Here is a 72,089-nt window from a genome sequence, read left to right on the forward strand (position 1 = left end):
CAGAGATTAAATGATGGGGGGTTTATCAGGCACACTTCCTTTATTAGGAGCCATGATTACATTGTTCTCGATTAATATGAACAGACTGAGGGGGATGTGGGGGTAGAAGAAATTGCAGCAGTTGTTGCAGTTTTTTAAAGGCACGGACCTGTTGTGCCTGCAAGAAACTTTTTGGGCTGAGGATATCCTAGACAGAGTTCGGAAGGTTTGGTTATGATCAATAAGTACAGTTGATTAATATATGTTACGGGAGACAAATTAATCATCAGGTTTTGATGTTAATATGTGTTGGAGGAATGGCTGTGCAATTGGTGGAAAGGATTTGTATGATACAATAGAATGATCTCGATGTTGTAACTGTTTTTAATGGTGAATAAATAATTATTTAAAAAGTGGGTAGAACACTTGCTTCTGAGTCAGAAGGTTGTGGGTTCAAGTCCCACTCCAGGGACTTCAGGGACTTTAGCACATCAATGTAGGCTGACACTCCAATGCAGTACTGAAGGAGCACTGCACTGTCAGAGGAGCCGTCTTTTGGATGAGGGTTTCCCCGTTCTTGGCCATCAGTGGGGTGGGACCTTGTGTGTTTGGACTGTAGGTGGACTTGACTGCGATGAAGAATCCTCGCACATCGTGGCTGTTGGCCAGCTATTGTATCTCTTATGCTTTCTCCATCCACCACCTGTGCTTTAGGTCCTGGATTTTTTGTTGGACCTCAGCCTTGAGCCATCTGTAATGCTGTTTTGCTGCTCCAGAATTGGGTTGTTGTTTAAGGCTCAGAAATGCCCTGCCTGCGCTTACGATCTATTAGCTCTTGAATCTCCTGGTCATTCTCATCAAACCAGTACTGGTGTTTCCTGGTTGAATGACCGAGAGTCTCTTTGCAGGCACTGGTTGTGGAGGCCTGGAGGGAAGACCAAGCGCTGTGGTCTGGGGGTCATCAAGACACGCCAGGTTAGCTGTGAGGCGCTGACAGTATAGGGCTTTCTTAGCTGGATCCTTAAGTGCTCCGGCATTGACTTTTTTGCGGCACTGCTTCTGCTGCCCCCTCCGCTTTTGGGTTATGTTGATGTCAATGATGGTTTGGATTAGGCGGTGGTCCATCCAACAGTCGTCAGCTCCTGTCATGGCGCGAGTGATGCACACATCCTTGCGATCCCTGGCTCAGATGATGACATAGTCTAGCAGGTGCCAGTGTTTGGAGCGAGGGTGTTGCCACGATGCCTTGCATTTGTCCCTCAGGTGAAACAAGGTGTTGATTTTTGCAGCGTGACAGCTGGAGGAAAAATGCAGGGAACAGTGCCAGCTCTTATACACGGCCTTCTTTGACCTTACAAAGGCCTTTGATACTGTCAACCGCGATGGTCTATGGAGCATCCTCCTCCATTTCAGATGCCCCCAAAAGTACGTCACCATCCTCCGACTGCTCCACAACAACATGCAAGCCGTGATCCTTAACAACGGATCCATCACAGTCCCAATCCATGTCCGGACCGGGGTCAAGCAGGGCTGTGTCATCACCCCATCCCTCTTCTCAATCTTCCTCGCTGCCATGCTCCATCTCATGGAGTGGAACTAAACGACCGAATCAGTGGGAACCTGTTCAACCTTCGGCATCTCCAGGCCAGGTCCAAGACCACCCCAACCTCTGTCGTCGAGCTACAGTATGCGGACGATGCCTGCGTCTGCGCACATACAGAGACAGAATTCCATGACATAGTCGACATATTTACTGAGGCGTACGAAAGCATGGGCCTTATGTTAAACATCCGTAAGACAAAGGTCCTCCATCAGCCTCTCCTCATCGCACAGCACTGCCCCCCATTCATCAAGATCCACAGCGCGGCCCTGAACAATGTGGACCACTTCCCTTATCTCAGGAGCCTCCTATCAACAAGAGCAGCCACTGACGACGAGATCCAACACCACCTCCAATGCACCAGTGCAGCCTTTGGCCGCCTGAGGAAAAGAGTGTTTGAAGACCAGGCCCTTAAAACTGCCACCAAGCTCATGGTCTACAGGGCTGTAGTGATACCCGCCTTCCTGTATGGCTCAGAAACATGGACCATGTACAGTAGACACCTCAAGTCACTGCAGAAATACCACCAACGATGTCTCCGCAAGATCCAATAAAACCCCTGGGAGGACAGATGCACCAACATTAGTGTCCTCGACCAGGCCAACATCCCCAGCATTGAAGCACTGACCACACTTGATCAGCTCCGCTGGGCAGGCCACATAGTTCGCATGCCAGATACAAGACTCCCAAAGCAAGCACTCTACTCAGAACTCCTTCACGGCAACCGAGCCAAAGGTAGGTAGCAGAAACATTACAAGGACACCCTCAAAGCCTCTCTGATAAAGTGCAACATCCCCACTGACACCTGGGAGTCCCTGGCCAAAGACCGCCCTAAGCGGAGGAATTGTATCCGGGAGGGTGCTGAGCACTTCGAGTCTCGTCGTTGAGAGCATGCAGAAATCAAGCACAGGCAGCAGAAACAGCGTGCGGCAAACCAGTCCCAACCACCCCTCCCCTCAACGATTATCTGTCCACCTGTGATAGAGTCTGTGGTTCTCATATTGGACTATTCAGCCACCTAAGAACTCATGTAAAGAGTGGAAGCAAGTCTTCCTCGATTCTGAGGGTCTGCCTATGATGATGACTTTTGGATGAGACGTTAAACTGAGGCCCTGCCTGCTCTCTCAGGTGAGCATAAAAGATCCCTTGGCATTATTTTGAAGAAGAGCAGGGGAGTTATCCCTGATGTCCTGGCCAATATTTATCCCTCAATCAACATAAGAAAAACAGATTATCTGGTCATTATGGTGTTGCTGTTTGTGGGAGCTTGCTGTGTGCAAATTGGTTGCCGCATTTCCTACATTATGACAGTGAATACACTTCAACAAGTACTTAATTGGCTGTAAAACGCTTTGAGATATCCGATGGTCATAAAAGATGCTATATAAATGCAAGTCTTTTTTTCTTTTTTCTTTCACTAAAGGCAAACAAAAATCAGACAGAATCCTGCTCTTGACCCCGATTGGAAAGTGGAGACAGAAGTGGGCTTGGTTGCAATGTAGTTTCGTCCTCCTCCGCTGATCAAATAGCCTGTTGAGGCTCAGTATCTCGGTTCACACATGAAGAACGACCAGTTGAATGAGGTACAGGATGGTACCTAACACCCATGGAACTGCTTCCCAGTATGAATTGGAACCTTCAGGAGAGGAAGGATGAGAATTAGAGAGGGCAAAAGAACCGAGAAAAGATCATTTGTAAAATCTGTTTTCTTTGATATAACATCCCAACATCAGCACACTCAATCCACCTTTAACTAATGCGGCACATTGCTGAAAAGATCAATGGAACGGGACAGCCTATTATAAAATCTCCTTGCCAAAGTGATGCTTGTTATTAATCACAAAAGGCGAGCACAGAAAAAAAAAGTTACAAATTAACAATATAATGTAGCTGTTAATAATAATAATACATTTGCTTTCAAGTAGAATTTCTTTGGATGGTTCCATTAATAGTTTATTTTCTAGGCTGATGCACTATTGATCTCTCTATACATGAGCTCTTCCTGCCCATTAGGTCTCTAAATGTTCCCCTCATCCATCTACAGCAGATACTAAATCTGCAGTAGATCATGCAGGACCAGTTGCCAGGCGACAGGCTAATAACAATAACAGCTCAGCACTGTATGGCGTCTTCCTTCGGGGAGGTCAGAATTTTTAATACAACATTCAACCAAAGTGAAAATGTGTTCGTGACTAGGCTTTCTATTGATTCTTGGGAGTATTAATGGTCCTAAATCTTTTTTTTCTCTCTGTCTTTGCTGTCATGCAATATTTGCCCTAAAATGACTCCAGCCATTTAAAAAAGTATTGTTATTTTATACCACTGGCGAGTATCACATTACAATTATATAAAGGGCAATTGTTTGCACTTCCGATATAGTTGAGTCTGTCTGCTGTGTTCACATGATGGGTGGCGTCAGTCACATTGAAATCTATTATTCCCACACAATGGAAAGATAAATCGTACAGAACTTTGATACAACTGGTTACGAACACCGAACTGACTCTTTTTCCATAATCTACAAAACTTGGGGTGATATAATGATGTAACCAGACTAAATGCCAAGATATGGCAAGAGCTGGAAAGAAAGACTTGCAATTATATAGTGCCTTTCATGACCACCGGACGTCTAAAAGCTCTTTGCAGCCAATGGAGTACTTTTGGGTGTAGTCACTGTTGTAATGTAGGAAACAGAATCGGCTTGAGGGGATGAATGGCCTATTCCTCTTCCTATGTTACTTTGTACTTACTCTATGAAAACACTGGATGATTTGGACAGCCTGGAATGCAATATTCAATATTCAGTACACATGGTATTGGCCCTTGATGTCATTTGAATTAGGCTGGTGAACGATGCCGCCTGCTGTGCATCCCCAGGCAGCTTTCAGGCAAAGCGAATGTACATTTTGGGCCACTGTGTCACTGGCAGCTAGCCTGAGGTCAGTCCTGGGAGGGGAGGAGATAATTGAGAGAGAGGGAGACAATGCAGAGGGGGTGGGCTATCAGGAGGGGAGGGGTGCAATCGGCGGGTGCGATTGGGAGGGGATGGATGTTTCAGAGGTAGGGGAGGGTGTGATTGGGACGGGAAGAGGCAAACTGGAGGGAAGGGGGATGATTGGACTGGGCTGATCGATCGCAGGGGAGAAAGATTGAAAAAAAAACAATGACAGCAGTGGCCATCTCACCTTTAAGCATCGCCCCCGAAGCGCCCGGCCTCCCGATGAATGTCTGCTGCAGTGTTTTCGCCTGGCGATGCTGCAGGGGGCGGAACCAAGGTTCGGGGCTGGGTGCTACTGGTGCGATGTACACGGCGATGGCGTCACGATCTCCAGGCGAAAGAGATCAGGGTACAACCTCTTATCCCCATCGGAAACCTCCCGCCGAATATGATTGTTAAACCTTTGCTAATAAACCAACTGGTTCTTAATAGCAATGTGTTGCTATGAATTCTTAAACAAATAAACAATGAAGCAAATATATGACAGAGGGGGTAAGTGAATGGGAGGGGGCAAACATCGGGAAGGGGTGAGTGATCGGCAGAGGAGCTGTTATCGGGAGGGGTAAGTGATCAGGGTGTCTAAGTGATTGGAAGGGGTTGAGCTGGTGTTTGTACAAGTTAACTTGTTGGGCCAGGGGGAGGGGGGGAAGCACAACTGCTCCTCCTGGCCCACAAGCAATGCTTATGAACAGTTCCCTGTTCCATCCGGCCCTCCACACCTCCCTTCAGCTGCCGGCCTTCCTGGAGCCTGGCAAGCCGGGTCTAAATGCACTAAAACTAATAAGTTAAAATGGAGGCACACAGCCTCCTTAAAAGATTTTAATGACCGACCCATCTCCTGAGAGCGGATTGGTCGCCCATCTCCCGACCCGCCTCTGTTAAAAGTGGCCGGGTTGAGGTCAGGTTACCTATTATTTTATTTTTAACCTCCTACCTGCCTCTTCACCACCTGTCCCGGGGGATTAAAATGACCCATTATATAACTCTGTGGGAGCCTATTTGACCTGGATTGCAAAATGGCTCTTTTACTCTGGCTGTTGCATGCACTTGGACTTAGTTACAATGTAGCCCATTCTTATTGTATGCCACTGTAATGTATGTATGCCTGGGTTTACCTGCCACCAAGGGGAGCGACTGTCGGAGGTCTTTGGGTCACAGATCCACACGTGCAGACCTTGTATATAAAGAAAGCCTCAATGTTTAATCCTCACTTTGAGAGCTAATAAAGTAGAGTCAGGTCGCACCTGATTGAGTTCACGGTACTAAGCCTACTGAGTTATTGCATATAAAACATTTGGCGACGAGGCGCAATACGAACTTTCACGCACAAAAAGAAATGAGCACGGTTGGAATCCTGGAGTGATTCCTGGAGAAGACTGGGAGGATTTTACAGATCGCCTCGACCAGTATTTCGTGGCCAACAAAATGGATGAAGACGCTGACGCAGTTAGGCGCAGAGCGGTTTTCCTCACAGTTTGTGGTCCAAAAATCTATGGCCTCATAAAGAATCTGCTCTCACCTGCACGTCCAATGAGGAATTGTGTGCTCTGATTCGGGACCATCTCAAACCCAAAGAAGGCATGATTATCTCGAGATATCGCTTTTACAAGCATGTTCGTTCTGAGGGCCAGGACGTGATGGAATTTGTTACCGACCTGAGACGTCTTGCTGGGCCGGGAAATTTGGAACCACATTGGAAGACATGCTGAGCGACATCTTTGTAATAGGTATAAACCACGAGGTGATCCTACGGAAGCTGCTGGCTGCGGAGACGCTGGATCTGAGCAGGGCCGTCACGATCGTCCAGGCTTGCCTGTCCACGGTCGATAGTACAAAGCAGATATCCTCGCAGAGTCGGAACTCCACGACAAGTACTATTCACCAGATTGTGTCATCAGTTGACAGAGCTGCACCTGGCAGGGCCTACCCGACTGGATTTGCGAAACCTGCAACTGCTCGAAGTCCGCCATTGGACACGAATCCGATTTCACCCTGTTGGCGTTATGGGGACAATCATCGGCCTCATCAGTGCAGTTTCAGACAGTATATTTGTAAAGGCTGTGAGAAAATGGGGCACCTTCAGCAAATGTGTCCGCAGTTCAGCAAGCGTGCTGCGACACACCATGTGCATGATGATGACCGATCCAGAGCAGATCCGGCAATGCAACCAAAGATATCCGAGGAGGAAGTGTATAGTATACATTCGTTCCTGACAAAGAGCCAACCGATAATGATTGAAGTAAAATTGAACGTGTATCTATGGAATTAGACACAGGTGTGAGTCAGTCAATTATGACCCAGAGGAGTTTCAAAAAGCTGTGGGACATCAAGGCCGTGAAGCCCAAGCTGAGTCCAGTAAATGCAAAATTGCTTACCGACACCAAAGAGCTCATACCAGTGATTGGTAGTGCAGCAGTCAAGGTGTCGTACAATAGGACGGTTCATAATCTATTGCTGTGGATCATTCCAGGCAATGATCCAACGCTATTCAGCAGGAGTTGGCTTGAAAAAATAAAGTGGAACTGGAATGATATTAAAGCTTTGTCATTGGTGGATGAAGCTTCATGTGCTCAAGTGCTGAGCAAGTTTCCCTCGCTGTTTGAACCGGGCATCGGCAACTTCACGGGATGCAAGGTGCAGATCCACCTGGACTCAGATGCAAGACCCATCCATCACAAAGCCCGGGTGGTCCCGTACATGATGAGGGAGAAGGTCGAAATCGAACTGGACAGACTCCAACATGAAGGGGTCATTTCACCGGTCGAATTTAACGAATGGGCTAGTCCCAGTGTTCCTGTGCTGAAGAGTGATGGCACTGTCAGGATTTGTGGAGACTACAAGGTTACGATCAACTGAGTTTCGAAACGGGATCAGTACCAGTTACCAAAGGCTGAAGACCTGTTTGCAAAGCTAGCCAGGGGAAAGTCATTCACCAAATTGGATCTGACTTTGGCCTATATGGCACAGGAGCTTGTCGAATCATCAAAGAAACTTATGTGCATCAATACGCATAAAGGGCTGTTGATTTACAACAGCTGTCCTTTCGGAATTTGCTTGGCTTCAGCCATATTTCAGAAAAACATGTAGACTTTACTGAAGTCCGTCCCTAGAACCAAGTAGACATTCTGGTCACAACCTGGAAGAGGTTCTACGTCGTCTGGACAAAGTGGGGTCAAGCTGAAACTGGAAGTCGAATTCCTGGGAAGGAAGATTGCTGCAGATGGCATCAGGCCTACAGACTCGAAAACAGAGGCCATCAAAAATGCACCCAAACCCCAGAATGTGACAGAGTTGCGTTCGTTCCTTGGTCTTCTCAACTACTTCGGTAATTTCTTATCTAAATTGAGCACATTATTAGAGCCACTGCACATGCTGCTCAGAAAAGGCAACAACTGGGGTTGGGGTGTATCTCAAGACAGAGCCTTCGAGATGGCTAGAAATCTGCTTTGTTCCAACAAATTGCTGGTACATTATGACCCATGCAAATGTTTAGTATTGGCCTGTGTTGCTTCATCTCATGAGGTTAGTTGCGTGCTCCAACAATCCAATGAGTCGGGCAAACTACAACTCATTGCGTACGCGTTGAGAAGCACGACTATAGCACAAAGAGCCTACGGCATGGTAGAGAAAGAAGGTTTAACCTGCGTATATCAGGTTAAAAAGATGCACCAGTATCTGTTTGGGCTTCATTTCGAGCTTGAAACCGATCACAAGCTGCTCATATTTTTGTTTTCAGAGCATAGAGGTATCAATACCAACGCATCGTCCCACATCCAGAGGTGGGCGCTGACATTATCTGCCTATGATTGTCATTCGTCATAGACCAGGCACCGAGAATTGTGCCAATGTATTGAGCCATTTACCATTGCCCACGCCGGAGGTGGAAACGACACAGCCCACAGACCTACTGTTGGTCATGGATGCCTTTGAGAGTGAAAGTTGCCTGTCACTGCTCAACAAGTTAGGACCTGGACCAGCCATCTGATCTTATCAGTTGTAAAACGTTGTGTCCTTAGTGGTGATTGGTCGGCCATTCCCAGGGAAGTGTGTGAAGAGACCAAACCTTAGAACCGTCGCAAAGACGAACTATCCATTCAATTTGATTGTTTGTTATGGGGTAATCGTATTGTTATGCCCAAGAAAGGCAGGGAGAGATTTGTATGGTATTTATACAGTACCCATCGCGGTATTGTGATGATGAAAGCCATTGTCAGGTCTCACGTTTGATGGCCTGGCATTGACTCTAATTTGGAGTCATGTGTGCATCAGTGCAACACTTGCATGCAGTTAAGCAATGCACTCTCCACTATGTTTGTGGTCGTGGCCATCCAAACCATGGTCGAGGATCCAAATCAACTATCGGGGTCCTTTCCTGGGCAAAAGTTTTTGGTGGTGTTGGATGCGTATTCCAAATGCATAGAATGTGTAATCATGCCATCCAGCACATCCACAGCCACCATTGAGAGCCTTCGTGCCATGTTCGCCACTCATGGTCTGCCCGACATCGTTGTGAGCGACAACGGATCGTGCTTCACGAGTTTGGAGTTTCAAGAGTTTATCAGACTCAATAGTATCAAACATGTAAGGTCAGCACTGTTTATGGAGAAAGAGTCAGACTGAACACTGTGAGCTCAAAGTAAAGTGTGACCTTTGTCTTTTATTGCAGGTCTCCAGCATGCCTCTCCAACCTGTGAAGCCTCCTTAAATACCTGTGCTCCCAAGGGATTATGGGATCCCTTGGGATTCCAGGGGATGGGCCCTCTGGTGGCTGTACAGAGTAAATACAAGTATACACATATAACAACACTCCCCCCAAAGTCAATAGTGTAACAATTTACAATGTGAGTCGATCTGGGGCCCTTCTTGCCCTGGTTGATCATCTTGATGTGAAAGCTGGTGTTGTTGAATCATTTGTTGGGCCCTCGCTGGGCTGCTGTACAGCTGGCCTTGCTGGGCTGCCTGGTGTGTTGGGCCCTGCTGGTCTGCTGTGGATGATGGATTCTGCTTCGTGGTCAACCGTGGTGCCGGTTGCCACTGGTGTGTATGCTGGGGGATTAAAAAAGGTAGGGTCCAAGGTGGGTTGCTCAGGGTAATCCATGAATCTGAGTTTGATTTGGTCCAAGTGTTTCCGGTGAATGAGTCCATTTGAAAGTTTGACCCGAAACACCCTGCTCCCCTGTTTGGCCACGGCAGTGCCGGGAAGCCACTTGAGATCTTGACCATAATTTAATACAAATACAGGATCATTGACTTCAATCTCGTGTGACACATTTGCGCTATCATGGGATGCACTTTGTTGAAGCTGCCTGCTCTCTGCCTGTTCATGTAGATCAGGGTGAACTAACGAGAGCCTTGTCTTTCGTCCTCTTTTCATCAGCAGTTCAGCAGGTGAGATCCCAGTGAGTGAGTGGGGTCTCGTGCGGTAGCTAAGCAGGACTCAGGATAGGCGAGTCTGCAGTGAGCCTTCAGTTACCCTCGTCAAGCCTTGCTTGATGGTTTGCACTGCTCTCTCTGCCTGACCATTGGACGCTGATTTAAACGGGGCAGATGTGACATGTTTGATCCCGTTACGGGTCATGAATTCTTTGAACTCAGCACTGGTAAAACATGGCCCGTTGTCGCTTACCAGGACATCGGGTAGGCCGTGTGTGGCAAACAAGGCCCGCAGGCTTTCAGTAGTGGCAGCGGACGTGTTAGCCGACATTATCTCACATTCAATCCACTTGGAGTACATATCTACAACCACAAGGAACATTTTACCCAAGAACAGGCCTGCAGTGTCGACCTGTACCCTAGACCACGGTTTGGAGGGCCAAGACCATAACCTTAGCCGGGCCTCCCTGGGTATATTGCTTAACTGTGAACATGTATTACATCTGTGACCGCAGGACTCTAAGTCCGCATCGATACCAGGCCGCCACACGTGAGATCTGGCTATCACTTTCATCATTACGATGCCTGGGTGGGTACTGTGGAGGTCATTGATGAAGGTGTCTCTGCCCTTCTTCGGGACCACTATTGGCCCACAGAAGGCAGACTGCCTGTTTAGACATTTCATCTTTGCGCCGCTGAAACGACTTTATCTCTTCCTGCATTTCCTCTGGGACACTGGACTAGCTCCCATGAAGCACACAGCTTTTGACTAGAGATAATAAATGGTCCTGGCTTGTCCAGGTTTTGATCTACCGGGCAGTGATGGATGATTGCTCACTCTCAAATGCTTCCATAAACAAGGGTAGATCCGCGGGCTGCGCCATTTCCACCCCTGTGGTGGTCAATGGCAGCCTACTGAGAGTATCGCCGCAGTTTTCTGTGCCTGGCCTGTGGCGGATGGTGTAGTTGTATGTGAACAACATGAGCGCCCATCTCTGGATGCGGGCCGATGCGTCGGTATTTATCCCTTTACTCTCGGAGAACAGGGATTATAAGTTGCTTCTGGTCAGTTTCCAATTCGAATTTTAGCCCAAAAAGGTATTGATGCATTTTCTTTACCCTGTAGACATACGCTAACACTTCTTTTTCAATCATGCTGTAGACTTTCTGAGCCTTAGACAGACTCCTGGATGCATAAGCAACCGGTTGCAGTTTCCAGAAATCATTAGCTTGTTGCAATACACACCCGACGCCATATAACGACGCATTATATGCTAGTACCAAACGCTTACATGGATCATACAACACAAGCAATTTGTTTGAGCATAACAATTTTCTCGCTTTTACAAAGGCATTTTCTTGGCTTTTTCCCCAACCCATTCATCCCCTTTTCGTAGTAAGACATGCAGAGGTTCTAGTAGTGTGCTGAGACCCTGTAAGAAGTTACCAAAGTAGTTCAGGAGTCCCAGAAATGACCGCAGCTCCATCATGTTCTGTGGCCTCGGTGCATTCTCGATTGCCTCCGTCTTCGCGTTAGTGGGCCTGACGCCATCCGCCGCAATTCTCCTTCCCAGGAACTCCAGTTCAGGTGCCAGGAAGATGCACTTCGAGCGTGTTAACCTGAGCCCCATGCGGTTGAGTTCACTAAAAACCTCCTCCAGGTTCTGCAGATGCTCGACTGTGTTCCGACCTGTGACCAAGATGTCGTCCTGGAAGACCATGGTGTGTGGGACTGACTTCACTAAGCTTTCCATGTTTCTCTGGAATATCGCTGCCACCGATCGGATTCCAAACGGGCATCTGTTATAAACAAAAAGATCTTTGTGCGTGTTGATGCAGGTGAGGGCCTTCGATGATTCCTCCAGTTCCTGCGTCATGTAGGTTGAAGTCAGATCCAGCTTAGTGAACGTCTTTCCTCCTGCAAGTGTTGCAAAGAGGTCGTCGGCCTTTGGTAGTGGGTATTGGTCCTGCAAGGAGAAAGGATTGATAGTTACTTTGTAATCGCCACAGATTCTAACGGTGCCGTTTCCCTTGAGGACTGGGATGATAGGATTAGCCCACTCATTGAAATCGATGGGGGAAGTGATGCCCTGTCTTTGCAGCCGGTCTAGCTTGATCTCTGTCCTTTCTCTCATCATGCATAGTACTGACCTTACCTTGTGATGGATGGGTCGTGCCCCCAGAATTAGGTGGATCTGTACTTTTGCTCCTTGGAATTTCCCGATGCCTGGTTCGAACAGTGAAGAAAATTTGTTTAAGACCTGGGCACACGAAGTTTCATCAGCGGGCGATAGCACTCGGACATTGTCCCAGTTCTCCCGTATCTTTCCCAGCCAGCTCCTGCATCGAGCAGCGTGGGACCATTGCCTGGTACCACCCAGAGTGGTAGTTTGTACACCGCTCCATTGTAGGAGACCTTTATGGTAGCACTGCCAATTACAGGAATCAGTTCTTTCATGTAAGTTCTTAGTTTCATGCGAACTGGAGTTAAGACTGGCCTTGAGGCGTTGTAGCACCACAACCTTTCAAAAGCCTTTTACCCCATGATGGACTGGCTTGTGGGCGTGTCCAGCTCCATTGACACCGGGAGTCCATTTAGTTCAACATTCAGCATTATTGGGGGACAATTCATGGTGAATGTGTGCACCCCATGTACCTCTGCCTCCTCGATCTGAGGCTCTGGTTCATCGTGATCTTTTGTGGATCTGTCCTCCTCTGCAACATGGTGATTTGCAGGTTTAACAGGCTTTGCAGCTCGCCTGCACACTCGTTGGAGGTGTCCCATTCGACATCTGCGGACGTGTAGCTGCAGGTATGTGTGACCTGCCCTGTACGTTACAATTCGAAAACAACATCACTTTGTTCACAGTATTTGGCGCAGCACTTGTGTGCTGAGAGATTTGCTTCATATTGTCACTGGTGGCAATGAACGCCTGGGCTATCGCTATGGCCTTACTCAAGTTTGGGGTCTCTACAGTCAAAAGTTTGCGAAGTATGGTTTCGTGGCCAATGCCAAGTACGAAACAGTCTCTGAGCATGTGCTCCAAAGGTCCTTCAAATTTGCAATGTCCTGCAAGGCGTCTTAGCTTGGCGACATTACTAGCCACTTCTTGGCCTTCAGACCTTTTGTAGGTATAGAACTGGTACCTCGCCATCAGAACGCTTTACTGTGGGTTCAAATGCTCTCGGACCAGTGTGCACAAATCGTCGTATGATTTCTCCGTGGGTTTTGCTGGAGTGAGCAGATTCTTCATGAGGCCATACGTTGGGGCCCTACAGATGATGAGGAGGATCGCCCTTCATTTGGCAGCGCTCTCTTCCCCATTTAGCTCATTGGCCATGAAGTATTGGTTGAGTCGTGCTACAAAAGTTTCCCAATCATCTCCCTCCAAGAATTTCACCAGGATGCCCACTATTCTCTGCATCCTTGGGTTCGCTCGCTGTATCTCATCACCAGTTGTTGTATGTGGAGAAAGAGTCAGACTGAACACTGTGAGCTCAAAGTAAAGTGTGACCTTAGTCTTTTATTGCAGGTCTCCAGAGTGCCTCTCCAACCTGTGAAGCTTCCTTAAATACCTGTGCTCCCAAGGGATTATGGGATCCATTGGGATTCCAGGGGATGAGCCTTCTGGTGGCTGTACAGAGTAAATACAAGTATACATATATAACAAGCACCATTCAAACCTGCGTCCAATGGTCAAGCAGAGTGGGCCGTCCAAACCATCAAGCAGAGCCTGAAATGCGTAACTTACGGTTCTTTGCAGACTCGCTTGTCGCGCATAGTGCTTAGTTACAGGACGAGACCCCGCTTGCTTACCTGGGTCCTCCCAGCTGGACTGTTGATGAAGAGAGGTCTCAAGACCAGGCTCTCGCTTGTCCACCCTGATCTTAATGATCACGTCGAAAACAGACGTCAATATCAGTGGAGGTATCATGATCGCACTGCCGTGTCATGCGACATCTCTATTAATGATCCTGTGTATGTACTAAATTATGGTCAAGGCCCCAAGTGGGTCACTGGCACTGCTACGGCCAAGGAGGTTAACAGGATGCTTATTGTCAGGCTCACTAATGGGCAAACATGCAGGAGGCACATTGATCAGACAAAATTGCGGCACATAGACGAACCGGAACAGCTTGAAGAAGACAACATCAATGACCAACCGATTCATATTCAGCCATCAGAATCTGGACCTTCCATCCCTGACATGGACACTGCCACTCCCATTAGATCAGCTACCCAGCCTCAAGTCATGAATGACTCGGAGAGCTCACCCAGATCTGCAATTGAACTGAGACGATCAACTAAGGAGCGGAAAGCCACGGACCATCTCAATTTGTAAATAGGACCGATTCCAAGATCTTGGGGGGGGAATGAGGTAATGTATGTATGCCTGAGTTTACCTGCCAGCAGGGGAAGCATCTATCGGAGGTCATTTGGCCACAGACACAAACGTGCAACCCTTGTATGTAAAGAAAGCCTCCATGTTTAATCCTCACTTTGAGAGCTAATAAAGTAGAGTCAGGTCGCACCTGATTAAGTGTACGGTATTAAGCCTATTGAATTATTGCATACGCAACAGCCACAGCAACCTGGGACTGTTATCATAAGTGCTCATTTGTTTTTCGAGAGATAATGCAGAATCAGCTGCAGCTTTCACCAGGAGAGAGATGTACTTCACTTAAAGATGTTGCAATATTCCATTGGCAAATGATAGTTCATTCTCTGTTTACAACTAATTACATCTATCACAACAATAGCTTGGTTCCTTTCATACTGAGGTACTCCAGTCATTTTTAAATAATCAAGTCATAGTTAATTAGAGCAGTAATCCATTATCCATATTATGTTCAGGTAATAATGGCACTGCTTCGGCGATGGATGCATTGAAGTGTGTCAAGAATCACTCTGCAGTAAAAAGATATGACTGAGAGCATATACAACCAATTTTATGTGTAATTATTTGGAATAAAAGTAGTTGACTATTGTTTTGACTGAGATTATGTTTATGTACAGCTACCTGTTGAATATTGCTCAAAATAATAGAAAACAGTGGATGATTATGAAGACTTTGGGTTGGATTTTCGATTGCCTGACACCTCAGTTAGTAACCATAGGAGGGCAGTAATGGGAGGGTAAGAGGATACCGACCGGGAGCGCGGTGTTAGCGCCCCGACTGAAAATTCATTCGAGGCTCACCTGGGGCGCAAACCAGTAGTGCCTGGCTGCTGACAATCAGTACGATCCTGACGTATTCCTGGTGCAACGTCCGTGCTTGCGCCCCGGTCGATAAATTAGATGCGGCCGCCTCATTTAGCGGCTGCCAAGAACAACATGTGGAAAAACAGTTGGTACAGGCTTGCAGAGTCGTGAACTGGTGGCTACTTATAGGGATGAGGAAAAGCTTCCCTTGAAGGTCACAGTCAGTGTAACGTTTGCTCAGAGCACGGTGCGTGAGCCTCTGAGTTTGCAGCGGCAGACAGACATAACAGTACAGCTTTAAAACAAGTGATTTTGAAAACTTTAAAGGGTGCAGTACTTTGCTGCGCCTTTCAGACTCAGCTTTTCCCGGGATCTGATTCGGTGTTCCACGCATATGCAATTGGTCTGACCAAACTTTAGTTATCACCCCCACGGCCCCCGCCCCCCTGATGTGCAATGGCTGATTTAGCGCCCTTGTCAGCTCTTCGAACGATTCTGACAAATTTCTGAGCGGGAGGCGCAAACATTTTCAAGGCACTAAAAGTATCGCTCCGCCTGGATTAAAGCCGCAACAGAGGCGCGACCGAACTTCTCCCCCCTTTGGGGACTAGCCTATACTAATATTTAGCTTGCTGAATGTTTAAGTAGTACAAGTACTAAAGGACGAGAACAGCAGCAATTAGGGCCTTAATAGTTAAAGTGCTGATTACAGAAGGGTCAGAATGGAATCTTTTAGCAGATTTCTAAGTGCTTACCGTCACAACAAAGAGCTGTTCATCCGGTGACAATAACTCTGCTCATAATTCACACATGAGTATATTTTTTTTAACAACAAGCTTTGTTACAGTGACTAGATTTAACCTTCTGTTTATATTAAATGACACGCAAATAATACAACCTGTTTCCGAGGCTCGGACTATCTCTGAGAACGCTCTCTGATCTCAGAGAACAGCACAAGTTTTGGAGTGACCGTCTCTCGCCCTCCAGGCCCTCCGCATGGCTGCATTGCTCGTGACCCTCGAGAACAATCTGAAGTTAAAGGGGACCTGGTTCAATTCTCATACTATAATACAATCTCGGCCTGTGTTTGATCAACAGAACAAAAAACAGATTATCTGGTCATTGTGGGAGTTTGGCTGTGTGCAAATTGGTTGCCGTGTTTCCCACATAACAACAGAGACTGCACTCCAAAAGTACTTAATTGGCTGAAAATCACTTTGAGACGTCCCATGGTCAGGAAAGGCGCTATATAAATGCAAGTCTTTCTTACATAATATATCGATTGCAAGTTTAGCTGAGACCACAGCTTACAATTTTTTCAGCCTTTGCCTCTGTGCTACAAGCATTGTTTATAGTACAGTAAGTGTTTGGCCAAATGTTTACCCCATTCCCTAGACCTGCTGTTAATATATAGAGATAAGATTACGTTCCCTTTCTCTCACATTTGCTCGACCACTGAAAATGCTAAAAGAAAGGAATGCTCGGATAGATTGACTTTTTAAAAAATCATGTTAAAACATTCTAACATTCCCCTGTTTTGGCACAGAATTATCCAGAGACGTGAGTTCAAATCCCACCACGGCAGCTGGGGAACTTAAATTCACTTAATTAAATAAATCTGGAATTTTTTTTAAGGTGCTAGTATCAATAATGGTGACCATGAAACTACCGGATTGTCGGAAAAACCCAATTGGTTCACTAATATCCTTTAGAGAAGGAAATCTGTTGTCCATACCCTGTATGGTCTATATGTGACTCCTGACCCACAGCAATGTGGCTGACTCTTAACTGCCCTCTGAAATGGCACTCAGTTGTACACAAATGCTACAACAAAGTCAGCACTGTGGGAGTATCAAGAAATTAATTGACGTAAAAGATTCTCCAGCTCTCCCTTTACGCGTATCCATCTGGTGGATAATTCTTGCTAAATATTATTTCTCCCTAGCCCTTAATTGTACCAATCCAACTTCTATGTCCCTCTCCACTTCAACTTAAATTTTTTTCCCTCTGACTGGAGTAGTTGCGGCGAATAGCAAAGATGCATTTAAGGTGAAGCTCGATAAACACATGAGGAAGAAAGGAAAAGAAAGATATGCTGTTAGGGTTAGATGAAGAGGAATGGGAGGAAGCTCATGTGAACCATTCCAGCTTTGGGTACAGAGGAGAACAACAAAACACAATCAGCTCCATCATCAGCATCACTGGGCACACCAGCAGCACCAACATCCACACCAACCTTCTCCGCAGTCAACTGATGCTGCACTGGACACAGGGCATCATCACCCACGCACATTGCTGCCTGGGATGCCAGCAATGGCTGCAACATGTCCAGATTTGCTTCACTTAACACTCTATACCCTGGCTGCCACATGATGCGCCAGGTTGGCAGTACCCCACACCAACACCCTAAAGCATCCCAACAATGCCCAAGTCATTCCTTTCACACTCATCACCACTGGGATGAAGGGTTGGGCAGGAAGCTGTTATGTCTCACCATTCACTGGAACTCACTAAGACACCTTCAAAGGTGCACACAAATCTGTCCAAGAAGGCAAACTGGTGAAACTAAAGATTTCAATGCTTGACAACACATTACAGAAACTTTAAATGAATATTAGCTCAAAGACCCAAGTGTCTAGCCTTGTGTGTTGTTCATTCGAATGATTAAGCAAGGATGAGGGTGAGTGTGAGGGTTGGCTAGTGAGATAGTGATGTAATAATGTAGATAGAGACAGAGGGAGGAGTGGAGGTGCAAGGTAAGTTGGTGTGAGTAAGGATGTGCAGGAGTAGGATAGGGAAGGGTGAGCGAGGGGGTGTGATGAGTGGCACAGGAAGATGAAGTTGAGTGTGGCTTTGCAGTACTGTTTCATGATCTACTGTAGTCATTGAAAGGTTTGCGCCACCTCAGCCAAGTCCTCCTGACACCATCCCTGCTTGTGCCCTCCTGTGCAATGTGCAACCTGGCTGCATTGGTGTCCTGGGGCGGTCTCTTCCACCCATTGGAAGAGAAGGGAAGAGAACCTTCCTGTGTGCTGTGACTCCCTCCATAAGGGAGACATGGGAGAACCTGGGTGCAGTCGCGCACCTCTGTGCAGTGCTTGTTAATGTTTGCAGCAGCTCAATGCTATAGAACACTGACAGCACAACTGCCAAAATGTATATGGACATGATCCCTTAAAGGAAACCGGCTGATGATGGGTCATCAGATGACATCTTTGACTGGCTTCCATTTAATTGGCTGGAAACTCACAGGGCGGGTCAATCAAAGGAAGATTCTTCATACAGTGCAGGATGGAGCAAGGAGCAGCTTTGCCACCTGCCATGTACCCTGGCCGTCCCGGTCTCATCATGTGAATTTATAATGGGGAACAAAGAAATGGTGGACCAGTTAAACAAATACTTTGGTTCTGTCTTCACGAAGGAAGACACAAATAACCTTCCGGAAATACTAGGGAACTGAGGGTCTAGTGAGGAGGAACTGAAGGAAATCCTTATTAGGCGGGAAATTGTGTTAGGGAAATTGATGGGATTGAAGGCCGATAAATCCCCGGGGCCTGATAGTCTGCATCCCAGAGTATTAAGGAAGTGGCCCTAGAAATAGTGGATGCATTGGTGATCATTTTCCAACAGTCTATCGACTCTGGATCAGTTCCTATGGACTGGAGGGTAGCTAATGTAACACCATTTGTTAAGAAAGGAGGGAGAGAGAAAACAGTTAATTATAGACCTGTTAGCCTGACATCTGTAGTGGGGAAAATGTTGGAGTCAATTATTAAAGATAAACTAGCAGCGCATTTGGAAAGCAGTGACAGGATCGGTCCAAGTCAGCATGGATTTATGAAAGGGAAATCATGCTTGACAAATCTTCTAGAATTTTTTGAGGATGTAACTGGTAGAGTGGACAAGGGAGAACCAGTAGATGTGGTGTATTTGGACTTTCAAAAGGCTTTTGACAAGGTCCCACACAAGAGATTGGTGTGCAAATTTAAAGCACATGGTATTGGGGGTAATGTACTGATGTGGATAGAGAACTGGTTGGCAGACAGGAAGCAGAGAGTCGGGATAAATGGGTCCTTTTCAGAATGGCAGGCAGTGACTAGTGGGGTGCTGCAGGGCTCAGTGCTGGGACACTAGTTATTAACAATATAGATTAATGATTTAGATGAAGGAATTGAATGTAATATCTCCAAGTTTGCAGATGACACTAAGCTGGGTGGTGGTGTGAGCTGTGAGGAGGATGCTAAGAGGCTGCAGAGTGATTTGGGAAGGTTAGATGAGTGGACATATGCATTGCAGATGCTGTATAATGTGGATAAGTGTGAGGTTATCCACTTTTGTTGGCAAAAACACAAAGGCAGAATATTATCTGAATGGCGGCAGATTAGGAAAAGGGGAGGTGCAACGAGACCTGGGTGTCATGGTACATCAGTCATTGAAAGTTGGCATGTGGGTACAGCAGGCAGTGAAGAAGGCAAATGGTATGTTGGCCTTCCTAGCTAGGGGATTTGGGTATAGGAGCAGGGAGGTCTTACTGCAGTTGTACAGGGCCTTAGTGAGGCCTCACCTGGTTTATTATGTTTAGTTTTGGTCTCCTAATCTGAGGAAGGACGTTCTTGCTATTGAGCGAGTGCAGCAAAGGTTCACCAGACTGATTCCCGGGATGGCAGGACTAACATATGAGGAGAGACTGGATCGACTGGGCCTGTATTCACTGGAGCTTAGAAGGATGAGAGGGGATCTCATAGAAACATATAAAATTCTGACGGGACTGGACAGGTTAGATGCAGGAAGGATGTTCCCGATGTTGGGGAAGTCCAGAACCAGGGGACATAGTCTAAGGATAAGGGGTAAGCCATTTATGACTGAGATGAGGAGAAACTTCTTCATTCAAAGAGTTGTTAACCTGTGGAATTCCTTGCCGCAGAGAGTTGTTGATGCCAGTTCATTGGATATATTCAAGAGGGAGTTAGATATGGCCCTTACGGCTAAAGGGATCAAGGGGTCTGGAGATAAAGCAGGAAAAGGGTACTGAGGTGAATGATCAGCATGATCTTATTGAATGGTGGTGCAGGCTCGAAGGGCTGAATGGCCTACTCCTGCACCTATTTTCTATGTTTCTATGTTTCTATAACCTTGAAGACTTCTATAAGTCACCTGGCTACCTTCCCAGTTCCAATGAAAAAAGTCCTAGGGCTAAAAATTCATCACCCTTCCGCCCATTTACTGTCCATTTTACTGCCTATTTAATGCCGGAAAACCGTTTACCATTGAAATGACACATACACTCATAATTACCGCCCATTTACCGCCTAAATAGCGCAGGCGGTAACCAATATCGCCCGCTCCTTTTTTTAATGACGTCATTTTTTGTTCAATGCCCAAATACCGTCCAAAAATACCGCTGGTGGTAACTTCATCAAATCTCTCATTTTTACCTCCGGACTAAAATTCCGCCCAGAAAACCCGGCTCTTACCTGTTCCTAACACAGCGGTAGGGACGCTATTTTGAAAATCGGAGGATCTTGAGGAAAGGCTGTTTGAAGTTTTGTGAGAGCTTAAAAGTTATTTGTGAGTACATTTAAAGGTTGTTTGAACTTTTATGAGAGAATCTAAGCTCATTGTGGTTAATTTAAAGGACATTTATGGGTTTTTGAGGACATTTACGGATTCTTAAGGATATTTTACAACATTAAAAGGAATGGGGCCTGTTATTTCTCTGCCAATATTGCTGACTACTTATGTGATGTAGAATAGAGCTGGAAGAAGGTTTATTGAAGAGCATTATGAGCCCAATCAAAGAGATCACAGACTTATGAGGAGAAGGAGGCATTACCCCCAAAGAGTTTACAGGGAGAAGCGCTCATACCTGCACCTGATCGATACACAATACATTAGAAGGCTGCGCTTCTGAAAAGAGGTCATCAATGAGATATGCCAGCTCATAAAAGCAGGCCTGCAGCCTATAATCACGATCAGGACCGCACTGCTTGTCGAGGTGAAGGTGACTGCTGCACTTTCCTTCGATACATCTGGCTCCTTTCAGGAATCAGCTGGTGACATATACTGCATCTCTCAGCACGCCACACGTCGCTGCATTCGCCAGGTAACTGATGCGCTTTATGCACACAGGATGGACTTTATAAACTTTCCAATGACCAGGGAGCCGCAGAGTGAGAGAGTTTGGGGTTTTTCAAGAATTGCTAACTTCCCCAAGGTTCAGGGTGCCATTAACTGTAAGCACATTGCCCTGCGAGCACCTTAAGAGGAGCCAAACGTTTACCAAAACCGAAAGGGATTCCACTCCCTGAATGTGCAGCTCTTCGTCGACCACACGCAGCGCCTCATGGCAGTAAATGCAAAATTTCCAGGGAGCATCCATGATGAGTACATCTTGCATGAGAGCACTGTCTCTGACCTATTTCATACTTAGCCACAAGGTCACTGCTGGGGAGAAAGGATATCGCCTCACCACCTGGCTCATGACCCCCCTCCGGAAGCCTCAGACAGATGCCGAGCATTGTTACAATAACAGCCATATAGCCACACGCAATATCATCGTAAAGACAATTGGAGTGACTCCCGATTTCTGGACCACGCTGGAGGCAGCCTGCAATACCATCGTGAGCAGGTTGCAGATTTCATTATGGTGTGTTGCATGTTGCATAACTTAGCCATCATGAGGGGACAGGAATAGCCACAGGGAACTGCAGGACCACCTCAGGAGAGAGGGGAGGAGGAGGTTGAGGAGCCTGGTGATGAACCCATGCCACCACCCCCCGGCACCCCCCCAATACCACAGAGCTTTCGCAATTGCAAAACTGCTACGTCAGCAGCTCATAAATGAAGGCTTTGCTTGAACGGTGAGAGTTATGTTTCTCCTGTACCTGGCCATAGTTTGCAACCCTTATAATGATTGTTGGCCCTCATTTTCTAAAAGTGAGTGAGACACTGCACAAGAATGGTTAAGTTGAATAATATATTTTTATAAAATTTGAAATTTTGCATAACTTAAAATTAAATAATAAATCTTTTTAAATAAAATGTGTAAAATACATTTTTTCATAGAAATATAACAAAACAAAATAAACAGTAACAACAACTAAACCCAGCACCCCCCCCCCCATCCTGCAACAACTTTTGTTTGAAATAGACATATGAAATTACAAACAGTAAAAACAACACAGACTCACAACACCCCCCACCCGGCCCCAATTTTACCTGCGACCACCATTCCCATCGCCTTCCCCCACTCCACCTTACCCCAATTTCCTTCTTCCCATTACCCCTACCCCTGCTCTACCCATGTTGGGACCACGACATTGTGCAGCAGGGCACCTCAAGCATGCCGCTGTAGCGGGGCCGCCAACGGCAGCGCCATGTGCTGTCGGCCTGGGTGGTATGACACTGTGTGGTGCAGTGCCATATGCCGAGACCATCAAATGCTGCAGGGCATCGAAGGAATCGGCGGTTTGCCGCACCGCCACAATCAGCTCCTCCTTGTCCTCCAATTGACGTGCAGATTGTGCGGTGATGTTCCCGACTATACCACCAATGGCCTGGAGGAGTTCTCGACCTTTGTCGACACTCACCCTAGACAGTCTCACCATGTCGAGGTCGACATCTGCCTGTCGTGGAGCAGACCTGTCCTGACGGATCAACCTCCGTGGATTCAGCATATGGGCTGGCACACTCTGGGTGCGCTGCTGTACACCGCTTGGTCCTGCTACTTCCTCCGAAGGGAACCCAACAAAAAGTGATCCCGATGAGGACGAGGTGGCAGCAGGTAAAATAGACCCCTGACTAACCTCCTTTCCCTCCTTCATCCTCCACCACTTCCTGCACTTCTGCTACAACCTCCCCCCTCCACACCACAACAACTTGAGCAGGGTCATCCGGGCGAACCTCTTCATCCTCTGTCGACCCTTCCGATAACCATACATGACTAACGGAGGCGGAAGCGGAGACTCCCGTGGCCTGGACAGGATGCTGCTCTTGTGCAACTAGAAAACATAATATGAGTGGTTATCAGCAGGGGAGGGGTCAGGTTGACATGAGTATGCTCACGTTGCGCAGGCTTATCTAGAGGACCACCACAACTGCATGATATGTCACCGAGAGAAAATGCATGAAATTAACCTAAACTGAATGGACAGAAACTGCAAGACATTACATTTCATGGTTCCAGCATTATAATACACTATTTTGACAGTATATTGACATAACATTAAATTACATGACGGCAACACAGCCCAGGGATTTTGCAAGACTTACCCTCCGCTGTCACCTGCTCAGTACCACCACGGGTAGCCGTACAATTATGGGCTCTGACTCGGGCTGCAGCGCACTCCTCCGGGTCAGACAACTCAGTAAGGTTCGATGGGCCTCCACCCATGTGCCGCCGCTCAGTCCAATTACTGGATATTTTCTTCTGCAAAGATGACAATAGCAATATTGAACTTAATTGTCCAACTACTATTATGGAACACATAGATAGTCATCCACAATTAGCCACCCCAATCCTTTCTTCAATGTCCCATTAATGTATCATTAAAATGCACATGGTGCATGATGAACACATATAAGTACAAGATCTCAGAAAACCGTCGCGATGATATCGTTGATGGCAAATAACGCGTGACATTAAGCTTACCTACATTAACAGGTGTCAGATTTACACTTTAAGTAATGAGGGAGTGCACGATTAAAATGATTACTTACTCTCGCGGCCGAAACTATGTTGTTCCATCACTTACGGCACTGGTTTGCCTCCCGATGGACCTGTGCCGTCTCCAAAATTTCATGCCCGATACGTTGATATATTCCTGGGGCGGGTTTCCCACGCCCACCCGGGTCAATTGACTCCATCTAGCTTCCACTTCATGGACCAAAGCCTCTTGGGTGTTCAAAGGAAATCTCTTGGCCCTCCTCCTTCCTCCTACCTCTCTTTTCACCTCTCCCTCTCCTTGTCTCGGCATTATTTGTATAAAAATATTCAAAAATATTCAAAAATATTCAAAATATTCAAAATATTATTTAACAGCTTTATATTTCTATTTTTATCATTCTATAATTCAAGTTCTCTGTTCATTTCTGAAGCTCGATGACTTATTTTTTAATTCTCTCCTGTCTCTCTCTCTCCTGTCGCTCTCTCTCTCTCTCTCTCTCTCTCACTCAATGAGACAGACCTTCTGCGCATGCACAGGAAACGCCTGACCCCAAATCGCAGGTGTTAAGTATGGAAGAACTCCACAAGACTGAGTACTGTGAACTAAAACTGATGTGATCTTAGTCTCTTTAATACAACTCTAGAGTGCCTAAGCAGCATGGCAGACAAACTTTTATACTTCCTTGCACGAGATGTGCAGGTGACCCTTAGGCCTCCAGCAATTGCGCCCTCTGGTGGCAAGGCTTACACAGTTACAATGTTTACATACATAACATTATTCCCCACCAAAGTCTTTGATACAAATTATTTAAAAGTTGAGACAATGCGGGGCCCTACGCTCCCTGGTTGATCGTCTGAGTTCAAACTCTGGCATGGGTGAGTTGGTCGGACCATTGCTGCACTGCGGCGCGGCTGGTCTGACAGGACTGTTGGGAATGGTGGGTTCATCCTCTTGATTGACAGCGAGGTCAATTGCTGGTTGGGTGTGTGTTGGTGGATCGATGATGGTGATGTCCTCTTCAGGTTGTTCCTGGTTGTCGGTGGACTGCAGTTTGGGATGATCCAAATGCTTTCTGCACATTTGTCCATTCAATAGTTTGACTATAAATACTCTATTCCCCTCCTTGGTCAAGACAGTGCCAGCAACCCATTTAGGACCATGACCGTAATTCAGGGCAAACACAGGATCGTTAACATCAATGTTACGCGATACAGCTGCGCAATCGTGGTACATGTTTTGCCGGTGACGCCGGGTTTCCACATGATCATTTGGATCCAGGTGGATTAGGGAGAGCCTGGATTTGAGAGCTCTCTTCATTAACAATTCTGCAGGGGGAACCCCAGTGAGTGAGTGGGGTCGTGTCCGGTAGCTGAGCAGAACCCAGGATAAGCGGTTCTGCAAGGAGCCTTCTGTCACGCTTTTCAAGCTCTGCTTGATAGTTTGGACTGCCCGTTCTGCTTGACCATTGTATGCGGGCTTAAACGGGGCAGACCTGACATGCTTGATGCCATAATGGGTCATAAACTCGTTGAATTCTGAGTTGGTGACACACGGTTCATTGTCATTGACAAGGACATTGGGCAAGCCATGGGTGGCGAACATAGTCAGGAACCTTTCAATGGTGGCAGTGGATGTGCTGGATGACATGATTAAGCATTCAATCCATTTAGAGTAAGCATACACTACAGCTAAAAACATCTTTCTGCGAAAGTGGCCAGCAAAATCTAGGTGGATCCTGGACCACGGTTTGGAGGGCCATGACCACAGACTCAATGGAGCCTCCCTTGGTGCATTTCTCAGTTGTCAATGCCGGGCCACCAAACATGCGACCTGGCTATAGCCTTGATCATGACTATGCTTGGGTGGGTATTGTGTAGGTCACGTATGAATGTTTCCCTGCCTTTTTTTGGCAAAACCAAGCGAATACCCCATAAGAGACAATCCGACTGGCTAGACATTACATCTTTGCGTCGGTGAAATAGCTTAATTTCATCTTGCATCTTCCCGGGAATGGCCGACCAGCTCCCATTGATGATGCAACTTTTTACAAGTGATAGCAGAGGATCCTGGCTGGTCCAGGTCCTAATCTGGTGAGCAGTGATGGGTGACCCCTTGCTCTCAAAAGCATCCATGACCAGAAGCAAGTCTGTGGGCTGCGTCATTTCCACCTCAGTGGTGGGCAATGGTAGCCTACTGAGGGCAACAGCTCAGTTCTCCGTGCCTTGTGTGTGGCGGATTACATAGTCATAGGTGGACAATGTTCGAGCCCATCTTTGGATGCGGGACAAAGCATTGGTGTTTATACCTTTGCTTTCTGAAAACAGCAAAATGAGCGGTTTGTGGTCGGTTTCAAGCTCAAACCGAAGTCCAAATAGTTATTGGTGCATTTTCTTAACCCCATATACACATGCTAACGCCTCTTTCTCGACCATACTGTAGTCTCTTCAGCCTTAGACAGACTTCTTGACGCGTATGCAACTGTTGAAGTTTGCCTGACACATTGGTTTGCTGTAACACACAGCCGACCCCGTACAAAGATGCAACACAAGCTAGCACTAATCGTTTACACCGATCATAAAGTACAAGTAACTTATTTGAACAAAGTAAGTTCGTGGCCTTCTCAAAGGCTGTCTCTTGAGATTTATCCCAAACCCAGTCATCACCCTCATGTAGCAACCTATGCAATGGTTCCAGCAAAGTGCTTAACCCGGGTAGAAAGTTACCAAAATAGTTGAAGAGTCCCAGGAATGAATGCAGCTCCGTCACATTCTGTGTTCTGGGTGCATTCTTGATGGCTTCTGTCTTTGAGTCCATGGGTCTGATGCCGTCTGCCGCAATCTTTCTCCCCGAAAATTCGACCAGGAAAACACACTTGGAGTGTTTCAGCCTGAGTCCCACTCTGTCTAGTCGACTTAGAACCTCTTCTAGGTTGTGCAGGTGTTCGGTGGTGTCACGACCGGTGATCAGGATGTCGTATTGAAACACAACAGTGCGCGGAACCGATTTCAGCATACTCTCCATGTTCCTCTGGAAGATGGCAGCAGTTGAGCGAATCCCAAAAGGGCACCTGTCGTATTTTAACTGTCCTTTGTGCGTGTTGATGTACGTCAATCTTTTCAAAGATTCAGCCAGCTCCTGTGTCATGTAGGCGGAGGTTAGGTCCAACTTGGTGAACGACTTCCCCCCTGCTAACGTTGCAAACAGGTCATCCGCCTTGGGTAGCGGCTACTGGCCCAGGCATTCATATCCACGAGCGATAATACCTTCCCAGCATCGAAGCCCTCCGGTAAGTACTGTACATAAAATAACGTCGCTAGCAGGCAGAACTGCATATGGCAAGGTCTACACGCCTGCAGCTGCAAGACCTAGGATGACTCAGAGTCAGCCATCGGGCGTGAATGCAAATCCATTAGCACCATATTGGCACTGCGGGGATAATCATCGAGCCCATCAATGTCAATTCAAGCACTACTTGCACAAAAGCTGCGAAATGATGGGGCACCTCCAGCGAATGTGCAAGAGTGCTGCGACTCACAACGTGGCAGAATCGGCAGAGGATGATCGATCCGGTGCAGATCACACCGAACAAACAAGAGAGGCAACTCAAGAAGTGTATGGGGTACACACCTACACCACCAAGAGCCCTCCTATTATGTTGAAAGTCAAATTGAACAATATTCCAGTATCAATGGAGTTGGACACGGGGGCGAGTCAGTCAATTATGAGCCAGAAGGCGTTCGAGAAACTGTAGGGCAACAAGGCACAAAGACCCAAACTGAGCCCGATTCAGACAAAGCTGCGCACCAACACCAAAGAGCTCATACCAGTCATTGGCAGTGTGGCAGTTAAGGTACCATACGATGGAGCTGTGCATGATTTATCACTGTGGATTGTACCAGGCGATGGCCCAACGCTATTCGGCAGAAACTAGCTGGGAAAGATTCGACAGAACTGGGACGACATCAAAGCACTATCTTCAGTGGATGATGCCTCGTGCGCCCAAGTGCTGAGCAAGTTTCCGTCATATTTGAACCAGGCATCGGCAACTTCACAGGCACCAAGCTACAGATCCATCTAGTCCCCGATGCAAGGTCCATTCATCACAAGGCTCAAGCGGTTCCATATATGATGAGGGAGAAAGTCGAGATCGAATTGGACAGACTTCAACGAGAGGGAATCATAATGCCAGTCGAATTCAATGAGTGGGCCAGTCCGATTGTTCCGGTGTTGAAAAGCGATGGCACGGTCAGAATCTGCGAAGACGACAAGGTAATGATCAACAGAGTCTCGTTACAGGACCAATACCCGCTACCCAAGGTGGAAGACCTGTTCGCAATTTTAGCAGGGGGGAAATCATTCACCAAGTTGGAGCTCGCCTTCGCCTACATGACACAGGAGCTGGCTGAATCTTCAAAAAGATTGATGTGCATCAACACGCAAAAAGGACTGTTTATATGCCACAGGTGCCCTTTTGAAATTTGCTCAGTTGCTGCCATCTTCCAGAGGAACATGGAGATTCTGCTGAAATTGGTTCCGTGCACCGTTGTGTTTCAATACGACATCCTGATCACCGGTCGTGACACCACCAAACACCTGTACAACCTGGAAGAGGATCTAATCGACTAGACAGAGTGGGACTCAGGTTGAAACACTCCAAGGATGTTTTCCTGGCTCCAGAGGTCGAATTTTTGGGGAGAAAGATTGCGACAGATGGCATCAGACCCACGGACTCAAAGACAGAGGCCATCAAGAATGCACCCAGATCACAGAATGTGACAGAGCTGCGTTCGTTCCTGAAACTCCTCAACTATTTTGCGAACATTCCACCCGGGTTAAGCACTTTGCTGGAACCGTTGCACATATTGCTACATAAGGGTGATGACTGGGTTTGGGGTAAATCTCAAGAGACGGCTGTTGAGAAGGCCAGAAACCTACTTTGTTCTAATAAGTTACTTGTACTGTATGACCCGTGTAAACGATTAGTGCTAGCTTGTGATGCATCTTCGTACAGGGTCGGCTGTGTGTTACAGCAAACCAATCTACCGGGAAAATTTCAACCGGTTGCGCACACGTCTAGAAGTCTGTCTAAGGCTAAAAGAACCTACAGTATGGTCGAGAAAGAGGTGTTGGCATGTGTATATAGGGTTAAGAAAATGCACCAATACCTATTTGGTTTGAGCTTGAAACCGACCACAAACCGCTCATTTCACTGTTTTCAGAAAGCAATGGTATAAACACCAATGCTTCGTCCCACATCCAAAGATGGGCTCTAACATTGTCCGCCTATGACCATGTTATCCGCCACACAACTGGGCATAGAGAACTGTGCTGATGCCCTCAGTTGGTTACCATTGCCCACTACCGGGGTGGAAATGGCGCAGCCTGCAGACTTGCTTCTGGTCATGGATGCTTTTGAGAGCGAGGGGTCACCCGTCACAGCCCGCCAGATCAGGACCTGGACTAGCCAGGATCCTGTGCTATCACTTGTAAAAAGTTGCGTCCTCAATGGGAGCTGGTCGGCTCTTCCTGGGGAGATGCAAGATGAAATTAAGCTGTTTCAATGACACAAAAATGAAATGTCCATCCAGTCGGATTATCTCTTATGGGGTAATCACGTGGTTTTGGCAAAAAAAGGCAGGGAAACGTTTATACGTGACCTACACAGTACCCACCCAGGCATAGTCATGATGAAGGCTATAGCCAGGTCGCAAGTTTGGTGGCCCGGCATTGACTCGGACTTAAGAGTCATGCGTGCACCAGTGCAACACATGCTCACAACTGAGCAATGCACCAAGGGAGGCTCCATTGAGTCTGTGGTCATGGCCCTCCAAACCGTGATCCAGGATCCACCTAGATTTTGCTGGCCCCTTTCTCGGAAAGATATTTTTAATTGTAGTGGACGCTTACTCTAAATGGATTGAATGCGTAATCATGTCATCCAGCACATCCACTGCCACCATTGAAAGCCTCCGGGCTATGTTCGCCACCCATGGCTTGCCCGATGTCCTTGTCAGTGAAAATGGACCGTGTTTCACCAGCTCAGAATTCAATGAGTTTACGACCCACAATGGCATCAAGCATGTCAGGTCTGCTTCGTTTAAGCCCGCATCCAATGGTCAAGCGGAACGGCCAGTTCAAACTATCAAGCAGAGCATGAAACACGTGATGGAAGGCTCCTTGCAGACCCGCTTATCTCGGGTTCTGCTCAGCTACCGGACATGACCCCATTCACTCACTGGGGTTCCCCCTACAGAATTGTTAATGAAGAGAGCACTCAAAACCAGGCTCTCCCTTGTCCACCTGGATCTAAGTAATCATGTAGAAACCCGGCATCACCGTCAAAACATGTACCACGATCGCACGGCTGTAGCGTGTGACATCGATGTTAATGACCCTGTGTTTGTCCTGAATTACGGTCATGGTCCTAAATGGGCTGCTGGCACTCTCTTGGCCAAGGAGGGGAATTGAGTAATTATAATCAAACTATTGACTGGACAAACGTGCAGAAAGCATTTGGGTCACATCAAACTGCGGTTCACCAAAAATCAGGAACAACCTGAAGAGGACATCACCATCATCGATCCACCAACACACACCCAACCAGCAATCGACCTCGCTGTCAATCAAGAGGATGAACCCACCATTCCCAACAGTCCTGTCAGATCAGCCGCGCCGCAGTGCAGCAATGGTCCGACCAACTCACCCATGCCATGGTTTGAACTCAGACGATCAACCAGGGAGCGTAGGGCCCCGGATCATCTCAACTTGTAAATAATTTGTATCAAAGACTTTCGGGGGTAGTGATGTTATGTATGTAAACATTGCAACTGTTTAAGACTTGCCACCAGAGGGCGCAACTGTTGGAGGCCCAAGTGTCCCCTGCACATCTTGTGCAAGGGAGTATAAAAGGTTGTCTGCCGTGCTGCTTAGGCACTCTGGAGTTGTGTTAAAGAGACTAAGGTCACATCAGTTTTAGCTCACAGTACTCAGTCTTGTGGAGTTCTTCCATACTTAACATTTCTGAGACTGTGTTTTGTTTCCTGGAGTGGGTGAATGGCACTGACTGCTTGTAGAAACTCCCTCCATACTGCCTGGACTACCCTCTTCTGGGCCCTCCTGTCTTGTGTGCCAAAGAACCGTTCGCATCTCTAGCAATAGTGCAACCAAAAAAGCATGTGAAAATCTGAGGGATGTAGCCACAGCAGATGCCGCCAATGCTGCTCCTCCCTCTGTCATTTTAAATCAGTTTTTGTTCTCGCTTGCTCCCTCTCTTTACCCCTTAATTTCAGTGTATATGGCCTTTTAGGCAAATTAAGCCTTTTCAATGCTGCGTCTAAACTGCACTTCAGTTCCTCACTGTGATGTTTAACCAGTCAAGAGCAAGAATGGTTCTGGAAACCCGCCTTACATTTGAAGTTATTCCTACCACAGATCCCTGACAGTATCATGTGGGTGGTGGAAATCTGGCCCAACCACGGTTACGGCAGGAGAAAGGTAATTGCACCCCAGTGTAAGCAGCCAGGCATGGCTGTCATCAGTATTATGCTCACATCCAATGTCAATGGTATTTAGTGATGTATCCAAAGTCATCATCCACTCTGCCTTCAATGGTAACTTGAAAAGGAGTGCGGGATTGGACCAGCAGATAAAGGAGCTAGCTGGGAGCACTGCCAATGGACCTGTGAGGGGAGAGAAGTATAAAGAAATCAAAGTGTGATATCACAGGAAAGCACGTAAGTGATTGGTTGGTCAGTATTTCTCTCTTTTTTTCTAAACTTTGGCATTGCTTTAAATTAAAAGCTGGGATTAAAAACTAAACATAGATAATGAATATTTCCAAATTTGAAAACTTACTTATTTACGTACTTAATTAATTAATTAAAGTACAATAGAGATGGTAGGGCAGACGATGTGTTGCAGCTGTAACATGTGGGAGCTGGTGGCCATCAGTGTGATCCACTGTGACCATGTCTGCAGTAAGTGTTGGCTGCTCGAGGAAATTTGGCTCGCAAGTTGATGAGCTGGAGTCCGAACTTCAGACACTGCAACACATCAGGGAGGGGGAGAGTTAACTAGACCCCATGTTCCAGCAGAGAGTCACACTCCTTAGGTTAAATAATTCAAATTTGGCCTGTGGTCAGGGACAGGAAGGTGTGACTACAAGTGAGCCAGTATGGGGACCCAGAATGTAGTGAGGCAGGAGCCTCAGCCCTTGCTCTTGTCCAACACGTACGAGGTTCTTACTCCATGTGTATACAAGAGCAGGGCCTGCAGGGAGGATGAGCAAACTGACCACAGCACCAGTGGTACAGGGGGCCATTCAAGTGGGGGGAGTAAAAAGATATGTTATAATGGTAGAAGACAGTATAGTTAGGGGGATAGATACTGTTCTCTGCAGCGAGAACGTGAGTCCTGAAGGCTGTCTACCTTGAGGTTGCCTACCCGCTGCTCTGGGCTGGTGAGGAACTTGGAGTGGGAGGGGAAAGATTGTTGTGTTCCACGTAGGTACAAATGACATAGGTAGGACAAAGAAAGAGATTCTGCTAAGGGAGTATGAACAGCTTGGTGCTAAATTATAAAGCAGAACCACAAAGGTAATAATCCCTGGATTAGTATCTGAGCCATGTGCAAATTTGCATAGGGTGAATAAAATCAGAGAGATGAACGCGTGGCTCAAAGTTTGGTGTGGGAGAAAGATTGGTGTGGATTTCGATTCATGGGGCACTGCCACCAGTACTGGGATATGAGGGAGCTGTTCCATTGGATGGGCTTCATTTGAACCGGGCTGGCACCAGTGTCCTGGCGAATCGAATAATTGGGCTGTAGATTGGGCTTTAAATGAAATAGTGGGGGGGAGGGTTCAGGTGAGGGGAAATTTAAAAAGTCAAAAAGAAAGGAGAAGGCAATAGTGCAGGGTAGCAATAGGGGTAATAATAGCCAGAGTGTGACAGGAAGGGGCAGAGCTTATAAACATGAGTGCATCAGAAAGTAGAGTCAAAGCAGGGAAATATGGTAAAAAGACAACATTAAAAGCTCTTTATCTGAATGCACATAAAATTCATGACAAGATAGATGATTTGACGGCACAAATAGAAATAAATTCAAATGATCTGATAGCCATTACAGAGACATAGTTGCAAGATGACCAAGGCTGCAAGCTGAATACTCAGGGGTATATGCATTTCGGAAGAAAAGGCAGAAAGGAAAAGGAGGTGGAGTAGCTCTGTTCATAAGGATGAGATCAGTGCAGTAGTGAGAAATGATATTGGCTCAGAGTTTCAAGATGTTGAATCAGTTTGGATGGAGATAAGAAATAATAAGGGAAAGAAGTCACTGTGGGAGTAAGTCTACAGCCCCCTAACAGTAGCTACACTGTAGGACAGAGTATAAATCAAGAAATAATGGAGGCATGTGAGAAAAGGTATGGCAATAATCATGGGTGATTTTAATCTTCATATAGATTGGACAAATCAAATTGACAAACGTAGCAAAGTGTTCATAAAGTGTATTTGCGATGGTTTCTTAGAACAATACGTTGAGGAACCAGCCAGCGACCAGACTATTTTAGATCTGGTAATGTGTAATGAGACTTGATTAATTAATCATCTTACAGTAAAGGATCCTCTTGGGAAGAGTGATCATAACATGGTGGAATTTCACATTCAGTTTGAGGGTGAGAAAGCTAGGTCTCAAACTACTGTCCTGAACTTCAATAAAAGCAATTACGAAGATATGAGGGCAGAGTTGTTAAAGTGGACTGGGAAAATCGATTAAAGGCTAAGACAGTAGATGAGCAGTGGCAAATATTTAAGGAGATATTTCATAACTCTCAACAAAGATATATTCCAGTGAGAAAGGCTCAAAGAGAAGGCTAACTAAGGAAGTAAAGGATGGTATCAAATTGAAAATAAAGGCATTTAATTTTGTGAAGAATAGAGGAAGGCCAGAGGTTTGGGAAATTTTTAGGAACCAGCAAAGGATGACTACAAAAATAATAAAGAGAGAGAAGATAGTTTATGAGAATAAACTAGCAAGAAATATAAAGACAGACAGGTATATAAAAAGGAAGAGAGTAGCTAAAGTAAATGTTGTTCCCTTGGAGGATGAGACTGGGGAATTAATAATGGGAAACAGGGAAATGGCAGAGACTTTGAACAAATATTTTGTATCAGTCTTCACGATAGAAGACACTAAAAGCATCACAACAATTGATAATCAAGGGGCTATTGGGAGGGGGGAATTTAAAACAATCACTATCACTAGAGAAAAAGTACAATGTAAATTTTAATGGGACTAAAGGAGGAGAAGTCCACTGGACCTGATGACCTGCATCCTAGGGTCGTAAATAAAGTGACTGCAGAGATAGTTGATGCATTGCTTGCAATCTACCAAAAATTCCCTGGATTTGGCAGAGGTCCCAGAGGATTGGAAAACTACAAATGAAATGCCACTATTGAAGAAAAGAGGGAGACAGAAAGCAGGAAACTATAGACCAGTTAGCCTAACATCTGTCCTGGGGAAAATGCTGGAGTCCATTATTAAGGAAGTAATAGCAGGACATTTAGAAAATCATAATACAGTCAAGTAGAGTCAGCATGGTTTTATGAAAGGGAAATTGTCATATATTCAACTATCATTGTAACCCATGTATAAGCTGACCTAAGTTGTACACCTTGAGAACATTGATCACAAGGGGGTGAACTTATGGGAGACACTCCTAACCTGGACTTTCAGGGATAAAAGGGAAAGCTCCACCCACCTTCATCACTTGAGGTCTTGGTAATTAAGCTAACTGGTCACAGAGTGACCTTCTCTCAAGTATGGGCCTTGTGTATATTAAGGACATATCATTGGCGACGAGAAACTGGGATTTAAACCATGCGAGCATGGTCACTAGCAGCACAGAAGAGAGGTACTGTGTTAATGATGATTGGGATGACTTTATTGAGAGACTGCAGCAAAGTTTTGTCACGAAGGAATGGTTGGGACAGGATTAGGCTGACAAACGCAGGGCTCATCTCCTGACGGTTTGTGGATCCAGAATGTGCTCCTTGATGAAGGACCTTCTAGCGCCAGAGAAGACGGCAGACAAGACGTTTGAAGAGCTTAGTAATTTGATTGGGGAACACCTTAAGCTGGTGAGCAGCATGCACATGGCGAGACACCGGTTTTACACGCACCTGCGGTGAGAAGGGCAAAGCGTTCCAGACTTCATGGCAAATCTCCGGCAACTGGCGAGCCTATGTAAGTTCTCAAATGAATGCAGAGCGGAGATGCTGCGAGACTTTTTTATTGAGGACATCGGGCACTCTGGGGTTTTCAGGAAACTGATTGAGACCAAAGACTTGACCTTGGAAGCGGCGGCTCTGATAGACCAGACTTTATCTCAGGGGAGGAAGAGACAAGAATGATGTATGACAAAAATCTTGGCTCAAATGCTGCAAACGACCAGGGAGTCAACATTGTTAACACGGCACACAGTTCTCTAGGCAGACAAGGGCAAACGGACATGCCCCAGCATGTAGTCGAACTTAAAGGGGGAATTCAACAGAGACAATAGCTAGCTGAACGGCGATTCATGCCATCACAATGGACAATGCAGCCAGTAATGGGGCCATCAACACCTGTTAATGGTGCGCTTAAGGACAGTTACAGAGACAGTCAGAGACGGTCGACTGGTAATGGACCTTTTGTTTCCAACAATCGGGCCTCCAGCTCATGCTGGAGGTGTGGAGGCAAACACCCAGCCAGAGCTTATGGTATTAGCAATATACCTGCAGAAACTGCAATGTCAGCGGTCACTTGGCACGTATGTGCAGGAAGCCTGCAGCCAGGTTGATGTACGAGGAGGACGGGCCCGATGTAAGCCCTACGAGGCCAAATGAATACTGGGGGAAATCGCTGGAACTGAAGTTCAGCGAGTTCAAGTGGAGCACATATACAGTACATTTACCAGGACGCCACCAATAATGATGAAAGTGCTCCTCAATGGCATGCCAGTATTAATGGAGCTAGACACAGGGGCCAACCAGTCCCTGATGAGTATCAAACAGTTCAAAAGGTTGTGGGTATCCAAGGCCAGGAGGCCAAAATTATTGCCGATTGACACACTGCTACGGAGATATACAAAGGAGATCATTCCGGTGCTAGGCAGCGCCACGGTAGCCGTGACCCACAAAAGATTCGGAGAACAGGTTGCCACTCTGGATTGTCCCAGGGGACGGTCCCGTACTACTGGGGAGGAGTTGGCTTGCTGTCATGACCTGGAAATGGAGCAATGTCAATGCAATTTCTTCTGTGGAGCGAGTATCATGCTCACAGGTCCCGGACAAATTTGACTCATTATTTCAACCCAGCATCGGCACTTTCATGGGGGCCAAGGTAGTGATTCACATAAACCCGAACGCCAAGCCAGTACACCACAAGGCCAGAGCGGTGCCGTACGTGATGCGGGAAAAGATAGAATGCGAATTGGACCGCCTGCTGAGGGAAGGCATCATCTCGCCAGTCGAATTCAGTGACTGGGCGAGCCCGATTGTGCCATTGCTCAAGGCGGATGGGTCGGTCAGGACATGTAGCGATTACAAGGCCACCATCAATCGGGTGTCACTCCAAGACCAGTATCTGCTACTGAGAGTGGAAGACCTCTTTGTAACGCTATCCGGTGGCAAACTTTTTTCAAAATTGGACCTGACCTCAGCTTACATGACCCAAGAGCTGGCGAGTGAGTTGAAGAAGATTATCACTATCACGACACGGAAGGGGTTGTTTGAATATAACAGATGTTCGTTCAGGATTCGTTCAGCCGCCACGATCTTTCAGCGAAATATGGAAAGTCTCCTCAAGTCGATTCCAAAGATGATGGATTTTCAAGATGACATCCTCATCATGGGTCGCGATACTGAAGAACACCTCCACAACCTGGAGGAGGAGAACGCAGACTGGACCGGGTAGGGCTGCGACTGAAAAAGGCGAAGTGCGTCTTCTTAGCTCCAGAGGTAGAATTCCTGGGGAGTAGGGTAGCAGTAGACGGGATCAGACCTACTGCATCCAAAACGGAAGCGATCCAGAGAGCACCCAGACCCAGTAACACGACGGAGCTGCATTCATTCCCGGGGCTCCTGAACTATTTTGGTAACTTTCTTCCCAAATTAAGCATGCTGTTCGAGCCGCTATACATGCTCCTATGCCAAGGTCGCGATTGGGTCTGGGGGGACAGCCAGGAAATGGCTTTTGATAGAGCACACAATTTGTTATGCTCCAACAAACTGTTAACGTTATATAACCCGTGTAAGAAACTTGTTCTAACGTGCGATGCATCGTCCTATGGGGTTGGGTGTGTGTTGCAGCATGTGAATGCCAATGGTCAGTTACAGCTGGTAGCTTATGCCTCCAGAAGTCTGTCCCAAGCAGAAAGGGGCTACGGGATGGTAGAAAAGGAAGTGCTAGCATGTGTATATGCAGTAAAAAAATTGCACCAGTATCTGTTTGGCAGGAAATTTGAGCTGGAGACAGATCACAAACCCCTAACGTCCCTTTTGGCCGACAACAAGGCCATAAATGCGAATGCATCGGCCTGCATACAGAGGTGGGCACTTACGTTAGCCGCTGATGACTACACAATTCAGCACAGACCAGGCACTGAAAACTGCGCCGATGCACTCAGCAGGCTCCCACCAGCCACCACTGAGGGGGCAACTGAGCATGATGCTGAGATGGTCATGGCTGTTGAAACTTTCGAAAGCAAAGGCTTACCTGTGACAGCCCGTCAGATTAAAGTCTGGACAAATAAAGACCCGCTGCTGTCTATAGTTAAGAAATGTGTCCTCAATGGGGACTGGGCAGCCACGTACAGGGCATGCCCTGAGGAATTTAAACCATTTCATAGGCGCAAGGATGAACTCTCGATTCAGACCGATTGCCTACTGTGGGGAAACCGAGTAGTCATGCCCCAGATGGGCAGAGAGATGTTTATCAGAGAACTTCACAATGAGTACCCGGGCATTGTCATGATGAAGGCAATTGCCAGGTCACACGTTTGGTGGCCAGGGATAGATGCAGACCTGGAACTTTGTGTTCGTAGGTGCAACACGTGTGCTCAGCTGGGCAATGCACCCAGGGAAGCCCACCTTAGCCCCTGGTCCTGGCCCGCCAATCCATGGTCACGCATCCATGTGGATTACGCAGTTCCTTTCATGGGAAAAATGTTTTTGGTTGTAGTAGACGCCTACTCCAAATGGATTGAGTGTGCCATTTTAAATTCAAGCACATCCTCTGCCACGGTAGAAAGTCTACGGGCAATGTTCGCCGCCCATGGTCTACCAGATGTCTTGATCAGCGACAATGGCCCGTGCTTCATAAGCATTGAATTCCAGGACTTCATGGCAGGCAATGGAATCAACCATGTCAGAACGCCACCATTCAAGCCAGCCTCAAAGGCCAGGTGTAACGAGCAGTGCAGATAATCAAACAGGGGATGTTCAGAATCCAAGGGGGTTCCCTACAAAGCCGCTTATCACGCCTCCTGTTTGCCAATAGATTCCGACCACACTCGCTCACAGGGGTTCCACCCGCAGAGCTGCTAATGAAAAGGACGCTCAAAACCAGGTTATCCCTTTTCCACCCCACTATGAAAGAAATTGTTGAGAGCAGGCATCAGTCACAATGTGACTGCCATGACAAGAATGCGAGGGCGCGATGTATTGATGTCAATGACCCTGTTTTTTCCTTAATTACGCTGCAGGGCCCAAATGGCTTGCAGGCACTGTGATTGTCAAAGAGGGGACTAGGGTTTTGGTAGTTAAACTTACCAATGGACAAATCTGCCGCAAACAAGTGGATCAATCTAAAAGGAGGTTCAGCAACCCCATAGAAGAAGCAGAGGAAGAACACGGTCACCTGAGGTGGAGTAAACTCTACATCGAACACCGGAACCAAGTGGAGGAGAGCCCAGTCACTGTGGGCAGTCCGGACAGGCCTGAGGCACCGCAAACAGCAGACATTCAAGCCAGCGCCAAACAACCGGAGCCCCAACTCAGGTGTTCTACAAGGGAGCGTAAACCACCAGAGAGACTTAACCTGTGATCCCAATAAGACTTTGCGGGGGAGGTGATGTCATGTATTCAACTATCATTGCAACCCATGTATAAGCTGACCTAAGTTGTGCACCTTGAGAACATTGACCACAAGGGGGTGAACTTGTGGGAGACACTCCTAACCTGCACTTTCAGGTATAAAAGGGGAAGCTCCACCCACCTTCATCACTTGAGGTCTTGGTAATAAAGGTAACTGGTCACAGAGTGACCTTCTCTCAAGTATGGGCCTCTTGTGCATTTATACTGTATAGTAAGGACATATCAGAAATCATGTTTGACAAATTTGCTGCAGTTCTTCGAGGATGTAATGAGCAGGATGGATAAAGTGGAACCAGTAGATGTTATGTATTTGGATTTCCAGAAGGTATTCGATAATGTGCCATATAAAAGGTTGCTGCACAAGATAAGAGCTCTCGAGGTTGAGGGTAATATATTAGCATGAATAGAGGATTGACCAACGAACAGAAAACAGAAAGTCGGGATATATGGGTCATTTTCATTGGCAAAGTGTAACTAGTTGGGTGCCACACAGATCAGTGCTGGGGTCTCAACTATTTACAATCTATTTTAATGACTGTAATATTAATGAAGGGACCGAGTGTTTCTATTAGTGCTGGATTAGTGCTTTTTCTGTATTATTACTGGATTAGTGCTGTTGCTGTATTAATGCTGTATTAGTGCTGTTTCTTTGTTAGTCCTGGATTAGTGCTATTTGAGTATTAGTACTGGATTAGTGCTGTTTCTATATTAATACAGGCTTCGTGCTGTTCCCTGTATTAATGCTGGATTAGTGCTGTTTCTGTATTGGTACTGGGTTCATGCTGTTTCTTATTAAAACTGGAATAGTGCTGTTTCTGTATTAATGTTAGATTAGTCCTTTTTCTGCAGTAATGCTGGATTAGTGCTGTTTCTTTATTAGTACTGGATTAATGCTGTTTCTGTTTTAATACTGGAACAGTGCTGATTCTGTAATACTACTGGATTAGTGCTGTTTCTGTGTTAATACTGATTTAGTGCTGTTTCTGTTTCAATACAGCTTGTGTGATGTTTCTCTATTAATACTGGATTAGTGTTGTTTCTGTATTAATACTGGATTAGTTCTGTTTCTGTATCAATGCTGGATTAGTGCTTTTTTCTGCATTAATGCTGGATTAGTGCTGTTTCTGTATTGATGCTGGATTAGTCCTGTTTCTGTATTGGTACTGGATTAGTGCTGTTTCTGTATTACGACTGGATTAGTGCTGTTTCTGTATTAGTACTGGATTAGTGCTGTTTCTGTATTAATACTGGATTAGTTCTGTTTCTGCATTAAGACTGGATTAGTGCTGTTTCTTTATTAGTACAGGTTTTGTGCTGTTGCTGTATTAGTTCTGTTTCTGTATTAATGCTGGATTAATGCTGTTTTTGTATTAGTACTGGATAGTCCTGTTTCTATATTAGTACTGGATTAGTGCTGTTTCTTTATTGGTACGGGATTAGTGCTGTTTCTGTAATAATACGGGATTAGACCTGTTTGTATATTAGTACTGGATTATTGTTGTTTCTTTATTAGTACGGGATCAGTGCTGTTTCTGTATTAGTACTGGATTATTGCTGTTTCTTTATTCGTACGGGATCAGTGCTGTTTCTGTATTAGTAATGGATTAGTGCTGTTTCTGTATTAATGCTGGATTTGTGCAGTTTCTGTATAAATGCTGAGTTTGTGCTGTTTTTCTATTAATACTGGATTAGTGCTGTTTAGGTATTAATGCTGGATTAGTGCTGTTTCTGCATTAATACTGGATTAGTGCTGTTTCTGTATTAATACTGGATTAGTGCTGTTTCTGTATTAATACTGCATTAGTGCTGTTTCTCTATTGGTACTTGATTGGTGCTGTTTCTGTATTAATACTGGATTAGTGCTGTTTCTGTATTAATACTGGTTTAGTGCTGTTTCTGAATTAATGCTGGATTAGTTCTGTTCCTGTATTAATACTGGTTTAGTGCTGTTTCTGTATTAGTACTGGATTAGTGCAACTCCTGTATTAGTCTAGGATTAGTGCTGTTTCCGTATTCATAGCGAGGGGATTTGAATACAGGAGCAGGGAGGTGTTGCTACAGTTGTACAGGGCCTTGGTGAGGCCACACCTGGAGTATTGTTTACAGTTTTGGTCTCCTAACTTGAGGAAGGACATTCTTGCTATTGAGGGAGTGCAGCGAAGGTTCACCAGACTGATTCCCGGGATGGCGGGACTGACCTATCAAGAAAGACTGGATCAACTGGGCTTGTATTCACTGGAGTTCAGAAGAATGAGAGGGGACCTCATAGAAACGTTTAAAATTCTGACGGGTTTAGACAGGTTAGATGCAGGAAGAATGTTCCCAATGTTGGGGAAGTCCAGAACCAGGGGTCACAGTCTGAGGATAAGGGGTAAGCCATTTAGGACCGAGATGAGGAGAAACTTCTTCACCCAGAGAGTGGTGAACCTGTGGAATTCTCTACCACAGAAAGTAGTTGAGGCCAATTCACTAAATATATTCAAAAGGGAGTTAGATGAAGTCCTTACTACTCGGGGGATCAAGGGTTATGGCGAGAAAGCAGGAAGGGGGTACTGAAGTTTCATGTTCAGCCATAAACTCATTGAATGGCGGTGCAGGCTAGAAGGGCTGAATGGCCTGCTCCTGCACCTATTTTCTATGTTTCTATGTTTCGATGTGTAATGTAGCCAAATTTGCTGATGATACAAAGATATTTGGGAAAGCAATTTGGGAGGAGGATGCAAAGATTCTGTGAAGGAATATAGATAGGCTAAATGAGTGGGCAAAACATTGGCAGATGGAGTATAATGTGGAAAAATATGAGGTTATCCACTTTGGTAGGAAAAATAAAAAAGCAAATTATCATTTAAATGGGGAGAGATTACAAAATACTGAGGTACAGAGGGATGTGGGGGTTCTTCTACATGAAACACAAAAAGTTAGCATGCAATTACTGCAAGTAAGACAAATGGAATGTGGGCCTTTATTACAAGGTGGATAGAGTATCGAAGTAGGGAAATCCTGCTACAACTATACAGGACGCTGTTGAGACCATACCTGGAGTACTGCGTACAGTTTTGGCCTCCTTATTTTAGGATATATTTGCATTGGAGGCAGTTCAGAGAAGGTTCACGCGGTTGATTCCTGAGATGAACGGGCTGTCGTATGAAGAAAGGTTGAGCAGGCTGGCCCGATACTGTGAGGTTTAGAAGAATGAAAGGTAATCTTATTGAAATTTATAAAATTTGAGGGGGCTTGACAGGGTAGCTGCAGAGTGGATGTTTCCCCTCGTGGGGAAATCTAGAACGAGGGGGCATAGTTTCAGAATAAGGGGTCGCCTATTTAAAACGGAGATGAGGAGGAATTTCTTCTCAGACAGTCGTGAATCTTTGGAATTCTCTGCCCCAGAGATCCGTGGAGGCTGGGTCATTGAATATATTTAAGGTAGAGATAGACAGATTTTTGAATGATAGGGGAGTCAAGGGTTATGGGGAGCAGGCAGGGAAGTGGAGTTCAGGCCAAGATCAGATCAGCCATGATCTTATTGAAAGGCAGAACAGGCTCCAGGGGCCAAATGGCCTACTCCTGCTCCTATTTCTTATGTTCTTATGTAAATGGTACTAATACCAGAAACACAGGTCAGCAAAATAAAATCCCATGCATTGGCTTTTCGACAGTTCTGCGAGTGCAGCTGTTCAAGAAGATCTTATCTTGACCTGGTATTGGTAAAGGATCCAGATAATGTACAGCAGAGGGAAGTCATAGAATTCAAAGGGAAGTCATAAATAGTATGACAATGTTTTAATGTGATCTGGGAGTCAGAAATTTCCAAGACCATGAGCCATAACTTTAAAAAGGCCACATTGAATGAAATGGAGCCACCCCTCCCTATCTCAGTAACCTCCTCCAGCCCTCCAGCGAGATGTCTGTGCTCCTCCAATTCTGTCCTCTTGCGCATCCCCAATTTTTTCACTCCACCATTGGTGGCCGTGCCTTCAGTTGTCAAGTCCCTAAACTCTGGAACTCCCTCCCTAAACCTTTCAGCCTTTCTCCTCCTTTAAGACGCTCCTTAAAACACTACTTCTTTGACCATGCTTTTGCTCACCTGTCCAAATATCTCCTTCTGTGCCTCGGTGTAAAATTTTATTTTACGCTCCTGTGAAGAACCTTGTGACATTTTACGATATTAAAGGCGCTATGTAAATGCAAGTTGTTGTTGTTGAAATGAGGACATGACTAAAGCAAATAAATTATTCGAGTTTGTTCAACAATTCAGTAGATGGACCATCTTTAAAGAGATAATGTTGGATAAACATATGCAGAAAACTAAAAAGCTCAAACTAAACAACAGGACTTAAAATGGATCAACAAACAAATTAAAACTATTGTAAAGAATAAAAATAACTGCTACAAATCCTGCAGTGAGAATGGGGAAGGACAAAAAATTGGGTTAGTTAAAAAGGTGATCAGAAGGGCCACGCAAGACCTAGAGAAAAATATAGCAGCACAGCCTAAATGTTTTATATGTAAACTTGTATATACTTTGTACAGCCACAAAAGTGCTCATCCCCTGGAGTCTTAAAGGATCCCATAATCCCTTGGGAGCACAGATACTTAAGGAGGCCTCACAGGCTGGAGAGGTACTCTGGAGACCTGCAATAAAAGACTAAGGTCACACTTTACTTTGAGCTCACAGTATCCAGTCAGACCCTTTCTTCATACATAACAACTGGCGATGAGATACAGATAACGAACCCAACGATGCAGAGAACAGTGGATATCCTCGAGAAATTCTCGTGGGAGACGATTGGAAAACCTTTGTGGAGCGACTCGACCAATACTTCATGGCCAACGAGTTGGAAAGAGAAGCGAACACTGCCAAACGAAGGGTAATTCTCCTCACCGTCTGTGGGGCACCAACGTATGGCCTCATGAAAAATCTGCTTGCTCCAGCGAAACCCACAGAGAGATCATACGATGGTTTGTGCACACTGGTCCGGGAGCATCTGAACCCGAAGGAAAGCGTTCTGATGGCGAGGTATCGGTTCTACACCTACAAAAGGTCTGAAGGCCAGGAAGTGGCGAGCTATGTTGCCGAGCTAAGACCCCTTGCAGGACATTACGAATTCAAAGGACATTTGGAGCACATGCTCAGAAACGTTTTCGTACTTGGCATTGGCCTTGAAATAATACTTCACAAACTTTTGACTGTAGAGACCCCAACCCTGAGTAAGGCCATAGCGATAGCCCAGGCGTTCATTGCCACCAGTGACAATATTAAACAAATCTTTCAGCACACGAGTGCTGCTACAAGTACTGTGAACAAACTGATGTTGTTTTCAAATTGCAACGTAAAGGGCAGGCCTCACATGCTTGCAGCTGCACGTCCGCAGATGTCTCAGAGTCCACCATTAAGGGTGATGAATGCAAGGCCATTAACACCTTGTTGGCGCTGCGGGGGCGATCATCGTTTCCATTCATGCAGCTTCAAAGGGTACATTAGCAAGGGCTGTGGAACGATGGGACACCTCCAATGTATGTGCAGGCGAGCTGAAAATCCTGTTAATCCTACAAACCACCATGTTGCAGAGGAGGACAGATCCACGGCGGATCACGACGAACCAGAGCCTTAGACCGATGAGGCAGAGGTATATGGGGTGCACACATTCACCACAAAGTGTCCCGCGATAATGCTGAAGGTTCAACTAAATGGACTCCCGGTGTCAATGGAGCTGGACATGGGTGCGAGCCAGTCCATTATGAGCAAAAAGACTTTCAAAAAATTGTGGTGCAGCAAGGCCTCAAGGCCAGTCTTGACGCCAATTCGCACAAAACTGAGAACTTACAGAAAGGAACTGATTCCCATAATTGGCAGTGCTACTGTAAAAGTCTCCTACGATGGAGCGGTGCACGAGCTACCACTCTGGGTGGTACCGGGCGATGGTACCACGCTGCTCAGCAGGAGCTGGATGGGATAGATACATTGGAACTGAGATGATGTCCGAGCGCTCTCGTTCGCTGACGAATCTTCGTGTGCCCAAGTCTTAAACAAGTTCCCTTCGCTGTTTGAACCAGGCATCGGGAAGTTCCAAGGAGCAAAAGTGCAGATCTACCTAATTCCTGGGGCACGAGCCATCCATCACAAGGCGAGAGCAATACCGTACATGATGAGAGAAAGGGTAGAGATCGAGGTAGACCGGCTGAAAAGAGAGGGCATCATTTCACCGATTGAATTCAACGAGTGGGTCAGCCCGATCGTTCCTGTCCTCAAAGGAGACGGCACATTCAGAATGTCTGGTGATTACAAAGTAACTTACAATCGTTTCACCCTGCAAGACCAATATCCACTACCAAAGGTTGTCGACCTTTTTGCTACGCTGGTGGGAGGAATGATGTTCACGAAGCTGGACTTGACCTTGGCCTACATGACGCAGGAGCTGGAAGAATCATCGAAGGCCCTCACCTGCATTAACACGCACAAAGGTCTCTTCATTTATAACAGATGCCCATTTGGAATTCGATCAGTGGCAGCGATATTCCACAGAAACATGGAAAGCTTTCTGAAGTCAGCCCTGCACACAGTGGTCTTCCAGGACGACATCTTGGTCACAGATCGGGACACAGTTCTGCATCTGCATAACCTGGAGGAGTTTCTTAGTCAACTCAACCGCATGGGGCTCAGGTTAAAACGCTCAAAGTGCGTTTTCCTGACGCCTGAAGTGGAATTCCTGGGGAGAAGAATCGCGGCAGACAGCATTAGGCCCACCGATTCAAAGACGGAGGCAATCGAGAATGCACCGAGGCCACAGAACGTGTTGGAGCTGCGGTCGTTTCTAGAACTCCTGAACTATTTTGGTAACTTCTTACCGGGTCTCAGCACACTGCTAGAACCATTGCATGTCTTACTGCATAATGGAGACAAATGGGTATGGGGCAAAAGCCAAGAAAATGCCTTTGGAAAAGCTAGAAAAAGCTAGAAAGCTAGAAGCTCAAACAAATTGCTTGTGGTGTATGATCCATGTAAGCGTTTGGTACTAACATGTGATGCGTCGTCATATGGCGTCAGGTGTGTATTGCAACAAGCTAATGATTTTGGGAAATTGCAACCGGTTGCTTATGCATCCAGGAGTCTACCTAAGGCTGAGAGAGGCTACAACATGATTGAAAAAGAAGCGTAAATATCTGTTTGGGCTAAAATTTGAATTGGAGACTGACCATAAGCCAATCTTTTCCGAGAGTAAGGGGATAAATATTAAGGCATCGGCCAGCATCCAGACATGGGCGTTCACATTGTCCGCATACAACTACGCCATCCGCCACAGGCCAGGCACAGAAAACTGTGCCAATGCTCTCAGTCGGCTGCCATTGCCCACCATGGGGGTGGAAATGGCGCAGCCTGCAGATTTAGTCATGGTTATGGAAGCATTTGAGAGTGAGCAATCACCCGTCACAGCCCGACAGATTATAACTTGGACGAGCCAGGACCCCTTACTGTCTCTAATTAAAAACTGTGTGTTTCACAGGAGCTGGTCCAGTGTCCCAATGTAAATGCAGGAAGAGATAAAGCCGTTCCAGCGGCGCAAAGATGAAATATCTATACAGACAGTGGGGAAATCGGGTAGTGGTTCCCAAGAAGGGCAGAGACACCTTCATCAGTGACCTCCACAGTACCCACCCAAGCATCGTAATGATGAAATCGATAGCCAGATCCCACGTGTGGTGGCCCGGTATCGATGAGGACATAGAGTCCTGCATGCACAGATGTAACACATGCTCGCAGTTAAGTAATGCACCCAGGGAGTCGCCACTAAGTTTATGGTCTTGGCCCTCCAAATCATGGTCTAGGTTCCATGCAGGCCCGTTCTTGGGTAAAATGTTCCTTGTGGTTGTAAATGCGTGCCCCAAATGGATTGAATGTGAGATAACATCGGCAAGCACGTCACTGCCACCACTTAAAGCCTGCGGGCCATGTTTGCCAAACACGGACTACCCAATGTTCTTGTGAACGACAACGGACCATGTTTTACCAGTGCCAAGTTCAAAGAATTCATGACCAGTAACGAGATCAAACATGTTACATCTGCCCCGTTCAAACCAGCATCCAATGGTCAGGCAGAGAGAGCAGTGCAAACTATCAAGCAGGACTTGAAGAGGATAACTGAAGGCTCACTGCAGACTTGCCTATCCGGAGTCCTGCTTAGTTATCGCACAATACCCCACTCACTCACTGCGATTCCACCTGCTGAACTGCTCATGAAAAGGGCACTCAAGACAAGGCTCTCGTTAGTTCACCCTGATCAACATGAACAGATAGAGAGCAGGTGGCTTCAACAAAGTACATATCATGACAGCGCAAATGTGTCACGCGGAATTGAAATCAATGATCCTGTATTTGTATTGAATTATGGACAAAGTCTCAAGTGGCTTCCTGGCATTGTTGTAGCCAAAGAGGGAAGCAGGTGTTTCAGGTCAAACTTTCAAATGGACTCATTCACCGGAAACACTTGGACCAAATCAAACTCAGATTCACGGACTATTCTGTGCAACCCACTTTGGACCCCACCTTCTTTGACTCCCCCAACATACACACCAATGGCAACCGACACCACAGTTGGCCATGAAACAGAACCCATCGTCTGCAGCAGCCCAGCAGGACTCACCACACCAGGCAGCCCAGTCAGACCAGCTGCACAGCAGCCCAGCGAGAGCCCAACAGATGGTTCACCAATACCAGCTACTTAAGGAGGCCTCACAGGCTGGAGAGGCACTCTGGAGACCTGCAATAAAAAACTAAGGTCACACTTTACTTTGAGCTCACACTATCCAGTCAGACTCTTTCTTCATACTTCACACTAAACATAACAGTAACAAAGGCTTCGGTAGAATAACAGTAAGAAGGCAGTCAGAGAAGGTGATAATCATAAAAGATGCAAATAGAATCAAAATTAAAGAATAGTGGAGGCAGCAATCCTGGAACCATTAAAGAAACAATTGGATACTGCAATGTGGTGACTATAAGGTACTTCTGAATGAATGAACTCACTTATGTGATTGGTCTTCCTCATCTGTAATTATTTTGTGCAATTTTGTCATTTACGCAAATGATCTTGTGTTCTGGTGAAATTAATATTTTTAAGTATTGGGGTGGAAATTCGGCTCATTTTGAGGTGTTAATCCAGATGAAGCAGTAAGTGTGCACCTCCTGCCGAGAACATCGGTTGAATTGGACCAAGAGCTGAAGAGGGCTCTAAATCAGCCCTTACACCCCTGACCTGGGGGGGACGCTGCAGGAAAGGGTGGCACTAAATTTTGGAAACAATTGCGCATGCTCCGAAGTCCGATTCATTTCCCAGGAAAAGCCGAGTCTTAAAGGCAGGTAAGTATGCGCATGCGCAGCTCCACCTCTTCAGAGACTTGAGAGCGGGAAAATGGAGGAACAGGGAGGAAAGCAGACAGCGCACCACTTCTCAGCCATGGCCCTTGAGGCAGTGGAGAGGCGCAATAATGCCCGACATCCTGGAGGGGAACGAAGGCCATCGCCAAGGGTCTCCAGGAGGCTGTGTAGGGAGGTGGCCCAGCACGTCTCTGCCCGTGACACAGTGACCAGGACAGCGACACAATGTCACAAAAACTTCAACGACCTCACTTGGATCGTCAGGGTGAGTACACTTTCCATTAACCTTGCAATCGTTCATGTGAGCTTCACTGTCTTACACAATGTAAAGGCTTTACACTGCCCACTCCCTCTCTATGTGTACCAGACCATGCTCCTCATTGCTGGAGACACCTTAAAAGCTCTCTCTTGCCTCACCAGACATGCCCCACCCATGCAAACATCTCTCACCTTCTTGCTCTCGACTCAGCCTGAGGACACTGACCAACACCTTTTAACTCTCCATATGCGGTCACAGGCCTTCAGCCTCATACTTACTCGTAGCTCTTTGTACACAAATTCCACCTTTGATGCATTGACTGTGTGCTGCCACGCAGGCTGAGATGCAGAGATTCACATCTCGGATCATTAACATAAGGTCATAAGAACATAAGAAATAGGAACCGGAGTAGACCATATGGCCCCTCGAGCCTGCTCCACCATTCAATAAGATCATGGCTGATCTGATCATGGATTCAGCTTCACTTCCCTGCCTGCTCCCCATAACCCCTTATCCTTTTATCGATTAAGAAACCATCTATTTCTGTCTTAAATTTATTCAATGTCCCAGCCTCCACAGCTCTCTGAGGCACAGATTCCACAGCGAATTCCACAGAATCACAACCCTCTGAGAAAATAAATTTCTCCTCATCTATGTTTTAAATGGCGGCCCCATATTCTAAGATCATGCCCTCTAGTTCGAGTCTCCCCCATTAGTGGAAGCATCCTCTTTGCATCCACCCTGTCAAGCCCCCTCATAATCTTATGTCTCAATAAGATCACCTCTCATTCTTCTGAATTTCAATGAGTAGAGGCCCAACCTACTTAAACTTTCCTCATAAGTCAACCTCTGCATCTCCGGAATCAATCTAATGAATCTTCTCTGAACTGCCTCCAAAGCAAGTATATCCTTTCGTAAATATGAAAACCAAAACTGCACGCAGTATTCCAGGTGTGGCCTCACCAATACCTTATATAGCTGTGGCAAGACTTCCTTGCTTTTGTATTCTGAAGGGGAAAATGGGAAGACTTCTCTTCCCACGAGTGGGCCTTTTGATATAAAGGGTCGACGCTCATCCCAACCCACGTAGCAGCCTTCGAAGCATTAGACGAAGATGGATGGCAAGGTATAATGATCTTTAATTATGGACGTACGGGAACACTTCTCATCACAACCGCCTGTGAGTGGAGATGTTCCCTGAATCGCAAAATTGTACATCATTTATACATTTCATAGATCCCTCCGCCCCCCCCGGTACTACCTTCCTCAATCTCTAATTGGGTTACCTTATTAGTAATATTTTGGATTGACAGACCAAGATCTCAAGGCAACTTTTACACCTTAACTGGGATGACCTCATTGGGTTAGAATTTGCTGATCGTATATAGCGCCTAAAAGTCTGTTGAGAGTCTTTTCACAGAGTCTTATCTTGTCGGACTGGACGTACCTTAATGTTATCTGGTGTTTTGGTATATCAATGTTGAAACAGAGGCCTCTGGGTCCTTGGTGCTGGAATATATTAGAATGTGAGGTCAGTCACAGACCTTCTGCCCCTTTTTCTGAGCCAATGTAGAAGTCAGCACTTTAAATCTTATTTCGCTTATACCTCTAATGCCAATTTTATCTTGCAATTCCCTCCTTTGGCCCTTGGCTATATGCCAAGTAGGCCATATTCCCCGGCAAACTACTTCCCTGTGGGCAAGTTCCAGATATGTCCGTTTGCCTGGGTGGCCATCTCCCAAATTTCAGGACCTCCTGTGACTTCTCCCACAGGGCTATATAAGGTAAGTCCTTCCTGCAGGACTGTTTAAATTTTCGTCCCTTATTGTCTTAATCATAGTGCGTACCCGAGCGTGTCGTTTGGCCTGTTTAATTCTTGCACAGGTTAACCTACCAGTACCATCAGGACCAGGCCCTGTATTACTACAAGTACATGTGATATAATCCTTATCCATGGGTAGATCTGAATATTAAGTCCAATGTTCCACAGTTTTGAGTATAAGGCTGGTCGGCCAGCATCGCATTAATGTCTCTCTGTAGGTTGTCTATTTCTTCCATCAGCCGGATATACTGTCGTCTTTGGTTTTGGATTCTTTGCACCAATTGTAATTGTTCCTCACTTAATTCGGGTATCTGTTTTCCTTGCGGTTCCATACCGCCTCCTTGTACCCTTCTTGGAGGGTATCCGTGACCATTCCGTGGATAATTTCCGTTGTCTCGGGATGTATGTGGTATCCATTTATGTCTATTTTTCCCATGGGCCTGAAACATAAGTTAGGGTTGGTGATGACACGGAGGTGACTCCTCCCCTGGTCTTAATCGTCAGGTTGGCTGCTCCTGTGCTCACGCACCAATCTCCATTCCCTTGTGGAGCAGCAATTGTTTCGGAATCGCGTTCAAGAGGAGTGATACTCAGCATGCATCTGTTTGTTTGGTGGAATCCGCAATCATCATCCGTCATTCTTAGCGTACCTCGACATAAAACCACTTGGTTATTTTTATAGCAGTTGGTTATGTCAATGCCTTTGGTTAATTTTAATCACCTGTCTGGAGGATTGACGGTTTTTTACTTCACTGATATTGTCAGTTTGGTATAACGGGTCTCCCTTTGTTACATTATACTATGATATTGATAACACGAATCCGATCATATTCATATGTCCAGTAATACATCGAAATTTTGGCACCCACGCGTGACTATTTTTCTGTACCTCACACATGTTGTTCATGTTTTTGTCTGGGGTCCAATTATTAAATATGCTGTTCAGGATCCAATCTGGTATGTACCCATTCTGGAGTTGCTCCAGGTTATGTTGTACCTCACTCAGTATCCAGGCCACATACCTGGAGCAAACTATCACAGCTTGTATTCGTTTACTTAGTTCGTTCCCCATTGCGTGGATCAAATTTATTGTCTTGGCATGTTCCTGTAATGTGTGGGCCACTTGTAACCATTTCCCTTCCGCGCCATCTCCCAACTGCACTTGCAGGGCTTGGCTATCTATTTCCCCCCCCAATAAATCCCTTAAGATTTGCGTTAACATAGAAACATAGAAACATAGAAAATAGGTGCAGGAGTAGGCCATTCGGCCCTTCTAGCCTGCACCACCATTCAATGAGTTCATGGCTGAACATTCAACTTCAGTACCCCATTCCTGCTTTCTCGCCATACCCCTTGATCCCCCTAGCAGTAAGGACCTCATCTAACTCCTTTTTGAATATATTTAGTGAATTGGCCTCAACAACTTTCTGTGGTAGAGAATTCCACAGGTTCACCACTCTCTGGGTGAAGAAGTTCCTCCGCATCTCGGTCCTAAATGGCTTACCCCTTATCCTTAGACTGTGACCCCTGGTTCTGGACTTCCCCAACATTGGGAACATTCTTCCTGCATCTAACCTGTCTAACCCCGTCAGAATTTTATATGTTTCTATGAGGTCCCCTCTCATTCTTCTGAACTCCAGTGAATACAAGCCCAGTTGATCCAGTCTTTCTTGATAGGTCAGTCCCGCCATCCCGGGAATCAGTCTGGTGAACCTTCGCTGCACTCCCTCAATAGCAAGAATGTCCTTCCTCAGGTTAGGAGACCAAAACTGTACACAATACTCCAGGTGTGGCCTCACCAATGCCCTGTACAACTGTAGCAACACCTCCCTGCCCCTGTACTCAAATCCCCTTGCTATGAAGGCCAACATGCCATTTGCTTTCTTAACCGCCTGCTGCACCTGCATGCCAACCTTCAATGACTGATGTACCATGACACCCAGGTCTCTTTGCACCTCCCCTTTTCCTAATCTGTCACCATTCAGATAATAGTCTGTCTCTCTGTTTTTACCACCAAAGTGGATAACCTCACATTTATCCACATTATACTTCATCTGCCATGCATTTGCCCACTCACCTAACCTATCCAAGTCGCTCTGCAGCCTCACAGCATCCTCCTCGCAGCTCACAGTGCCACCCAACTTAGTGTTAACCCGGTCGTCTATTGCATACAGGTCTATAGAATTCACCGTCGCAACCCCCGCCGTGTAGCCCGTGCCGAGTGTTTCCAGTATTCCCCTTTTCGTTCGACTTTGTTCTGTTCCCTTTCTGACATTAAATCTCAGGATAGTGGATTCCGTGTCTTCGAGGATTCGTTGTGTCAGGTTCTGGTATAGACTTATACTTTCATTCCCACAGAAGCTAGGAAGGATGATATCCATTAGGTTTAGGACTACCGTAAGTGGTCGCTGACGCAGCCCAAAATATATCCTTTCCTTAGATTCCTTTATTACTAGCCCCCCTTTGGCTCCAGTCTTTATGGACGGACATATGGAGGGGGGCGGGGGGCTTGCGTGGTTGTGCTGGGAAGAGTTGTTGTCCCCAGGGTGGTTGTCGGGGCAGCGATAGGGGGTCTATCTCGGACAAGGATGTCCCAACACCACTGGTCCATACCCACGCACGGGGAGGCTGGACATATCTTCCACCTGGTAACCCCTTGTTTTGGCCTTCCCGAGAATTGAGTGAAGACGGACATGCACCGTATCTGTATCCCCTCCCTACGAGTGCAACTTCTTCGTTCTTCTTCTAACACAAAGCATACTGTGCTCTCATTTACTGCTAATGTTATGCCCCTGTTATTGTTCCACCCCCACTGTTGGTTTAAATCTCTGTTAAGTTGTGTTATGCCCGTTAATCCAATGCTACAATTTAAATCTACTGTTGTGCCGACGACCACAATTAGGGTTTTTGAATTGGGATCACAGCTAAAGTCTTCCGACATCTTATAATATAGGCCTTGAGGTCCGTTACTTTCTTCATCAGTGGATGTTCGGCTCAAAGGAGAGATAGGATCCTGTAAAACACAACGTTTTCTGGTGGCCACCGGTTGGTTAGGATCCAAATCGTTTCAACTGGGTCCAGTGTTTCCCTTTGCCAACACCTCTTATGTCTATGCAAACGCATGTGTCACTAACCATAATCACCTGGTGGGGTCCGGTCCATTTTGGTGAGAATCCGTCGGTTGAGGGGGTCGTTCAGCCTGACTGCCTGCCTCTCTTCCGTGCCTACATATGGGCCAGGGTGTCCTTGGAGATGGAGCACGCGGTGTCCACCGGTATACTCGCGGCCTTCCGCGAGAGGTGGGCACCGGAGGGACTGGAGTGCATTATTACCCCCGACAACCAAATTTTAATTTCATTTTATATGTTTTAAAGTTTAATTTGTTTTAAATGCAGGTTTTAGTGTCCCCCTCCCCTTTTATAGGGGGCACTTGTAAATTATGGTTTTAGAGCCCAAAAAAAACCCACAAAAAAAACCTACAAAAATACAAAAAAAAACAAACAAAAAAAAAAGGGCCTTGGGAAATGTTTGTAGTGTCCCCCAGATAGGGGGGCACTTGATCTAATGTTTGTTTTGTTTACTCTAAAAGAGTGGTGAGAATCCGTGTCTTTCAGGATTTATCTTTACCATGACAAGGCTCCCTATTTGAGGCACCTGAACCCTTTGTTCCTTCGTGTCCCTTTCTAGATCGCTAATAATTTGTTGGTCTCTGACTTGTGCTCGTCATCACTTCCAGTAACCAGCATTTCTGGCAGCCTCATGGCTCTTCCTGTCATTAGTTCAAAGGGGGTCAGTCCGGTAGTCCGGTTTGGGGTAGCTCTTAATTTCATTCGGATTCGTGGTAGTAACTCAACCCACCCCTGTCCGGTCTCCTCGATTGCCTTAGCCAGTGCTGTTTTTAAGGTCCTACTCATTCGTTCTACCAATCCGGAAGACTGAGGGTGGTATGGGATGTGGAATTTTTGTTCAATCCCTAACAGGACGCAAGCTTGCTTCATGATTTTTCCCATAAAGTGTGTACCCTGGTCTGAGTCCAACTGTAGTGGCATTCCCCACCTGGGTGTTATTTCCCCGGCCAGGATCTTAGTTACTGTATCAGCGGTGCAGTTTCTCGTGGCGAAGGCTTCTACCCATTTTGTAAATTGGTCTATTCTGACCAGACAGTACATTTTTCCCCTTTGGCCCAGTAAAGTCTATTTGTAAGGCTTCCCAGGGTCCCTTTGGGCGCGTTTGGTGTCCCAGTCAGACCTTTATCTTTTTCCCCAGGTTGTATTTAGCGCATGTTATACATCTCCTACAATGGTTTTATATGTCTCTACCCATTCCTTTCCACCACCAACATCGTGACATGGAGTTCATCATGCCGGTCCTACTGGTATGGGTGTATCCGTGGTAGAGACTCAATAGGTTCTGTTGGATACATTCCGGGACCACTACATTGTCATTTTCCTCCAAACTCCATCCGCCCCCTTTTTAGCTCCGTTCTGTTCCCACCCTTCTGTTTCTTGCGGGGTGGATTCTCCCTGTATGTTGAGTATGTTTACTTCCTCCGTTTGGGTAATACATGAGCCAATCAGGGCGTTACTAGTCGTATCTAATTCGGCTGCCTGTTTGGCAGCCTCGTCTGCCCAGGCATTTCACTGCTGGTGCTTGTCCGTGATCTTTAGTTGCGCTTTAATTTTTATCCTTGCACATTCCTGAGAGAGGAGGGATGCTTCTACCAATTCCATAACTATCTCTTCGTGCCTAATGGGTCCCCCTCCCGATGTCACGTACCCCCGCCTCTTCCAAGCAGTCATATAATCATGTACCACCCCGAAGGCGCAACAGCTACCGGTGTATATGTTGATTCTTTTCCCTGCTGCTAGTTTTAATGCTTTGGTGAGGCTTAGCAATTCCGTTACCTGAGCCGCTAGGTTTCCCTCTAAGGGACCCCTTTTCCTGACTTGTCCATTGTTGTCCACCACTGCCCAACCTGTTCATGGGGTTCCATCTACATATCGACGGGATCCATCCACATAGAGGTCCATATCTGCCTTTTCAAGCGTGGTTTCGCTAATGTGACTCCCTTCCCCCTCACTTCCCGTGAGACCACACTGATGTTCTTTACTTTCGTTGGCTAGCTATCCTGCAGGACTATTCCCGTTGTCCTTTATTATAGTCACGGCGCCGTTTGGGGGTAAGAGCATCGCTTCCCAATTGGCGCGCCGTGCGTCGGATACGCTCTTAACCTTCCTGTGTTAAGTAATTCCACGAGGGTATGTGGCGTATGTAAAATGACCTGCCCGTTCATCACTATAGGCTCGCTGGCCCTCATGGCCCATGCTGTCTGGGTTCAGGCCATTGAAAATAGTGGATGGGCTTGCCATAATCGGATGTTCCCTTGGGTTGACCTTGTTCAGGGCTGTATAGTCGACAGTGAACCTGTAGGTTCCGTCGGGTTTCTTTACCGGCCACACCGGTGAATTAGTGATGGTAGTTACTAGCTTTACCACCCCTTGTGCTTCTAATTCTTGCACTATTTGGTGGACGGCTGCTTCAGCCTCGGGCTTTAAAGGATATTGTCTGTCCCTTTTTCAACCTCCCTTTGTGGGCAATCTCTGCTAAAATGCCCATCCTGATGACATGTGTAACACGTCAAGGGGGCTGCGCTGAGGTCCCCGCTATCTTCCTTTTCTCCCATCACGACTGCTGCCACCTCTATCTTGGCTACCTTTTCCTTTTGCTCAGCCTTTAAGTCCTCCATGGTGTGTGCCCATTCTAAGATTTCATCATAATCATCTCCTATCTTGAATCCCAGTTTCATTATTTTTTGATGCGCCTCCCCCAGTCCATCCTTAAACACTTCTAAAAATGCCGCGCCCTCTTTATCTGGTTGTTAGCACCGGAGCATCCCCGCTGCTGATTGACAGTGGTGGTGACTCCGTCCCGTCTCCACTTCCACCACTCTTGTTGGCAATCTACTGCTTACCACCCCACTTCCGCTCCCATTATGACCGACTTCCAGTCCGCTTAAAAAATCCTGACAAAGAGCTGAATTTCTCAAAAGAAGCCACCTCATTCCAACGCGGCAGAAAAAACACTTCAGAAGCGGTAGGTGCGACCTGTTTTGGGCGGATCTGAATTTTTACCCCCTTCTCTCTTGACGCCATCTTACAAGAGCATGTAGACTGCGACGCTGGCGGCATAATAATGCACCCATTAAAGTTTTCAAAATCACTTTTTTCAAGCTGTACTTTTATGTGTGTCTGCCGCTGCAAACTCAGAAGCTCACGTACTGTGCTCTGTGTAAATGTTGCCCTGACTATGACCTCCGAGGGAAGCCCTTCCCATCCCTTTAAGTAGCCACCAGTTAATGACTGTGGAAGGTTGTACCGACTGTTTTTTCAGTCGTGATTAATGGCGGTCACTAAATGAAACGGCCGCACTTAATTTAGTGAGCGTGGCGCAAGCCTGGTCATTATCCAGGACTAACGTCATGATCGGAGTGATCATCAGCAGCCAGGCGCTACTGGTCAGTGCTGCGGTAAACCTCAACTAAATGTTCCGGCGGGGCACTGCAAGCTGTGCGTCCGATCGGTACGGTATTACACCCGCTTTAACGCCCCTCCTGGCCGCTAGACAACCGAATTTCCACCCCTTGTCTTTTGTGTCCGTATCATTTCCATTAGCTGGAGGAGCTACGTACAAGTGTTCAGCAGCATAAATGCATCACCAACTATACCGAGGTGAACGAGAGCACTTCCACTGTTCAGTGGTGGTTGTGTGTTCTGGCCACCACTCCCACTTTGGCTGCTAATATAAATGGGACCAGCACTGGCACTGAAGGCCTATTCAGGAATCGATTCTCCAATATACATGAGCTCCATGGGAGGCTGTCACTTTGTGCTAACTTGGACACTGCAGGCCCACACAAACTCAGAACTGCTTCACACTCCACAAATTCATTGGGCAGCCAGTGTGCATAAGAATCTTTCTTCCCATTAAACAGGGCTCCATTTCAACCCAAGTTCCAGAGGTAAAAATTAGTCCACCTATTACATCACCCAGTTTCCATTACATTTACCAATTTCTAGTATTGGTAGGGATTACAGATGCTTAGCTAATGTACCATCCATAAGATGCACTGCAACAACCCACCATGGCTTCTTCGAAAGCACCTCCCAAACCAGTGACCTCTACCACCTAGAAGGACAAGGGCAGCAGGTGCATGGGAGCACCATCATATCCAAGTTCCCCTTCAAGTTACACACCATCCTGTCTTGGAAATATATCGCCATTCCTTCATTGTCGCTGGGTCAAAATCCTGGAACACCGGATTGCAGCAGTTCAAGAAGGCAGCTCACAAGGGCAATTAGGGATGGGCAATAAATACTGGCCTTTCCGATGACGCACATCCCAGGAACAAATAAAAAAAATATGATCTTTACTGAAAGTAATTGCATGTAATATGGCATTTTACTTGGAAGCAAAACTCTTAAAATCAGGCTCACGGTCTCAGACATCATTATTAGTCCGTAAGGGTGACCCCGAGCTTCCTGTTGCTTGTCACTTTAATTCTCCACTCCACTCACACTCTGATCTCTCCATCCTCGACCTCTTACACCATTCCAATGAAGCTCAATGTAAGCTTGAGGAACAGCACCTCATCTTTCAATTAGGCACTTTGCAGCATTCTGGACTCAACATTGAGTTCAACAATTACAGACCAAAACTTCTGCCCCTATTTTTTCAGCTGGCAGCTGTTCATGATTCTGCCATCCCCATTTGCAACATTTAACCTCCTGCCTTCCACCCTATCACAGAACGTCCCTTTTGTTCTTTCCTCCCCGCCCCTCTTTTCTTGCCTCTGCACTTGCTTAAAATCTGTTACATATCTAACTTTTTCCAGTTTTGACGAAGGGTCTCAGACCTGAAACATTAACTCTGTTTATCTCTCCACAGATGCTGAATGACCTGCTGAGTGATTTCAGCATTTTCTGTTTTTTGGATCATTATTGCAGGAATAGTTTATGAAAAAAATGATTATTTTTTTTACCAGTTAATTGCATGCCCTCTATATAATGTGCAATAATTATTTTTAGAGTTGCTACCTGTTTGGTATATACTCAGTCAATCTGGTGTCTGGGATTTTGTCAAAGTTAAAATGGACACCTCAAAGTCGAGTTATAAAAATTCAAATCAATTTTCCTCTTACTTCTGTGCCTTAAGATAAGGTGGCAGTAGTTGTTAACATGTCTTCAACAGCAGCAATCAAAACGCTCGGCCATAAGTTCCACCTTATCGTGCTCCTTGTTTAATTTTGAAGCGACCACAGTTCACTTATTTTGTATGCCAAGATTTAATTATATTAAAGCTGATACTTGTATATCTGAATTTCTGTGAGGTATGCATCTGCATTTAAACATATGAAACATCAATTGAATTTGACATGGTCCCTAACATTAAAGTGATGGAAATGTTCAAAATAGAGTTCGGTCACTCAGGGATCCTTCTCATATTTCTAGAAATGCTTGGGCTGCTTGGTAATAAAATTGCTTAAAATGCTCATCTCAATAACTGTCCTTAAGCTTTGAAATTCAGATTAAAATCCACGGCATTTCACTCAGATGGATGTTAAGCAGCGCAGTGAAATTAATTAGGTATCCTCATCCCAGTTTCACTAATTAATTACTTCAAAGCCTAAACACATATCTGAAGTGGGTACCTATTTAACAGTTCAGGACAGCCCTGGATTTATATTATAGGAGAATGGAAATGTTATGTTAATAGAATAAGAGATTGTCCTGTGAGGTTGCAGCCATGGTGCATTAGCAATCGAATTAGAACTCAGTGTCGATGTGTGTGATCCTGACCTTAGAATGTTCATACTATGACAAGATGAGTCATGAACAAACCATTTAGTTCTTCAGGCCTGTCAGTCCTCACTTTAATAAACACTTAGTGAAAATGGTTCTGCATGCTATGGGCTCCTGCTAAAGTAATATTGAAGGAATGTTTTCCTTTATTCATTCTTAATTATAAGGAATTCTATTCTAAGGTTTCCACACTACTAATAAGTAAGGGCTATATTTTGCAGATGAATGAAGAAAAGATTTCTTCTGATTTGTTCCCCTCAATTTTGACAAACTAAAATGATAGCTGCCTACCATTTTCCACCTCAGCAATGAATCATTTGTGAATTGGCAAGTGCTAATGAATCAAAATTGGCCAATCATGCTGCATCTGCCATTTTGCCTGATCCACGATTATGAAACAGCTAACAGGCATCCTAAATGGATCAAATGGTGTGGCTTTCTTGAATCCAGCTTCGGAGTGGCAGGAATTAGAGATGAACACGAGCAAAGGGCAGCAAAATGTTTGGAAAAGTCAGACATATCCCTTCAAGCTCAAATCTGTAGACAATCACCACAGGCTGCTCAGCTGGGAGTGCATTCACAGTCCTCTGCTGTTACTTTATGTGAAGTGCAGATGTTCTTCCCACCTAACTCTCAATTGCTCAATATTAATGAATATAAATCCAGTCAAGTGCAGAATTAAATATTAAACACCACACATAAAACTTTCTTTCTGCTTTGGGAGAGATTAGATTAGGGACACTTGAGTTGAACAATCCGACTGTGGAAACTGATGATGGATCGAAGAATTGACCTCGTGAAACCTAAATATCTCCAATCTACTCTCAGTCTCAAAACGGTAGCGGAATGCAGATCGATGCAAAGAAAAGCAGAGCGCCTGCACTTGACAATGAATAAGCAAGGTATGAACTCAGATTTCATCGCAGATGATCAGTCAACTGGGAAGATTTAGTGGCTTAGGCTTCAGAAGATGTGTCAGCCTAGAGACAGCAATGCATCAGGAGAATTAACAGTGCCATTATAATACGGTGTTACAGCCATTCTACTTAGTTGTTCTTCGCTCTTGTAGCTGTCCACCCACTTATAAATCAATGGATGAATTTGCATGAATGGCAAATGATCCTTTGGACTGCCTGCAGGAGTTGGGTTGATGAAGGATTCAGGGTTAATTTTCAATGATAAATAGTAACTGTGCTGATCTTGCCCTTCTTTTTGAGAGCTTTCTACTATTCTAATTGCTGGTAAACAATGTAAATTTATTTTACCAACCCTACCGAGCGAGACTGCAAGTGTTCCTTAACACAGGCCTTGAACCAACTCTTCAGAAATGTTGATAAGATTGGTTTCTCCAGTTTTTTCCCCCTCTTACATTCATTATACACCATCAGGGAAAGGGGATTGTGCATTACTGTGTTTTTAATCACGAGAATTTTTCTTGGAACCTTACGCACAGGAAAATATTTCCATATATGTACGGTTATTTTTTATTCATTCTTGGGATGTGGGCATCACCGGCAAGGCCAGCATTGATTGCCCATCCCTAATTACGATTGAGAAGGTGATGGTGAGCCGCCTTCTTGAACCGCTGCAGTCCCTGTGGTGAAGGTACTCCCATGGTGCAGTTAAGGAGGGAGTTCCAGGATTTTGACCCAGCGACGATGAAGGAATGGCGATATATTTCCAAGTTAGGATGTCAAAAAGTCTATTCAATGTGACTGAATGAGAAGTGGTTTATTACATTAAAACACTAAGCTTAGATCAGAATTTCTTTCATCAGTATGGGAATTCTGGTATTTCACTGAATCCCAGGCCAAAAATGAATACAAACAAGGAATTCTCATGATCATGTGAGTTTTATGCTTCCTAGTACCCATAGGAACTATGCAAACACTTGTGCTGCTTGGGAAAAGATAGAAGAGCCTTGGAAAAAGTAAAGCTAAAGGGGGATTTGAATGTGGCTGTGTGTTTGAGAGAGAGAAATAAGCATTCTTTTTTCTTATGACTAAGATTGAGAACTGAGCAGCTTGGAGGAATCACACCTACATGTTCCATGCCATAGCACTGTTAGGGGCCAAAATTGATGATAGATAAGTTCCGCTCATTTTTCGGCAGTATCCGGGCGGTGCTTACTTTTTTACCGTCCGATACCACTGGGGCCAAGTGGGCGGGAGATTCATCCCGTTTTTCTCGGCAGGAATGGGAGCATAGTGCAGCGGGGGTTTGGGAGGGGGGCACGGAGGAGGCCTTCCAACTCGGGAATCATCGGCTCCCAAGTTGTGCGCATGCACGCGGCTGTCGAACTCCGCCCCCTGTGAAGCGCCGACGAGAGGCCAAAGACTGCTGACCTGAGATCGCGGTTGGGGTGGGAGGGGGGGGGTGGGGAGAGACTGGGGGGTGAGAGAGACGAATAAAATGTTTATTGTAGTTCATTAATAAAAGAGTAAATAAGGCTATATTAGACCATTTATAAAACAAGATCACTCTAGTGAACACATACACAATTTCCAGACTCAGCGGTTATATTGCTATTCAAACTGCATTAAACCAATCCATGAAAAAATATATCAAACTGCGGAGAGCTATAAAGATCTGTGTAATATCAAACATGCCACATTTCTTTGAAACAATTATACCTGTTAATTCCGTGTCCACGCCACTCACTTAAGATCCACTTAAAAGCATCTTCTCCAGGACGGTATGCAGTTCCGGCAGTATGTCGGTGGTATGTCATGAAACTTGCACTTTTGGGTGGTATGTGGGCAGTTCTACATGGGCGGGCAGTGTGCATACTGCCCGGCGGTATGTCAATCATGAACCTTCCGGCGAGTGGCATGTCGGCGATAGGTACCTGTTTTTTGACAAAACTTGTATTTTTCAGCGGTAAATGGGCGGTAGTGGGTGGTATGTCAGTGAATTCCGGGCATTTAGTGTTTCAATGTTCATTGTCCCCCAGCATCCAATTCCATATAACAAAATCAGTTCATATTTTTCAATCTTAAAACAGTTGTTACAGCGCCTGTGCATAAAGGATTGAGAGCCCATATTTGAGATGGAATCGGTTAAGCATTAGGTGAGGTATTTCTGCCCAGTTCATGCATTATAGTGCGCTGTTTACACACTAATCCCCGGAACTTGGAGCACTAACTGTGCGGGCCCCTACATTACGCCATCTACATTATAATGAGGTTGGAGGCCCAAAATCTGGGACTCCTCAGACATCCCCATTTGAGCGCGAGCTGTGAGCACTCTGCAGGTAAAGCGTCCACATATTGGACACTTGCGAATTTCTAGGCCTTTATGTTTTTAGGGCTAGGATAAATCTGTTTAAATTACAGACCTCACATCTGGATCTCACTTTGCAAACCTGTGATGAACACAAAAAAGATCAAAAACAGTATTTCTTTCACATCCAGTGCAATTGTGTCCACTAAAAATTAAATGCTCAGAATAGCTGTGGGCTGAGGAAGGGGGGGGGGCGGAGCTGGGCGGGGCGGTGGGGGGGCGCGGGGGAAGAGAAGCTCATCCTTGTCAGAGCATGACCTTGATACTGTCTGAGCAGACAGTCAAAAACATTTTTTTCTGATATTGTTTAAGTGATGTAGAAGACGACAGATTAATTGCTGTGGCAAGGATTTGTTATTACACCTTCAATGGAACACAAGGACAACAAGACTGTCAATAAAACATTCATAAAGTATGCCAACTATTGAAACTAATGATCCTAATACAAAATCTGTAGTCTTTGCAATAATACTAAGAAAGAGCTGAACTCACTATTATTTCTTTGTACTCAGCAGTATTATCACCCTTGACATATCTGTAAAAATAGTATCTAACAAAATACTCTTGTAGAAATTAAGCTTGACAGTTGTTATTACACATCAGTGATTTTACTCTTACTCTTAGTCAAAAACTATAAAAGGATTTTCTCGACTGAAATGTAATTTATATGTCTGAAAAATATAGATAAGGAACAAGGACTAAACGATCTTGCATATATTGAAGACTGGTTCAATTTTATTTGATTATTAACAATTAAGTTAAATGAGGCAAGATATCATCTACGCACTCGATGTAGGCAAATCGTAAATGCACGGAGAAAGAATATACTTGCAATTTTCTTACATTAGGCACAAGTAGCAAATCCTCTCCAAATACTATATATATTGGCTTTCTAATCCACCCCTCCCATCACAACATAAACACATGGATTTATGTGCATTTAAGTGTCAGCTGTGTATCAGTTAGTAGTGCCCTCGCCTCTGAGGCAGAAGATTGTAGGTTCAAATGCCCCTTCAGAGACGTAATTGCAAAAATCCAGGCTGACACTGTAGTGCAGTACCGAAGGAATGCTGCAGTGTCAGAAGCGCTGTCCTTTGGATGAGGCATTAAACTGAGGCCCAATCTGCACTTGCAAGTGGACATAAAAAATCCAATGGCACTATTTTGAAGAAGAGCAGGGGGGTAATCCCAATATTTGGCCCTCAATCAACATCACTAAAAACAGATTATCTGGTCATTATAAAATTGCTGTTTGTGAGAGCTTGATGTGTGCAAATTGGCTGCCCTGTTTCCTACATTATATAAGAACATAAGAAATAGGAGCAGGAGTAGGCCATTTGGCCCCTCGAGCTTGCTCCGCCATTTAATATGATCATGGTTGATCTGATCATGGATTCAGCTCCACTTCCCTGCCCGCTCCCCATTAACCCTTTCTTCCTTATTGCTTCAAAATCTGTCTATGTCCACCTTAAATATATTCAATGACCCAGCCTCCACAGTTCCCTGGGGCAGAGAATTCCACAGATTTACAACCCTCTGAGAGAAGAAATTCCTCCTCAACACAATTTTAAATGGGCGGCCCCTTATTCTGCAACTGTGCTCCCTAGTTCTCGATTCCCCTATGCATAGAAATATTCTCTCTGCATCCATCTTGTCGAGTCCCCTCATTGTCTTATATGTTTCGATAAGATCACCTCTCGTTCTACTGAACTCCAATGAGTATAGACCCAACCTACTCAACCTGTCTTCATAAGTCAAGCCCCTCATCTCTGGAATCAGCCTAGTGAACCTTCACTGAACTGTCTCCAATGCAAGTAAATTCTTTCTTTAATACGGAGACCAAAACTGTACGCAGTACTCTAGGTGTGGCCTCACCAATACCTCGTACAGTTGTAGCAGGACTTCTCTGCTTTTATACTCCATCCCCCTTGCAATAAAGGTCAACATTCCATTTGCCTTCCTGATTACTTGCTGTACCTTCATGCAAACTTTTTTTTCATGCACAAGGTCACCCAGGTCCCTCTTTACTGCAGCACTTTGCAATTTTTCTCCATTTAAAAAAAAAATTGCTTTTCTATTCTTTCTGCCAAAGTGGATAACCTCACATATTCCCACATTATACTCCATCTGCCAACACTTTGCCCACTCACAAAGCTTGTCTATATCACTTTGCAGATTTTTTGTGTCCTCCTCACAATTTGCTTTCCCACCCATCTTTGTACCATCAGCAAACTTGGCTACATTACACTCGGTCCCTTCATCCAAGTCATTAATATAGATTGTAAATAGTTGAGGCCTCAGCACCAATCCCTGTGGCACCCCACTAGTTATTAGGTGTGTACTTATTTTATGCCCCACTGTGCCCGTTTTGGAAACACTGTGGAGATGAAAATTGGCCCCACAATCTCTAATTATAAATACACGAGGGGCTGAAAATTCCATACCGCCCCATTTGGCGGCAGTACCAGATGCAAGGCGGAAGTTTCGGCGGCAGGCGCAGAAGTCCCGCCCTGCAAGTTATACTGGGCTTAATGCACCTGAAAGGAAGTGAAGCACAAAATCTCATGCTCCACTTCCTCTCAGGGGTGGGATCGGGGCTCAAAGCCAAGCAAATTTTCCAGCTCGACACGGAGGGACGCGTAGCACTGGCAGGAAAACAGGGCCTTCCCCTTCCATTAAAGGGGAGAGTCAAGCTGCCGACTCTGCAGGAGGGAGAATGGACATATAAACATAGGATATAGGTGCAGGTGTAGGCCATTCAGCCCTTCGAGCCTGCACTACCATTCAATAAGATCATGGCTGATTATGCAACTTCAGTACCTCATTCCTGCTTTCTCTCCATACCCCTTGATCCCTTTAGCCGTAAGGGCCACATCTAACTCCCTTTTGAATGTATCTAATGAACTGGCCTCATGATCTTTCTGTGGTAGAGAATTCCACAGGTTCACAATTCTCTGAGTGAAGAAGTTTCATCTCTTCTCGGTCCTAAATGGCTTACCCCTTATCCTTAGACTGTGACCCCTGGTTCTGGACTTCCCCAACATCGGGAACATTCTTCCTGCATCGAACGTGTCCAATCCTGTCAGATTTTTATATGTTTCTATGAGATCCCCTCTCATTCTTCTAAATTCCACTGAATATAAGCCTAGTCGATCCAGTTTTTCTTCATATGTCAGTCCTGCCATCCCTGGAATCGGTCTGATGAACCTTCGCGCACTCCCTCAATAGCAAGAATGTCGTTCCTCAGATTAAGAGACCAAAACTGTGCACAATAGTCAAGGTGTGGTCTCACCAAGGCACTGTACAAATGCAGTAAGACCTCCCTGCTCCTATACTCAAAGACCCATCTCTAGACCACCAGAGAGCAAGGTGCCGTGAACCCCGCGATCTGCAGTGAAGAAGGCCATTTAAAAAATGTTCAGTGCTGCACCTCCCCCTTAATTTTCACCCCGCAAGTGGCCTATAATCCGGTATGCGCCCTGTGAAGCTGTCACAGGCATTGCCAGCAGCAGCTTCACGAAGTGCAACTGAAGATTCACTCCGGAGTCAAAATGGGTTGCTACACACAGTGATGATGTCGTCATTGCTGGTGCAGCGGTCCGAGCACTACCAATAGGAGCGTGATGCTACCGGTTAGAGCTGCCACTAAACTCCGCGGAATTTTATGGGAATCGGTAGCAGCACTGCGCCTGGGCGAAAAGTCTTTTGCGCACCACCGGGGTGCTCATGGGAGGCACAAATGACCTGACCCTTCCCTCCCAGATTATTTATTGTGGAACCTTTATTACCCCCTCTGCTGGTTAACAGAATATTAGCAAACCATGAGTTACTCCCTCGGTCATAGAAATGTCTTTAGTTTGAAGTTCGAGCAAACTCTTTAATTGCATTAGTTATTAATTTAACAATGGTATCTTACTCCATAGCAATGATAGTCCCAAACCACACCTTTCAAAGGGCGTCTAACTGGTTATTAATAATAGAACACGGGGGCCATCTGCACACAGCAGTTAATTCACAATCGCTGAAGGAGCACATTTCCTGTTTCTGCAACTGTGCTCCCTGGTTCTAGATTCTCCTATGCATGGAAATATTCTCTCTGCATCCACCTTGTCGAGTCCCCTTATTTTCTTATATGTTTCGATAAGATCACCTCTCGTTCTACTGAACTCCAATGAGTATAGACCCAACCTACTCAACCTGTCTTCATAAGTCAAGCCCCTCATCTCTGGAATCAGCCTAGTGAACCTTCTCTGAACTGTCTCCAATGCAAGTAAATTCTTTCTTTAATACGGAGACCAAAACTGTACGCAGTACTCTAGGTGTGGCCTCACCAATACCTCGTACAGTTGTAGCAGGACTTCTCTGCTTTTATACTCCATCCCCCTTGCAATAAAGGTCAACATTCCATTTGCCTTCCTGATTAGTTGCTGTACCTGCATGCAAACTTTTTTTCATGCACAAGGTCACCCAGGTCCCTCTGTACTGCAGCACTTTGCAATTTTTCTCCATTTAAAAAAAAATTTGCTTTTCTATTCTTTCTGCCAAAGTGGATAACCTCACATATTCCCAAATTATACTCCATCTGCCAACGCTTTGCCCACTCACAAAGCTTGTCTATATCACTTTGCAGATTTTTTGTGTCCTCCTCACACTTTGCTTTCCCACCCATCTTTGTACCATCAGCAAATTGGCTACATTACACTCAGTCCCTTCATCCAAGTCATTAATGTAGATTGTAAATAGTTGAGGCCTCAGCACCAATCCCTGTGGCACCCCACTAGTTATTAGGTGTAGTACTTATTTTATGCCCCACTGTGCCCGTTTTGGAAACACTGTGGAGATGAAAATTGGCCCCACAATCTCCATTTATAAATACACGAGGGGCTGAAAATTCCATACCGCCCCATTTGGCGGCAGTACCAGATGCAAGGCGGAAGTTTCGGCGGCAGGCGCAGAAGACCCGCCCTGCAAGTTATACTGGGCTTAATGCACCCGAAAGGAATTGAAGCACAAAATCTCGTGCTCCACTTCCTCTCAGGGGTGGGATCGGGGCTCAAAGCCAAGCAAATTTTCCAGCTCTACACGGAGGGACGCGTAGTACTGGCGGGAAAACAGGACCTTCCCCTTCCATTAAAGGGGAGAGCCAAGCTGCCGACTCTGCAGGAGGGAGAATGGACATATAAACATAGGAAATAGGTGCAGGTGTAGGCCATTCGTCCCTTCGAGCCTGCACCACCATTCAATAAGATCATAGCTGATTATGCAACTTCAGTACCTCATTTCTGCTTTCTCTCCATACCCCTTGATCCCTTTAGCCGTAAGGGCCACATCTAACTCCCTTTTGAATATATCTAATGAACTGGCCTCATGAACTTTCTGTGGTAGAGAATTCCACAGGTTAACAACTCTCTGATTGAAGAAGTTTCGCCTCATCTCGGTCCTAAATGGCTTACCCCTTATCCTTCGACTGTGACCCCTGGTTCTGGACTTCCCCAACATCGGGAACATTCTTCCTGCATCGAACGTGTCCAATCCTGTCAGATTTTTATATGTTTCTATGAGATCCCCTCTCATTCTTCTAAATTCCACTGAATATAAGCCTAGTCGATCCAGTTTTTCTTCATATGTCAGTCCTGCCATCCCTGGAATCGGTCTGATGAACCTTCGCGCACTCCCTCAATAGCAAGAATGTCGTTCCTCAGATTAAGAGACCAAAACTGTGCACAATAGTCAAGGTGTGGCCTCACCAAGGCACTGTACAACTGCAGTAAGACCTCCCTGCTCCTATACTCAAAGACCCATCTCTAGACCACCAGAGAGCAGGGTGCCGTGAACCCCGCGATCTGCAGTGAAGAAGGCCATTTAAAAAATGTTCAGTGCTGCACCTCCCCCTTAATTTTCACCCCGCGAGTGGCCTATAATCCGGTATGCGCCCTGTGAAGCTGTCACAGGCATTGCCAGCAGCAGCTTCACGAAGCGCAACTGAAGTTTCACTCCGGAGTCAAAATGGGTTGCTGCACACAGTGATGATGTCGTCATTGCTGGTGCAGCGTTCCGAGCTCTACCGATAGGAGTGTGATGCTACTGGTTAGAGCTGCCACTAAACTCCGCGGAATTTTATGGGAATCGGTAGCAGCGCTACGCCTGGGCGAAAAGTCATTTGCGCCCCACCGGGGTGCTCATGGGAGGCACAAATGACCTGATCCTTTCCCCCCAGATTATTTATTGTGGAACCTTTATTACCCCCTCTGCTGGTTAACAGAATACTAGCAAACCATGAGTTACTCCCTCGGTTATAGAAATGTCTTTAGTTTGAAGTTTGAGCAAACTCTATAATTGCATTAGTTATTAATTTAACAATGGTAACTTACTCCATAACAATGATAGTCCCAAACCACACCTTTCAAAAGATGTCTAATTGATTATTAATAATAGAACACGGGGGCCATCTGCACACAGCAGTTATTTCACAATCGCTGAAGGAGCACATTTCCTGTTGTCATCTTTTATCACTTTTAAATCTGTTGCCCTAGGCATTAAAGTATCATTATCTTAATTGATTTCTAAAGGAGAGATAGTTGTCTATTACTCTCAGACTGACTGTCTCCTTGCCTTTCATTTTGAAATGTTATCCAGTAAAGGAGCTTCCCTTTTAACCTCAGCTGCTTTGACTTAATAAAATAAAGACGGAAATCTCTGCTTTTGTTGCAATCTATTCCTGTAAACTCTACTTTGAATTATATTAAGTGCTAATATGTAAATATTGAAAGCAGAGAAAGGAAATAGCTTACGTGGGCTTGTTAGTTCTTGTTAATGGTTGAAATGTGCTTATTCTGACCTTTTACATTTAAACAGTTGATCATTTCCTCAATGCAGAAACAATTCAAAGAGAGTGATATTATTGTTTACTCAGAAAAAGGCTAAAGCCATCTAAGAAAGATATTGGCCAAGAAATCCCGGTCGAGGTCTTCCCGTGGGCGAACAACATAAAAGGGGAAAAAAGATGCACACCTACTTGTTCCTGCTGCGCCCACGAGAAATCCCGGTCCTGAGGCCTTCACTCCCTGTGCGTCGCAGCTCATGCACATCTGGACGTCCATAAGCTGGAGCTGGAGTCACATGGCTCTGAGCAGCCAATCAAGGTACAGTATGTTCTCATTTATAATAATGGAAACTCCGTAAGTAGGAGTTATAAGAACATAAGAACATGGAATTACATTACATAGAATTTACAGCACAGAAGCAGGCTATTCGGCCCAACTGGTCTATGCCAGTGTTTATGCTCCACAGAAGCCTCCTCCCACCCTACTTCATCTCACCCAACAGCATATTCCTTTCTCCCTTATGTGCTTATCTAGCTTCCCCTTAAATACTTCGATGTGATTTGCCTCAAGCACTCCCTGTGGCAGTAAGTTCCATATTGGATTTATTGGTTTTGTTAGTGGCTCCTAGTTTTGGATTCCCATAAGTGGAAACATATTCTCTATGTCAATATGAGGCAATAAATTGTGAAGTACAAATAAATTACAATAAAGATAATCAGAAAAGATCTGTGAGTGCCAAAAATCTGAAATAAAGAAAGAAAATTCTGGAGGTACAGGGCAGCTCCATCAGCATATGCAAAGGGAAAAAAACGTGGCCATTTCGGGTGAGGGCCTCATGTCAGAAGTGGCAGAAAAGCAAAGCCCTTTCTAATGTTGAGCAAAACGCTAATGACACATCTAATACTGGTTTGCCGTGGTAGTCAGCATACATAACCAAGCTCTTAACCTCTATGTGTCATTTTCGCCTTCACTATCTTCATTCCTGCCAGGAACTTGCCATGAATTTGAATTTATAAATTCGTCATGATTTTGCACACAGCAAGCTTCCACAAAGAGCAACGTGAAAATAGGCAGATAATCTGTTTTTAATGATGTTGTTTGAGGGATAAATATTAAGAACTTAAGAAATAGGAACAGGAGTAGGCCATTTAGCCCCTCAAGCCTGCTCCGCCATTCAATAAGATCATGGCTGATCTGATCATGGACTCAGCGCCACTTCCCTGCCTGCTCCCCATAACCCTTTACTCCCTTATCGCTCAAAAATCCATCTATCTCTGCCTTAAATATATTCAATGACCCAGCCGCCACAGCTCTCTGGGGCAGAGAAATCCATAGATTTACAACCCTCTGAGAGAAGAAATTTCTCCTCATCTCAGTTTTAAATGGGCGGCCCCTTATTCTAAGATTTTTTTCCCCGAGTTTTAGTTTCCCCTTTGAGTGGAAGTATCCTGTCTGCATCCACCTTGTTGAGCCCCCTCATTATCTTATAAATTTTAATAAGATCACCTCTCATTCTTCTGAACTCCAACGTGTATAGGCCCATCCTACTCAACCTATCCTCATAAGTCAACCCTCTCAACTCCGGAATCAACCTAGTGAGCGCTCTCTCCATTGGGTTCCTAACACAGATGAGGCTGCACACAGGTAGGTTAAAGTAACAGTGACCTCAGTCTTTAATAAGACACTCCAGAGTGAGGAACAGGCTTTAGGGGCTGGCTTATATACAGTGCTCCCAAGGGATGCTGGGATCCCTTGGGACTTCAGGGGATGAGCTCCCTAGTGGCGGAACATGGGAGTGCATGCTTTACAGATAAACAACATCACTCCACCCTCCAAAGTCAAAGTGAAAACTATTTACAAGGTGAGGAGGTCGGGAGCCTTTGCCCTGGTGGACCGCCTCGGTACAAATGTCTGTTCTGGTGTGTTGGCTGTGCCCTCGCTGGGCTGGTGTGTTGTTGGCCCTGCAGGACTGCTGGGTGAGCCTGGCCTTGCTGGGCTGTTGGGCGTGATGGGTTCAATTTCCTGGTCCTGGCTGGTGTCGTTGATCCTTTGGGTGTGTGTTGTGGGCTCGAAAAAGGTGGTGTCTGCTATGGGTTGTTCAGGGAGTCTGTGAACCACAGCCTCGTTTAGTCCAGGTGCTTTCTGCAAAGTTGTCCATTGTCTAGTTTGACTACCCTACTCCCTTCTTTAGCTATCACCATGCCCGCGATCCACTTGGGACCATGTCCATAGTTTAACACATACACAAGGTCATTCAGATCAATTTCCCGTGACACAGTGGCACGACCATCGTTTACATTTTGTTGCTGCCGCCTGCTCTCTACCTGATCATGCAGGTTGGGGTGAACCAGCGAGAGTCTGGTTTTAAATGAGTAGCTCAACCGGGGGGCACCCCTATGAGCGAGTGGGGTCTCGTGCGGTAGCTGAGCAGCACTCGGGACAGGCGGGTTTGGAGTGAGCTTTCTGTGACTCGTTTGAGGCTCTGCTTGATGGTTTGTACTGCCCGCTCTGTCTGCCCATTGGAGGCTGGTTTAAACGGGGCCGAGGTGACATGTTTGATCCCATTGCGGGTCATGAATTCTTTAAATTTGGCACTGGTGAAACATGGGCCGTTGTCACTGACCAGTATGTCAGGCAGGCCGTGGGTGGCAAACATGGTCCTCAGGCTTTCAATGGTGGCAGTAGCGGTGCTTCCCAACATTATTTCACATCCAATCC

General features: G+C 45.8%; 2 long non-coding RNA genes across 3 annotated transcripts; both read right to left on the reverse strand.

The window, feature by feature from the left end:
* Window positions 1–1,306: 1,306 nt before the first annotated feature.
* Window positions 1,307–58,147, reverse strand: LOC139245111 (uncharacterized). 2 transcript variants are annotated; one of them, XR_011589929.1, is made up of 4 exons: window positions 57,661–58,147; window positions 50,033–50,094; window positions 31,228–31,498; window positions 1,307–3,215 (listed from the first exon to the last, which is right to left on the reverse strand). It is a non-coding gene; the product is annotated as an uncharacterized lncRNA (long non-coding RNA). The 2 variants fall into 2 exon arrangements; XR_011589916.1 differs by lacking the exon at window positions 1,307–3,215 and having other exon boundaries at window positions 30,839–31,498.
* Window positions 22,434–24,362, reverse strand: LOC139245007 (uncharacterized). The gene is made up of 3 exons (XR_011589899.1): window positions 23,872–24,362; window positions 23,425–23,581; window positions 22,434–23,153 (listed from the first exon to the last, which is right to left on the reverse strand). It is a non-coding gene; the product is annotated as an uncharacterized lncRNA (long non-coding RNA).
* Window positions 58,148–72,089: the final 13,942 nt, after the last annotated feature.

This window comes from Pristiophorus japonicus, chromosome 1 (assembly GCF_044704955.1).
Source record: "Pristiophorus japonicus isolate sPriJap1 chromosome 1, sPriJap1.hap1, whole genome shotgun sequence".
Taxonomy (NCBI): Eukaryota; Metazoa; Chordata; class Chondrichthyes; family Pristiophoridae; genus Pristiophorus; species Pristiophorus japonicus.